The sequence below is a fragment of the Pelodiscus sinensis genome, unplaced genomic scaffold, assembly GCF_049634645.1.
Source record: "Pelodiscus sinensis isolate JC-2024 unplaced genomic scaffold, ASM4963464v1 ctg49, whole genome shotgun sequence".
NCBI lineage: Eukaryota > Metazoa > Chordata > Testudines > Trionychidae > Pelodiscus > Pelodiscus sinensis.
Window position 1 is genome coordinate 580,258 of NW_027465953.1, and position 71,043 is coordinate 651,300.

Here is a 71,043-nt window from a genome sequence, read left to right on the forward strand (position 1 = left end):
CTGGCCTGGGAGCCCTGGGTTGGCAAAGATGAGCATCTCCAGCCCCAAGTCCACCACCAGGGGTGAGGAAGGGGCTGAACCACCCCCCAGGATGTGGTGGAGCTCAGCGTAGTAGGGCTAGGAGTGGGGTCCTGCCCCAGAGAGAGAGCTGTGCTCCCTTGCCCTCGCATAGCCCTGGCAGAGCTCCTTCACTTTGCTCCATACTTGTATGAGGTTCTGGAAGTGGTGGCCTCTTGTGGCCAGAGCCTCGGCCATCCGACCGTATATGTCGGCGTTGTGCCACTGGGAGCCGAGATCCTGCAGGGTCTCCTGCTCATCCAAAACCTACAGGAAGGCCAGGATCTCTGCCCTGGACCACTATGGCACAAACCTCTTCGGGCCTCTGGCTGAGTCCTGGGAGCCCTGGTCATGCTCCCTGTGAGGGCCAGAGAGGTCTCAGGAGGCTTGTGGCTGGGCCATGGGTCCCAATTAGTGTGGCAGTCACAGCCACGCAGTGAGGTGCAGCTCTCTGGGCCAGCCCCCTGCCACAAGTGTTGTCCCAGGTGCCTGCAGCTTTAAGAGCTGGCTGGAGACAGGGACTATAGAGTTCTGATTAGTTTGGACGGAGTGGCCACCAGGGCACCTGTGCTATTTCCTGGAGGCCTCTTCTTTCAAAAGAACTCCCTCTTCTGCTCTTTCAGACAAAGACGTCTTCCTCGTGAAAGAACCCCTCCGTTCTTTCAACTTTTTGTCAGAAGAATGCAATAGCAGTATGGACGCAAGTATTTTTTTCTGGACTAACGGCAGTTATTCTGGAAAAACACTGCAGTGTAGACATACCCTAAGAGCCTAAATACCTCTGAGGTTCTGGGCCTAAGGCCCTTAGGGTATGTCTACACTGAAAAGTTAGTTCGAACAAACGGACGTTAGTTCGAACTAACTTTCCTAGGCGCTACACTAGCGCTCCGTTAGTTCAAACTTAATTCAAACTAACGGAGCGCTTAGTTCGAACTAGATAAACCTCATTTTACGAGGACTAACGCCTAGTTCGAACTAGCTAGTTCGAATTAAGGGCTGTGTAGACCCTTAATTCGAACTAGTGGGAGGCTAAGGCTTCCCAGGTTTCCCTGGTGGCCACTCTGGCCAACACCAGGGAAACTCTATTGCCCCCCTCCCGGCCCCGGAGCCCTTAAAGGGCCACGGGCTGGCTACTCACTTTGTGCAAGTTGCAAGGCTGCAAGCACCCGTGCCTGCACAGCCTGCACCTGCCACAGGATGAGCCAGCCATCCGAGGGCTCCCAGCCCTCCACTGCTCCCCAGGACCAGCCTGGTGGCTCCCAGGAGCCTGCCCGGGGGCGCAAAAGGCGGGCGCCCGCCTGGTCAAGTGCGGAGATCGTGGACCTCATCGAGGTTTGGGGGGAAGCCTCCAATGTCCATGATCTCCGCACTAGCCACCGGAACGCGGCCGTCTACGGACGCATGGCTGCCAGCCTGGCCGCCAGGGGCCACCAGCGCAGCCGGGAGCAGGTGCGCTGCAAAATTAAGGACTTGCGGCAGTCCTCCTCCCGGGCTTGCCTGCCAGGGGCCGACCCGGAGGCCTGCCCCCACTTCCATGCCCTGGACCGCATCCTGGGGCCTCATGCCGTCCCTGCCCCCCGGGACGTGATTGACCCCGGGGCAGAGGGACCGCTCCTGGACACAGAGGTGGAGGAAGAGGGCTCTGAGAGCCAGGAGCCTGCTGCCAGCCTGCCCAGGACCCAGGACCCCCGAGGCATGCCACAGAGCCGCTCGCCTGCATCGTCAGAGGCCGGGGAGGCGTCCACCTGTGAGTACCCTCGTGTTCCCCTTATGTGTACGGGGGGCTGGGGCGAGAGGGAGCGCCGGGACCGTGCGCCTGGGCCTTGCTCACCACGGAGCAGCAGCTGGGGATCCTGCAGGGGCCCTGGCCTTGCAGAGGGGAGCTGGGTTTCACACACCTGGGCCCCTGGGGTAATTGACCGCTGGTCTTCTTGCACCACAGCTGCAGCACCTGGGCCTGCAGGGCGCACCACCCCGCCTGTAGCAGCCGCCCGCGCCCAGGCAAGCAGGACAGCCAGGGACCAGGAGGACTACCAGAGGCGGCACCTCCGGTTCCTGGATCGACAGCTCCGTGTCCAGGACCACTGGGTCCAGGAGGACCTCAGGCTGCGCCGGAGGAGTCTGGAGGCCCTGGAGGAGCAGGGCCATGCTCTGCGAGGCCACCTCCAGAGCCTGCTGGACCGCTTCCCATTTCCTCCTCCCCCTGCTCCCCCTCTTGCTCCCCCTGCTCCCACTCCTGCTTCCGCTCCTGCTTCCTCCACACCCCCCCGTCCCTCCTGCCCCACCCTCCACAACCATTCCCCACCAACGCCCCCGGACCCGCAGTGTGGTAAGACGGGAGAGGCAGCCGGACTCCCACCCCTGAGCTTTCCTTTCCCTTCCTCCCTTCCCTTCCCCTCCCCTTCCAGCTCCCTCGTCCCAGGTTTCCCCCTCCCTTCTCCCACCTTCATTCTTCCCTCCCCCCACCCCAGTTCTGTGAAATAAACAGACGGTTTTGTTTGAAAAACAGGTGTCTTTATTTGACAGTAGGTAGGGAGGGGAAAGGGGAAGGAGGGGGGGTAGGGTGGAAGAAGGCCCCAGTGGGGCATGCAAGGGAGAGGTCCGTCCTCCTCCTCCTCCACCTGGAAGCTCTCCCGCAGGGCTTCCCGGATCCGGACGGCCCCCCGCTGGGCTTCCTGGACGGCGGCGGTGCGGGGCTAACCGTAGCGTCCAGCCATGCGGTCAGCCTCAGCCATCCAGGCTGGCAGGAAAGCCTCCCCCTTCCGCTCACACAAATTGTGGAGCACACAACATGCCGCCACCACGGGAGGGATGTTGTGCTCGGCCAGGTCCAGACGGGTGAGGAGGCATCGAAAGCGGGCTTTCAGTCGTCCGAAGGCCCCCTCCACCACGATGCGGGCCCTGGTCAGCCTGGCATTGAAGACCTGGCGGGAGGGATTGAGGTGCCCCGTGTAGGGCTTCATGAGCCAGGGCTGCAGTGGGTAGGCGGCATCCCCCACCAGGCACACGGGCATGTCCACGTCCCCGACCCTGATGTGGCGGTCGGGGAAGAAGGTCCCGTCCTGCAGCCGCTGGCACACGGAGGAGTCGCAGTACACCCGTGCGTCGTGTGCTTTGCCGGACCAGCCCACATTAATGTCCGTGAACTGTCCCCGGTGGTCACACACGGCCTGCAGGATCACAGAGAAGTACCCCTTTCTGTTGACGTACCGGGACGCCTGGTGTTCCGGGGCACGGATGGGGATGTGCGTCCTGTCGATGGCCCCCCCGCAGTTGGGGAAGCCGAGGGCGCCGAATCCCCGGATGACGGCGTCCGGGTCGGCGAGGCGGACCACCCTGCGGAGCAGCACCCGGTTGATGGCCTTGACCACCTGCGGAGAGAGACACAGCAAAGCGCCAATCAGTGGGGCGCCCGGGTAGCTGGGAGCGTGCGTGTCCTTGCAGTGCCCCACGCCCCACTCCCGGAAGCAACCCCCCTGGCGGCGTGTAGTACGGCCGGGACAGCCCGACCCCTCCGGTGTGGGGCGCTTTCGCCTCCTCCCGCCCCCCCCCTTTGTCCCTGGGGCGGTCCATCCCCTCCTCGCAGCTCCCCCCCCCCCCCCCCCGGCTCGGTGGCCGACGAGTGCCTTACCTGCATGAGCACCGCTCCGATGGTGGATCTCCCCACGCCGAACTGGTTCCCGACAGATCGGTAGCTGTCCGGCGCGGAGAGCTTCCAGAGGGCGATGGCCACCCGCTTCTGGAGGGGGACGGCGGGTCTCATGCGAGTGTCCCTTCTTTGCAGGGCAGGGGCGAGCCACTCGCAGAGCTCCAGGAAGGTGTCCCTCCTCATCCTAAAGTTCTGGGTCCACTGTCAGTCGTCCCAGCGCTCCAGGACGATGCGGTCCCACCAGTCGCTGCTGGTGTCCAGACGCCAGACGCGGCGGGGCACGCCGATGCCGGGGCGCCGCCGCGGCTCCTCCACGGCCCCCAGGGCAGCCAGGCGGAGAGGCAGGGGGCTGACGTTCCCCAGGTGGTGCCAGGCAGCCTTGAGCCATTGGTGGCAGGCTTGCAGCAGCAAGTCCAGAACGTGCACCAGAAGGTGCAGGGTGAGCCGTGGCTCCATGTTGCCACCTGCGGCGGCCCCTCCTGAAGGGAAGCACCGACACAGACGGGCACAGAGACCGACGCTTTGCTGTCCCTCGGCGAGGTTGGCAAGCAAGCAGGAAAAGCTGAGAACCGGTTGTCCAGGGGGGTCCCTTTAAGCACGAGCCTCAGATAGCCTCAGACAGCAGCCACACAAAGCAACTACTGACCTGATGCCCTGCCAGAACCGGTTTCAGCTGCCCTTAAATGCCCCCCTGCGTCCAATCAGTGTGGACGCGCTAGTTCGAATTAGCAAAACGCTAATTCGAACTAGTTTTTAGTTCTAGACGCATTAGTTCGAATTAGCTTAGTTCGAATTAACTAATTCGAACTAAGTTAGTTCGAATTAACGTTGTAGTGTAGACGTACCCTTAGACTTGGTGTCTGCCCTTTAGGTCTGAATAGGGTTTCCTACACTGCAGGTATACTAAGAAACCATGTGCCTGCACTCTCTCGTCTGACTTCGGTGACACAGTCTCTGGCCGAGTCTCACTCATTGTGTGTGCTCATCAAAACCCCTTCCAGGGTACACATCTAATCGGAGCCTATCTTGGTTAGCTCTCTTATGTCCTTTCAAGTTTGTTTCCCACTCAAAGAGAGTGGTGTCCCCAGAGCTACCCCACCAAAATACAGCATTTTTGCCCTTACCTCAGGGCTTTATTTCAAAGTCCCATCACAGTCCAGCACTCGCCAATAGCTCTTCACAAGGAGCTGTCTGCAGTGCTGCCACTCTCTCAGGCAGCCTGTCTCCTGGTTCTGCATACCTTGTGGCCTCCAGAGACACTGACTGATATCTGGTCTTTCGGCTGCTTTTATAGGACTTTCCTGGCCCTGATTGGTTGCTTCTCCCACAGCCACTCCAGTCTGCCTGGAGGACTTTTCTATTGTCTCTCTAGGCAGGGTATGGTTGGACCATAGGGCCTCCAGGAGGGGATCCCAAGGCCAGGTCAATTGCATCACGTTCCCTTTGTCTGTAAAAATGTTTATGGATGAAAAGAATCATAGAATCGTAGAATACTAGGACTGGAAGGGACCTCGAGAGGTCATCGAATCCAGGCCCCTACCCTCATGGAAAGACCAAATACTGTCTAGACCATCCCTGATAGACATTCATTTAACCTACTCTTAAATATCTCCAGGGATGGGGATTCCACAACCTCCCTGGGCAGTTTCTTCCAGGCTGTGTCTAGACTGCATCCTTTTTCCGTAAAAGGGATGCAAATTAGACACATCACAATTGAAAATGAAGCGGGGATTTAAAGCCCCCCCTCTTCATTTGCATAAACATGGCTGCCGCTTTTTTCTGGCTCGGAGCTTTGCTGGAAAAAGCGCCAGTCTAGACGGGGATCTTTCGGAAAATAAAGCCTTTTCCGAAAGATCCCTTATTCCTTTTTTTAAGAGGTATAAGGGATCTTTTGGAAAAGGCTTTATTTTCCGAAAGATCCGCGTCTAGACTGGCGCTTTTTTCCGGCAAAGCTCCGAGCCGGAAAAAGCGGCAGCCATGTTTATGCAAATGAAGTGGGGGGGATTTAAATCCCCACTTCATTTGCAATTGTGATGTGTCTAATTTGCATCCCTTTTACGGAAAAAGGATGCATTCTAGACACAGCCCTAGTGTTTGACTACCCTGATAGTTAGGAACTTTTTCCTAATGTCCAACCTAAATCTCCCTTGCTGCAGTTTAAGCCCATTGCTTCTTGTTCTATCCTCAGAGGCCAAGATGAACAAGTTTTCTCCCTCCTCCTTATGACACCCTTTTAGATACCTGAAAATGGCTATCATGTTCCCCCTCAGTCTTCTCTTTTCTAAACTAAACAAACCCAATTCTTTCAGCTTTCCTCATAGGTCATGTTCTCTAGACCTTTAATCATTCTTGTTGCTCTTCTCTGGACCCTCTCCAGTTTCTCCACATCTTTCTTGAAATGTGGTGCCCAGAACTGGACACAATACTCCAACTGAGGCCTAACCAGCGCAGAGTAGAGCGGAAGAATGACTTCTCATGTCTTGCTGACAACAAGCAGTATAAGAACCTCTATAGAGTAGTGAAGGAAAAAAGAGCCTCTTCCCAGGATTATCCCTGTCCCTGTCCCTGTCCCTACAGATAGAATCATAGAATCATGCGGAGTATAATTTGATGTATTTCTACAACAGGGAATATAAATAACAAAAGTTATGCAAACCCACACCACTAGGTGGAGGCAGATATTTTGAGGAGTTTGTGAGAAAACTTTCAAAAAAGAGAAGTAATATTGGAATTCTGCTTTAAGTCATTTGGCTCACATCTCAGCAGAGTGATCTGTACAATGCTGGATCTTTAATTTTTTTCCATGAAAGAACCTGGTTAAAATCTTTTAAATAAATCATGTGATTTCCACTCTCCTATTTCTCTGTGCTCTAATAGGGATAGAAAAAATATAATTATTTGCTAATAATGGCTTATATTTGAATCAGAGAGTTAGTAAAATGATTTAAAAAAGAAAATCTCTCTAGAAATGCATATTGTTGTTGCATCAAATTCTGCTGTCCTTGCTCAGATCCTCCCAGGTATTGAGATTCCTGGCTCCCATTGGTTTCAATGGAAATTAGTCTAAATACCTTTGAAGATCTGGGCCTCATACCCTACTCTGACAAAACTTAGGTTGAATTAGAGTCAGTCAAACACTGAGCGGGATTAAGGTGTGCATCTTACTGCACATTGTACAAAAGCTTCTTGCTATCAGTCTATTTTTTGCAGTACAGCTGCTCCCCGAGTTGCAAATGGTCGAGTTACGACCGTTCGCACTTACGATCAAAGCTCCCATGGAGCAGTCGTAAAGGCGGTCCCCGAGTTACGAACGTGACCCGTGCTTACAAACAGCGCGGTCACGTGTAACTCAATGGGGTCCAAGTTACGAACTGATCGAGTTACAGCCAAGTGTTTGGTCTGTAACTCGGAGAGAGGCTGTAATGTTTTTTCTGTATTCACCAGTTTTGTTTTCTTGCCTCCTTGGACATGTTGGACTTTGTACATAATGGTGAATAAATGGTATATTTATCATCCTCTCTGACTGTAATGTGTTTTGAGTGATGGCAAATTGTCAAGCCATATTCAGTACAGGCTGATCAATTGATACTCATTAGTGAGATAAGCATGTGAATTGTAAGCCCAGGACTTGCTAAGGGCAGGATCCCACTACTAATTGCTGCAGGACAGTGTGCGTTGCTGCAGAACTCTTAGTTGTGTATGTGCACATGACTTGTTTTTGTAAAAATCTGGCCCTGGGGCAAATAAACTAACATTCAACCAACGATTCAGCTTTTTATCTTGTAAAATACAACCAACTGATAAGTAAAATACAACCAATTAATAAGTAAAGTTTCCTTTTGAGGATATACTATTGCACCAAGATCTGAATTAAGGTTATATGCTAACTTATGAGTTCCCTGACGTCTGCACGGTGTTTGTGATGACTTTGCTACACACATTGGTGTCCTTAATCTGTTCTGTGGTCCTGGGGTTATTTGTCACATGCACAAACATTATTCCTATTGCTGATCCACCCATAGTGGACTGATATTGGATGCCTTGCCCTCATGTAAACAGATACAACGAACAAGCATTGTTACAGTTACCTGTACATGATGCTGTGTTTTTGAAAGGCCTGAACTTATGGAGCAGGTGTAGACAGTGAGGGATGCGAAAAACTAGCAGAGACAGGAAGTCTCTCTGTGCTGACCATGCCCTTAGCTTCTTGTGGAAGTGGCCTCCTGTGCATGTATTAAATATGGAGTACTCTTGAACTGTACTGCTGTACACTTTCTATCTAGCGCAGTTGTATAAGACCCCAGTTTGCACAATGGTATGGAACTGAAGCTTAGCCACGACAGACCCTGAATCAGGGATAAAGTTTCCTAAATATGTAGTATTATTACACTAGTTTCATGTTGGTACCTGGTCAAAGTAGGCTTATCTTCTTGCTTAATTATCTTCTCTGTTGTGCTGTGAATAAATATTACTTAATGACAGTTAAGGACCATCTTATTCTGAGTTTGTACAGGTTCTAAGGCAATGAGATTCTGGCCTATGACTGGGACTACGAGGCAGTACCGCAATACAAATAATCACATGCTGATCTACAGAAATATTTTTCTGCCTTGGACATCCCCACTAGCTTGAGAGATCCAGATGGATCAGTTACTGAAAATGGAAGCAGGTGAACTTGACAGCTTCAGTTTCAGTCCCCTTGTTTCCTGCACTGAGTGTTTTTTCTGCTCTAAATGGTAAGCATGTCCACATAATAGTGTGATGAAGATGGATGGATGGGAGGTTTTGACTTCCTCAGTCATGGCATACTGTTGCAGGAAGGTGGTTTGCTGGGAAGAGATGGGGTGGATCTGACCACAAAAGGGAAGGACATCTTAATGCAGTGACTCACCAATCTTATTAGAAGGGCTTTAAACTAAGTTGAGTAGGGGCAGGTGACAAAAGGCAACTAGGTTCAAAAGGTATCTTTAATAGAGGACTAGTTCTTTGGGGAGAATCAGATATGGAAAATTAGAGTAGAATTACAGGAGCAACAAGAGGGAAATCCCTGGGGGGAATTTGATCAATACCTTAGATCAGTGTTTCTCAAAGTGCTCCGTGAAACCACTTTGAGAAAGTTGCTAACTGGCTGCGTCGGTGTGTTTATTTACCAGAACTGAGGTCACGGAGCCTTGCAGGTCCCTTTGGCTCTGGTTAGCCAGTCATAGCAAAAGGAACTGTGGCTGCTGCTTCCCATGGCTCCTTTGGCTGCAAACAGCAAATCGGATCCAATGGGAGCCACGAGGCTTTGTGGCTGCGGCACCAGTAAATAAACACACCAGTGTAGCCAGTTAGCAGTTTTCTCAAAGTGGTTTCATGGACCATTTTGAGTATCACTGCTTTAGACGTCTACTCACAAATTCAAGGAATAACAGGACTAAGCAGTTAGAATTGGGAGTACTAATAGACAAGTCATAACTGAGCTTAAGTGGCATCTCAGATACTTGATGGGATAAATCTCATAACTGCAGTATTGGCATAGAGGGGTACATCTTGTTCAGGAAGAGCATGTAGGAATAAAAGGGAGGTGGTGTTGTATTGTACACTTGTTCTGAGTTCCAGAAAGAGGCAAGAGGCAGACCGGTTGAAAGTCTCTGGGTAAAGACGAAGTGGGGAAAACACATCCAAACCAGGAGGAGGAGGGAGATGAGGCATTTCTAGAACAAATAAAACAAATATCCAGAACACAGGCCCTTATAGTAATGAGGAACTTTACCTACCTAGACATCAGTGGGAAAAGTAATATGATAAAACACAAAATATCCAATAAGTTCTTGGAATGTCATGGGGACAATGCTTTGTTTCAGAAACTGAAGGAAGTAACCCAGGGCATAGGCATTTAAGAATTGATTCTGACCAACAGGGAGGAGATGGTTGTGAACCTGTAGGTAGAGGCCTATTTGGGTGAAAGTGATTATGAATAAGGCTGTGAATCATTCATGGAGGTCACAGAAATCATGAAACAAAAACAGGACTATGTAGCACTTTAAAGACTAACAAGATGGTTTATTAGGTGATGAGCTTCCGTGGGCCAGACCCACTTCCTCAGATCAAATAGTGGAAGAAAATTGACACAACCATATATACCAAAGGATACAATCAAAAAAATGTACACATATGAAAAGGACAAATCAAATTTTATGTGTTCATTTTTTTATTGTATCCTTTGGTATATATGGTTGTGCCAATTTTCTTCCACTATTTGATCTGAGGAAGTGGGTCTGGCCCACGGAAGCTCATCACCTAATAAACCATCTTGTTAGTCTTTAAAGTTCTACATAGTCCTGTTTTTTGTTTCAGCTACACGAGACTAACACGGCTACATTTCTATCACAGAAATCATGGATTCTGTGACTTTCTGGGACCTTTGTGACTTCCACAGTAGTTGGTGTGGTACATCTCAGGGCATCCCTGGGGCCAGATGCTGTGCTGGAGCAATGGTTGGAGAGCAGTCAGGGTACCCTAGGCAGTTCACCCACCTGGAGTGGAAGTAGTAGTGGCACCCTAGCCTGCTCTCAGAGCAGTGGAGTCTGCTGGAGTGCTGCCTTTCCCCAGCACCTAAAATTTATTTAGGGCCATTTTTAGTAAAAGTCATAGACAGGTGACAGGTCATCTTAACCATAGTTCTCTCCAGCACAGTGACAGAGTCCCTGTGTGCCTACCTGGTCATCAACAGTTTATGGAATTTGCTTTGGTCACAAGGATGTCACAATAGTGCTTGTGTAAGTTTAACTGGAAGTTCTGGTTGACAGACTGAGAGGCCATCTATCTCTCAGTACTGGAGCTAGTTGGAGGGAGAAAGGATTGAGAGAAGGTGTTGAGGAAAGACTAAACCATGAATACATTTGTGAGTGAACAGGAGGTAATTGATAGAGGTAAGGGTCACTATTGTATTTTTTATATCCAACCTGTATCCACACATACACATTCAAGAGCATGGGTGCATAGAAACGTGTAATATTCTCCATTTATATGACCAGATCATTAGCTGCTGTAAATCCAGTGAGCCTCTACTGACTTCCCTTTTAATTGACTTGAGTTGAAGGACTGGCCTACAGCCTCTGAACCTGGAAACTTTCCTGACAACCTGAGTCACTATTGGATGTTATGGGGAAGGTCTTCTTTCCTTTCTCCAGTTGTTTTATGTTTAATATGGGTCCTTATTTTATGACTTCTGCATCCTTGGAGCCAAAATCTAGAGGTGCAAAGCATCAGAGATGGGAGAAATTAGAAGAGAAAACACAGAAGGACTTCTCTTCTAGCTGACTGTGTCTAGACTACAAAGTTCTATCACTTTTCTTCTGAAAGAGGCTTTTCTGACAGTTGGCCCGTCTACAGTGGGCCAAATGTCAGAAAAAAAGCCTCTTTCAGAACATCCCTTCTTCCTCGTAGAACAAGGTTTACAGAGATGCTGAAAAAACATGTCTGCTTTTCCAATATTTTTTTGGAAAAGCAGACGCATTCCTTGGACGTGGCAGAGCTTTTCTGGGATATCTCTGGTATCCTGGAAAAACTCTGCAGTCTAGATGTACCTGCTGTCTACTTAAGATATTAAGTGGATAGCTAGCATATTAAATGGAGGATAACAAAGCGTTTCTTAGCTCTTAATCCTACACCATTACTATTGCAACTGTATGGGCAATGTAAGTTACAGTTCTGATTCCATCTGCATCTGGGTGTTGGAATCGAAGGGTAAGGATGGGTAATCGCCTAATCTTGAGCAATCTTTCATGGGAAGGGTAAATTCTGATCAATTCCTCCTCCATGCCTTGGAATGCTGTTACAATGGAGACAGATAAATATGGCATTTCAGATTTCTTGTTAAATATTAAGTCTCCAGGAGAATTTTTGCTGAGAGACACATGGGAGATAAAATCCTGATTTTATTAATACATCAACTATTTCACAGTTTCATAGAGTTTAAGGCTGGTAGGTCATTAGATCATGTACTTTAATCTTCTGTATGTCACAAACCATTACGTTTCACCTAGCAACCCTATGCTGAAACCAAAACTTGTCTTGGACTAAAAATTGTCACTCTTGAAGGGTATGTCAACACAGCCGTGTTAATTTGGAATAACTGATGTTATTGCAAAATAACATAGTCCGCATCTACACAGCAAGCCATTATTTCAACATAATGTCAAATAATGTCAAGCTGGAGAACTTCTTTCTCCGACTCCTATAACCCGCATTTTATGGGGAGTAAGGGAAGTAGGAGGAAGAGTGCTCTTTCCCCGACTTCCTGCTGTGTAGACAGCGCCAAAAGCCGAAATAAACTATTTCAACTTAAACTGCACAATTGATAGCTCAAGTTGTGTAGCTTATTTCTGCTTTAGCCCTGCTGTGTAGATGTGCCCAAGGCCTAGGAGACTAAGATGCTGTGTGCTGCAGACAGAGGATAGGAGAAACTGAAATGCTACCAATGCCTGAGGCCTTTGCAATGGTAGAGAAATGATTAGGTCAGAAAAGCCCTGATGATCCTGGTGGTTGATCAGTGCCCCATACTCCTGAAGAAGACAAATTCCCAACCTCCCAAACAATAATCCCTGCTAGTCTGACCCAGGGAAAATTCCTCCCCACCCTCAAATCTGGAGATCAATTGCATCCTGACCAATGTTCTCTCCAATTCTACGTGTAGAATACATTTTAGGTGCATTGAGGCATGTACGGATGTGTACAACCATTAGAAACACATGTCTGCCACCCAAGTGCTCAGTTTACAGGTAACACTGATCCTGACTATGTGAGCAAGACTTACCAAGACTTAATCTCTGAGGCTTCACATAAAGGTATGGGGCAATCACCCTACCCATGGAAAACACCTAGCTAGATAATTTCATGGAGGTTAGGTCCATAAAAGGCTATTGGCCAGGGGATAAAATGGTGTCCCTGGCCTCTGTTTGTCAGAGGTTGGAGAGGGATGGCAGGAGATAAATCGCTTGATCATTGTCTTCGGTCCACCCTCTCTGGGGCACCTGGTGCTGGCCACTGTCGGCAGACAGGATACTGGGCTAGATGGACCTTTGGTCTGACCCAGTACGGCCGTTCTTATGTTCTTATGTTGTGCATTGGGGGAAAATCTTTTAGGGTCTCTAGAGGCAACTGGACAAATACCTAGTCCGTGTGTCTTCTCTGCAAGTATTTAAATTATCATAAAATAAAACTGAAGCCTTTTTTCAAAACAGAGTGCATAAAGTTTGACTTCTAAATTCATACAGTGGGGTCTTTGAAAAGTGGCTTGATTTTCTAGAGATACTGAACCCCTAGAAGATTTTTGCACCATCCATAGGTAATTCTGGGTGCTCAGCACTTTTGGAAATGACACCCTGACTAAGCAAAACACTTCAGCATGCATGTGTTTAACTTTAGATTTATTTGTTGGCATAGAGTTAGGCATGTGATTAAGTTGCTGAATCAGGATGTAGGCGTGTTAATATGGATTTAGGAGTTTTAGTTTAGGCACCCAGTTTTAAAAATCTTGGCTATAAATTATTCTGTGTGCTATCAAAATGCCTAAATTAATAGTAAAGGTGGAAAAGATTAGTTTATGTGGGGATCTTATTTAAAAGGAGCAGCTTTTCCTTATTATAATCCGTCCCCCCACAATAGCTCTGCAAACAGACATGGTCACCATGAGGGAAGAAAAGGATTTGCATGATTCCCAGGTCCACTTATCACCATGTCTGGTCTCCTACAGAGTCTTTACTAGATAGTGAATTAAAGACACAAGCACTGAATCCCAACATCAATGATAACCAGCAGAATCCTTTCCTTTAATTTCAGCTGTTTACAGCAAGGTTGTTCTCCTCCTGGACCATATGGACGATCAAGATAAGGCCTCTATTGCCCTTGAGATTGTCAAGATAGCTGAGACCAAACTGGCTGTCGTTGTGACTGTTCTGCTAGAAAAACTTCAGCAGGATGAGGTAAGGCAGTTTCATCAAATCACATCTGTTTTCCATGTTTCCACTCCAAATTCTGTTTGACTTCATGGAAGTAATTCAATACAGAACTTGGCTCAGCCCACCTTCAGTGTAATCAGTATTTACCCTTCTGTCTTCATGCAAAACTCATCCTGCAAAATTCTGTTACAGATCAGGATGATATAATAAAGAGACACTCAGAGGAGCACTGTCCTTTTGTACACACTGGAGTACATGGGCTGTATATTATAAAAGTGCACTGTAGGGGTATCTATAATCTCTTATAGCAGTATTTTGTCCTCCTTTAGCATCTTCATCCAAAAACCTCAAAGCACTTACCTACTTACTCATGAATTCGGTTTTACAGCACCTTTGGGAGAGTGATAAACATCCCCATTTACTGATGGGCTGTGTCATGGGGAATTAAATAACTTGCTCAACACCACATAGTGAGTTAGTAGAAGAATGGTGAATAAAACCCATGTGAACTGACTCTCTGCTCTAAACCCAAGACAACACTTCTTAATTATAATGACATATGATTGGGATATAGCTTTGAAGGGTTCTTAAATAATCCAAACCCCTTTTTCCTTTATTAATACTCGCATCCAGCAAAGTCCATTTCTCTATTAAGGGTCAACACAGAAGGCATTTTAGTTTCAAGTACCAGGAAGCCAAGACAAGCAGTTCATTTCTGGCTCGCTTGAATAGTGTGGGGTTCTTGTATTCATAAGTTATCAATTATGATTTTCAATTAAAAATCCTCCTTACATTTAAAAATGAATGGAAAGAGGCAGAGCCTCTCCCCACTAGAGCAGTAATAATAGCAGTTTGCAGCAGCATCCTTTAAAAGCACAACCACTGGAATGTGTAGCCAACCATTGGCTTTGAACATTCCAAAGTGCTTTATGACCTTAGCAGGCAGTTCACACCTTCAGCTGCCTGAATTCAGAGTTATAGACTCACAGGAGACAGATGCGAAAGGCTTGTTGGATCATCCAATTTCCCAGCAGTGCCTTTTTCATTTTTTTGGGCCAAACCAATTTTAACAGCTCCTAGTGACTGGGTTTCCACCACTTTCCAATGAAGACTATGTAATAACCTGATAGATGTCTTATAGCTGGGGCATTTTTCCTGATGTTAAAGTCTAAATTTTATGTCTCTGATACTGCCCCCTGCTGTGCAATGTACGTGCTGCAGGGTAAGAAACACTGACTCCTAAGCATCCTCACTCCACAGTGCATGCTATGCAGCAAGGAGGTGGTGGCTGGCTGGAGTAGGCAGTCACGGTTGTGCTGACTCTGTGGAGGAGAGCTGACCTGATCTGAGCCCAGGGGAGTCCAGTTGTTTTCCCACTGTGATGTGATACGATTTATTTTAGATCCAAGAGAAACCAGGACACTCCAGGGATACTTAACCACTTTCTTATTTATTGCAAGCTTTAAGCAGTTATTACAGTTGTTTAAGTTTTACAAGCCTTAAAAACAATTACTACACAATTTAAACCTTAAATGCCATACATTCTAAAGCAATAATATAGTGCAAAGCAATGCAAAAGCAATTAATAAAAGAGCTACTATAATACAATAATAAAGACTAGTTCACTTACACTTCACCCGTATGCTACCTACAGTAGCAGGCAGGAGGTCAGGGTTCATTTTCTTCCCATGCATTGGAACACCATGCACTGGATCACCGGTGTGTAGGGCCTATTTACTTCTAGTTACATCGAGCAGTACCTGTGGGTCAATCCTGCTCATTCCCTCCCACTGATTGTTCTTACTAAGCCCATTTTATAGCAAAGCGAGACTTGGTTGTTCTAATAATATTTACCAATTGATTACATATTGTGTAGGATATGTAACATGCCCAATACCCTATCTGGAGTACATCCTGTCACTCAGGATGTTGCTGCTATGTGCATAGTTGACAGTTGTATGGCTGCATCTGTAATTTGTGGTTATCAGAAACAGAAGTACCTGTACAAGATTGCTTGCCATGTGTTCTTGACATAGTCTCACGTACCATGCTTCATCTGCATTGTTATGCAAAACATTCCTTCCTCTCACAGCTTCTCCCATGACCTTGCCTGCATGCTTATGTGCACCAGACTTGAGACAGGCCTGGGTTTTGCTTGTTAGAGATCCGCACGTGTCAAAGGGAGACGTGGCCATTTATTGTCAAGGCAGGCTCCCCTACACCCACCCAACCTCACCCTGATGCGTGAGGTCAGATCCCATAGAGGTTGCAGGTCTCTATTTAAAAGTCAGTTCTGCTGGCCTCCCTGCACTTTTTAAAATTTTCTCCTGAATTACTTCCAAGCTGTTGATCTTTTCTGGGGAATGTGATGCCAAAAAAGTGAAATAAGCCAGAAGCAGTCACACCTCAGATGAACAATGAGAAACTGTTGTCTTCCTGCTTTATGACAAGATTCCTGTATGTAACAAACCCAACCCAGATGGCTGACTTTTTTTTTCACTGTCACTCCAGGTCACTTGTTGTTTCCCACTTTTCTCCCTCTCATTATGTCAGTTATATTGACCCCCTCTCTAGGTGCGCTAGTTTGCAGTTCTCTGAAATCAGTCTTGTTCTGCTCAGGTTTCTAATTTCTCTGTGCCCCTCTTGATTATTTCTCTGTCACAACTCATACCTTCAACTCCTCCATATTTAGTATCATCTGTGAATTTGAACTTTGATGGACCCCATAAAAGAGACCTTCAAGTGTGCTACTGTCAATGTAGAGGTAACTCCTGAGCTAATTTTCCCTAAAAGCTGCAGAAGATTTACTGCAGGAGTTGGGTATTTTATAATTGTATTTACAAATTCTGTCTGGAGTGGATAAAAAAAGGCATGATGCTAATAATAACAAGAACAACAATAACAACAATAATAATAATAATAACAACAACAATAATAATAATAATAAACGAAATTAGATAAGGGGGCAGTGCAGGGCCCTTCTTCTGATTAAAAAATTTGTAAATTGCTCAGCTTCTTCTGAAATGCTGCTAGCTGGGGTGATTGTGGAGGGCATAGCAAGTTTTATACAAATGAAGACTAGGGGTTACTTGAGTGAGTATGCAGGCTGTGGAATCAGTGTGGTCTAGTGGAGAGGACTCCAGATAGTGAATCAGAAGACCTGAATTATTTTCCTGGCTATTGATCTGCTCTTTTAGCCTGGGCTAGTTGTTTCATGTTTAGATTGTAAACTCTTTTGGGCAGAAGCTTATTAGCGTAAGTGTTACTATATTGCGTTACTATATTAGCTTATAGCATTACTATATTGTCATCAAGGAAACATTTTCCCCAATTGTTCTTTTATGTTTTGTCCCCAGAAAAACAGAGTAGACATTTACTGTATCCTGGAGAAAGTATTACAGCAGGATGCCCAGGTCCTAGAGAGAAGGCTACTGAGCAAAATAATAACACTTGCCTCAAACCACATGAGAGAGACTCAGGTAAGTTAGATTAACGGAAGTGTTGGAGCATAAGCTTTTGTGGTCAAAGACCCACTTCACTGCTTTTGCAGATTCAGACTAACACGGCTACCCCTCTGATACTCAGGTAAGTTAGTTTTCCCTATATGCTAATGACAGGAATGAAAGCATTAAAACACTAATTAAAACATTTTTTGTAAACTATATACTGAAACTCCAGGATTAATGACTGCTAGGGGCCCACAGATCCCCACACCGTCCTCCAGAAATCCCAGGTCCTAAGCAGCATGTGACTAGTTTCATCTTGTTCAAGTTACACATGTGCTTAAGTGCTTTGTAAGGTCAGGATATTGTGACATATATCAGATGCAGAGAGGCCTACCGTTTCTTAACAAGCAAGTTTTTTGTGAAGTCTACTAGGGATTTCATTATTGATACTGATTTTGTGTGGAAGGTGCTCTGATACTATGGTGTTAAGCAGCAGGATGAAACCTTTAAACAGAATCTGAGCTGTTTCCAAAAGAAGCAGTATTTGGATTTAGGGGATAGTTTATTCAGGAAAATTCTCTGAATATCTTGAAGCTGCCCACCTCCTCTGAGGGAAAAATATCATGTCACTATGATAGCCAATCATCCACCACAAATAGCTAATAGCGAATAGTCTAAGCAGCTTGCAAACAACTGAAAGGCTGACAAGTGTTTAGCCAAACGATTCAATGATTATTTATGACTCATGATTCTGTTCTCAGAAAGTTGGGTGGAAAACAGAAATAAGAACTTGATTCATTTGAGCAGCATTGGCTGGTGTAGTTGGCTTTAATCACTTCAGTCTCTCTCTTTTTGTATTTTTTAAGGAAGCAACAAATGAACTAAAAGTGGCAGCGAGCAACACATTAGTGGCTCTGGCACGCTGCTATTTCAATGAGGTGATGTATGAGCTTCAATGTCATCTGAAACCACTGAAGCTGTCTGACGTGTTCACTTTGATTACGCTGGACAACCTATCATCAGCCTATCGTATGTCAACTTCCATCTTTTGTTTCAAAGTTATTGTCTTCCATTTAAGGACAGAGGTTCACGCTCTGTACAGCTACACAGAGTGCTATTTGGGGGGCATGAGATGAACTGCTGTGGCTGGTTCCAGTTGCTAGACCATGAGCTATCCACACCAAGGTGCAAGCTCTTATGCCCCATTTGAAGTTCTTAAAGGACAGGATTGAGGAAAATCAGGTCTAGTGGAGCTCTTCTCCATTCCATTTCTCATCCCTCCCCAGTGCTCTCTCTCCTACTCTGGGAGAGGATTGGGCATCTGGCACAGCTGCACATTGGTGGAGAATGCTCCTCCTCAGGGTAAATCCCCCACTGATTTTTTACTTCTGCCTTATCATTTGTGTACGCAGCACAAAATGACCTAGGAGCCCATAGCATCCGACCCAGCGGTGTTTCTAAATGCGATAGTAAGAAGGCAGATAACAGTCAATTGACTGTCTTCCTTTTCTTCTGGTCCTTCTTTTCAGCACTCAAGTGCATTCCTTTTGAGGGAATGACCCTGTACAGCATGAGCTCCATGCGGATGTTAGTCGGCGAGAGCAGGCTGAGGCAACCATTTTGTGGTGGTAAGTGCCAGCACTTATTGTAGATGTCCAAAATGGATATTTAGGGGCCTTGGTACAGAGTTAAGTGACTGATCGTTTACAAACAGGCTCTGAACTGGATTGTACCAGGGGCTGAGTCCTCATGCTCCTGTGGCACTCAGTGGAGTTGAGAGTGCTCCTTACTTTGCTGGAGGTGCTGAGCATTTGTAAGTTCAGGCCCTTTATGACTTGTGGATATTTTAAAAATAAACAAAAGCTGATGCTGCCCATGTGCCAGGAAATTCCTGGGGGAGAATGTGCAGGCAACAGACTGAATTACATTTAAAAATGTCCCGTTTTCCACCCCTCCACCCATTCCTCCTCTTTAGTTTCTTAATTATCATCTCCTTTCACCCTCTTTCTCTGTCCTCTGGTCTTCTCCACTTCTCTCTTCCTTTGCTTTTTAGTTGATGCTCAAGTAAGGCCACGTCTACACTATGCAGAAGATCAATGCTGCTGCAGTTGATCACCAGGGTCCAAATTAGCAGGTCTAGTGAAGACCCACTAATTCGAACTGAGTGGGTGCTCCCGTTGGCACCGGTAGTCCTGCTTCTCATGAGGAATAACACTCCTGTCAACCTTCCACTGTGTGGACAGTCTGAAAACACGATTTAAGATACGTCAACTCCAGCTGCATAATTAACATAGCTGGAGTTGCGTACCTTAAGTCAACTTTCCCCTTTAGTGTAGATCAGGCCTAAGGGATTAATCCTGCACCTTTGAGATAAATGGGAATTTTGCCATCAGCTTCATAGAACATAGGATTGAGCCTTAATTTTCCTTTCAAGGGCAGCGGGTGCATCTAATTTTAGGGCAAAATGCTGTCAAATCTCAGTATAGCTAATAGGAGTTAGGGGCACTGAACATCTTTCAGACAAACTGTAACCCAATAGGAAATCATACAGTTTTAGGGCTAAATAAGCAATAACTGCAGAGGACATGAATCATTCAGAAAACAGCTGGTCAAAATATTTTGTTTTTTTATTACATTTTTCATATTTTTTTCCAAGTTGATGGAATATTAAACTGAAAAAATGTCAATGACAGTTTTAATCAGGATGTGTTCAGTGTTTTTGTACAGCTAAAAAGGTGGCTGAAATTTGTTGATTTTTGAAACATGTGAATGATCTTTGTAATTTGAAATTTTGAAAAAAACAAGAGTAAACACTTTTAATTTAATTTAAACTACCTTTACAATCAGCTCTAATTAAGAGGTAACAAGGGAGAAAAAAATATGTTTTCAAATGATGGGAATTAAAAAGAGATGGAGAGAGACAAAAGAGAAGAAAGCCTTTTGAGAAACAAGAAACGGAAAGGAGGGAAGAAAAATAATTCAAAACTGTTATTGGATTTCATCAGCTGTTCCTGAATTGGGCATGGAATTGTAATAAACTACAAGCCTGGGTGTCTTCACTGATAAAACAACGTATCCTTATTACTATTGCATCCTTTTCATATTGCCTGTCTTTTTTCCTTCCATGCAGTTCTGGAAAAATGGTCAAGGGCAGTAAATCTATATTTTAGGAACTGGGAAAGGTGGCCATTTCCCAAAATGGGTAAATCTCAATTCTGTGATGAAATTCTTCCCCTCTATCGTCATGTGACAAGCAAATGGACCACATGTGAAGATTTGGAGGTGAGAATTGTAGGCTTTCTAAACCTTTATGAGAAATTATATTGTTAAATTCTCTGTGTATGGCACTCTTTGTGATGATGGAGTTCAATGGCAGGTTCTTTGGGATAGAACGGAGTATGATGTAAAACATTTAAAAAAGATTATAATGTCACAATCTCATGGAAATTCTGTCTGTACATAGTGTACATAGATTCCAGTTTTGTCACCTGACATGCAGATGAATATAGGAGAATGGGCTAAATTCATTCCTGGCAGATGTCTATTCAGTTCCAGTAGAGTTACAGCAGGAATGAGTTGGTTTAGTGTGCATACTAATCTGGGGAAATATCCCACTTGGGAAAGTTGTGAGGTGCAGTAGAATATAATTCTGAAACCAACACCATAGCTGTCTCTAGACTGGAAAAACTTGCCAGCTGTCTACACTGGCTGCTTGAATTTCCGGAAAAGCACTGACGATCTCATGTAAGATCGTCAATGCTTTTCCGGAAATACTATGCTGCTCCCGTTCAGGCAAAAGTCCTTTTCCGAAAGACTTTTGCGCAAAAGGGCCAGTGTAGACAGCACAGTAGTGTTTTCTGCAAAAAAGCCCCGATCGCGAAAATGGCAATTGGGACTTTTTTGCGGAAAAGCGTGTCTAGATTGGCCACGGACGCTTTTCCGCAAAAAGTGCTTTTGCGGAAAAGCATCCTGCCAATCTAGACGTGCTTTTCCGAAAATGCTTTTAACGGAAAACTTTTCCGTTAAAAGCATTTTCGGAAAATCATGCCAGTGTAGACGAAGCCCATGAGTCTTAACTCTTTACCAGGAAATATTGAGATAGGGCTGTTTCAACAGTGGAAAAGGGAAATTGCACTCGTCAGAAGTAGAAAAGATGGGCCCATTGCATGATATTGAATGAATTTGTAGGAACATAAATTCTGTGTCTCTATGTAGGTCAAGCAGGCCATTATCAAAGCCCTTGGTACTATGATGAGCCTCCTCCTGCATAAAGAAGATCATCAAGATAAGGTGTTCGAACAGATCCCATGGCTCCTTGAGCAATATAAAGAGGATGTTAATGTTTTTCATGTCACCAAGGTGAGATACTTATTAAAATAACTATCAATGTGTGCGCATAGGTGAACTGCACTAGCTGCTACCAGTGGCGTTTCCTGGTCTACATAGTGACTTGTTAGATAATAGATAAACACGCAAGTCTTGATTTTATAGACATGGTGACCCAGGTGACAAGTTTTGTAGGTAAAAGCCTCTCATGAAAAGTATCTTCTGTTTCTGGAGATGATAAGGAGGTAAGAAACAAAACACCTGTTCCCTCCCCCCGCCCCCCCATAAGATACTCCCTCCTTGTGATTTACTGGTACATCCTATCAACTCTGTGTCTCTCTTTTAGATTATAAATAAACTCCTCAGAGCAGGGGCTGCTGTGTGTTGTCTCTGGGCAGTATTAAATAAACTGCCAGTAGCTGAAAATTAATACTAAGAAGGCCTGAAGTGCATTGCTTTAGATTATATAACTAGATAGATATAAAATCACCGTCTAGTTCATCTACCGTTGTGTACAGGGCTGTTGTAGCTGTGTTGGTTCAAGGATATTAGAGGGACAAGGTGGGTGAGATAATATAATTAAAGATATTATTTCACCCACCTTGTCTCTCTTATTTCATCTACCCTCAGTATCACATGACCAAGGTAACTCTTGTCTGCTGATAGTGAGAGGATGGATTGAGGGCAGTTGGCTTCAGTAGTATGATTGAGCATGCTCAGTCTATGTGAGCTGGCTCAGTACAAGCCAAGCAGCAAATCCAGGGCCACAACCCTGCTGCCCTTCCCCCCTCCCCACTTCCTCCATGGTTTACTCCCAATCTATGTTGGCTTTCTGGTCCAGAATATGTGGTTGCTTTTGGGATTGGAATGCCCATGATTTTGAGGGAATCAATGTCTCATGGACTTGACTAAAAGTATCAGAGGACTACACAAGAGCCTAAATGTAGTAAAATATGTAGATTTCATCAGAGATATCCTGGAAGCTTCAAGCAGCAAAGAAGAAAAGTGTGTAGGTACCGGAAGGAGTTAGACTGTCATCTCATTATCAATAGCCTGGAAGAGAACATAAAATCATCATTGATAAAATTGGCAGATGAAATAAAAATTGGGGAGTGGTAAATAATGGAAAGGACAACTCACTGATTCAGAGTGATATAGATCATTTGGTAAACTGGGTGCTAACAATAAATGTGCATTTAAATATGGCTGAATGTAAATAGATGCATCTAGGAACAAAACAATGTAGGTGATACATACATGTTGAGGGATGCTTCCTGAGAAACAGTAACTCTGAAAAATATTTTGGGAAACTTGGTGAATACTCAGCTGAACATGACCTACAAATGTGATGCTGTGGCCAAAAAAGCTGAAGTGATACTGGGATGCATACATGGGGAAATCTCAAGGAGGAATATAGTGGGAAATGCAAAGTTCATTTCCACACTAGAACTGACCAACAGTTATTAGTAGATACCCCTGATACCGGCTTCCTGTGAGAAGAGTGCCTTCCACACCCTGCTTGGCTTATAGCAATTCAGCAGGATGCCATTTGGGCTGCACAGAGCCTCAGCCACTTTTCAGCAGCTCATGAACCAAATATTGCAAACATATATGCAATATACAGCCGTGTGCATTAAGAATATTGTCATCCACAGCACCAGCTGGGGGAAACACCTCTGACATCTTAGCAAGGTATTGTAAGCCCCAATAGATGCAGGACTCACTGTGAATCCAGCCAAGTGCCATCTTAGTGAACACAGTAGGAAGGGGAAAACTATAGCTCCTTGATAAATAAGGTCTAAGGCTTGTGTGACTGCCCCACCTCCATGACAAAGAAACAGGTGCCACAATACTTCAGACACAGTGGCTGCTTAGTACTCAACTTCATCACACTGGGCACCCTATTATTGGACCTGATGAAGAACACCCAATCACAGAAAGTCCAGTAATCAGAAGACTGTGAGGAAGCCTTCCAGGCCCTGTGAAAACAGCTGAACCAAGAGCTGGTCCTATCCCATCCAACTTCACAAAGCCTTCTATCCTTCAAATGGAGGTCTCGGAGGTAGGACCAGGAGTGGTACTATCTCAAGAAATAGGTGGGAAGGAGCACCAGATCCTTTATCTCAGCTGCAAGCTGTTCTCCTGAGAGACCTGCCGCCCTACTATAGCAAGGGAGGCCCTGGCCATCAAGTGGGTGATCTACACCCTGGGGGTATGTCTACACTACAAAGTTAATTCGAACTAACGGATGTTAGTTCGAATTAACTTTGATAGGTGCTACACTAGCGCTCCGCTAGTTCGAACTTAATTCGAACTAGCGGTGTGCTTAGTTCGAACTAGGTAAACCTCATTGAACGAGGACTAAGCCTAGTTCGAACTTACTAGTTCGAATTAAGGGGTGCGTAGCCCCTTAATTCAAATTAGTGGGAGGCTAGCCCTCCCCAGCTTTCCCTGGTGGCCACTCTGGCCAACACCAGGGAAACTCGTCTGCCCCCCTTCCGGCCCCGGACCTCTTAAAGGGGCACAGGCTGGCCAGCACCCAGCTAGCAGACCCTGCACCTGGCACGGCTCGAGCCAGCCACCCGCTGCCACCCAGCCATCCCCCTCTTCCCGGGACCAGGCTGGCGGCTCTCGGGAGCCTGCCCAGGACCGCACCCGCCTGGTTTAGTGCGGACATCATGGACCTCGTCCACGACTTCCGCACTAGGCACAGAAAAGTGGCCGTCTAGGGCAGGAGAGCTGCCAGCCTGGCCACCTAGGAGCAGGTGTGCATGAAAATGAAGGTGGTCCACTGAGACCCCCGACCCTGAGCCCTGAGCTTACAATGGCCGTCCTGGGTCAGACCAAAGGTCCATCTAGCCCAGTAGCCTGTCTGCCGACAGTGGCCAACCCTAGGGACCCTGGAGGGGATGGACCGAAGACAGTGATCAAGCCATTTGTCTCGTGCCATCCCTCCCCAGCCTTCCACAAACTTTGGGCAGGGACACCACTCCTACCCCCTGGCTAATAGCACTCCATGGACCCAACCTCCATCACTTTATCTCACTTCTCTTTAAACTCTGTTCTAGTTCTAGCCGTCACAACCTCCTGCAGCAAGGAGCTCCACAGGTTGAATCTTTGCTTTGTGAAGAGCAACTTTCTGTTAGTAGTTTGAAGCCTGCTACCCATTCTTTTCCTTTGGTGTCCTCTAGTCCTTCTATTATGGGGACTAATGGAGAACTTTTCTTAATGCACCCTCTCCACCCCACTCATGCTTTTATGGACTTCTATCCTATCCCCCCTCAGTCTCCTCTTTTCTAAGCTGAGAAGTCCCAGTCTCTTTAGCCTCTCTTTATATGGGACCTGTTCCAAACCTCTGATCATTGTAGTTGCCCTCCCCTCTCCCACCCTCTCTCTTCCCCTCTCCCACCTCCTTTTCCCAGTCTCCCCCAGTTTTGTTCAATAAAGACAGATTCTATTTTTGACCACATGTTTTCTTTATTTTGTACATCAGGAAGGGGGGCTAGGGAAGGGTAAGTGGAAGGAGGTGAGGGAGGAATGGGGTACGAGCCCCCGACGGGGAGGACTGGGCTGGCTCTGCGGGCTTCTGGGGGTGGAAGCTCTCCTGCAGCCCCCCAATTGCTCCCTCTCCCCAGATGGCAGCCTGCGGCAAGTACAGCCGGTCTGATGGCCGAGTGCTGTGATGTGCCCAGTGTGGGCACTCAGAGCACTCCAAGCCAGGACTGCTTTGCAAGAGGGGCACCCCTGAGAACTGTCTGTCCGGGGTGGGGGTCGGGTCCCTTTAAGCACAGCCCTCGGCTAGCCTGAGGCAGCAGCTCCACGCTCTAAGTCCTCATCTGATGCCCTGCCGGCACTGCTTCCGGCCATCCTTAACCCCGGTTCAGGGTCCACTTAATGTGGACATGCTAGTTCGAATTAGCAAAACGCTAATTTGAACTAGTTTTTTTAGTCTGGATGCATTAGTTCGAATTAGCTTAGTTCGAATTAACTAATTCGAACTAAGTTAGTTCGAATTAGCGCTGTAGTGTAGACATACCCTGGGATATTCTGTACTGGGGAAGCCCTTTCAACTGGTCACCAACCATGCACCCCTCAGATGGATTAATAACATGAAGGACACCAGTGCCTGAATCATGAGGTAGTACTTCCCGCTCCAACCCTATGACTTCTGTATGTTACACTGGGGCAGGGAAGGCTCATGCAAACACAGACTTCTCCCAAGTGGAAGGAGACGATGAAGAGGAAGGTCCACCAATGGACACCCTCTTAAGGGGGAGTGTTTGTGACAGAGGATACCCACCATGCATGGTTCAGCGGGGGCTAATCATGATCTGTGGGCTATGCCCCTTCATACTTGCTGGGAATGCTCCAACTGGAATCAGGATATAAAAGGGAGCAGCTCAGTTCTGTCTAGGCTGACAGCTGAAGGGAGCAGAGGTGCTTTGCAGGCTTTTGTGGAGGGACTGCCAGTGCCCTAGGATGCAGAAACCAGCCAGCCTGTGGTTCCAGTTGACCCCCCCACAACCATCCAATGCCACAGATGGAGGAGAGACCACGGAGTTACTGAGATGACCTGCTGCAGAAGAATGGTGGGAAGTAATCTATGTGAACTAAGCATTATTGAGTTGAGGTATTAGGCTTTGACTCTGCATGTTTTGGAAGAAACCCCATTGAGCTGCAAGACAAGGCCCTGGGCTGGGACCCTGTGGAGTAGGTAGAGCCTGGTGGAGAAGGGCTGGCCACTAGGCAACACTGGTTTGCCCCAAAGGGTGGTTGAGCACTAGGTTGCACGGTCGTACCTAGAAGGGCTTGGGTCATTGAGCTGAAGAGCCTCATTAAAGGGCTGCTGCACTGACCCTGACTATTAGGCAATGCTGCTCTAAGAACCAGGCCTGCTATGGTGGTTGGGGAGACTAGGTCACTTGGGCTGCCTTAGTTCTTTAACTCCTCCACAACCTGATACCATCCAAACAGGGTGGACCTACCCTGTGACAGGTGACTTACTTACAGTCTATAATATCTTCATGGGGAAATATATGTAATGACCTAGCAGAGAAAGGCATGATATGATCCAGTGGCTACAAGCTGAAACAGGATACATTCAGATGGGAAATAAGGTCTACCTTTTCAGTGGTGGGATATTAGCCATTCAAACCATTTACCAAGAGTCAAGGTGATCATTTTAAAATCAAGATTGGATTTTTTTCTGAAAGTTCTGCTTTAGGAATTATTTTGGCAATTTCTAAGGCCTGTGTCATACAGAAGGCCTGACTAGTTGATGACAATCATCCCTTTTGGCCTTGGAATCTATGAATTCCATGAACCTGCTTCAGTCATTGCATATTGCTCCTTTGTATGCCCACCTTCTAACTTTCACCCTCTGTTGTAGAGTCTGAGGCAGCTCTTGGAAGTCTCCGGTGAATATAAGATCCTTCTACCTGAAGGGAAATTTCAAGCCATCTGCAGTGCTCTGCACGACCAGGTGAGGGGAACTTGTTCTTGTATCACTTGAGCTTAAGCACAGCAGATCTGAAGCATATTAAGAATAAACATCTTTTGAATGCTAGTGAAGAGCCCGGAGACCTTCTCATGCCTTATTGGTTTCTGCTGGCTTAAGAATAAGCAGATAGTGGTCTCATTTTATTAGCTAAAATCCAGCTCAGTTTGTAAAGCAATTTTAGCATAAGCCAGTTCTTAGAGGGAGTTAGAGTTATATAGTAAAAACTGATCCCATCCAAATGGGGAGGACCTATCCTGTGACAGGGTGACTTAATTGCAGTCTATAATATCTATGTGGGGAAACATATGTAATAATCTAGCAGAGAAAGGCAGAACGTGAGCCAATAACTAGAAAATGAAGCTGGACAAATTCAGACTGCAAATAAGGCCTACATTTTTATGGTGGAATAATTAACCATTTGAACCAGTTACCAAGGGTCAAGTCTTGATTCAATTAGCTCTGCTGCTAAAAACACTTTGAAAGCATGAACTTCTGTTATCCAGTGTATCGGTCATTGTTTCTGATTCTTGTTGTGCAGTCAGTACCATTTATTTTGGGTTCAGAGCTCTATTTGGAAAGGTAGGAAGTGAGTGCTTAGAAATTAATTGAGCATCTTCTTTTCAGTTGCTTGTTCTGATTAGTTTTCCTTTGATCACTTCTCTTCTTCCCACAGATCTGTTCTCCAACTCAGCAGCTCATCATGGAAAATCAAATGGAGCTGTGCTATTGTATCCTACTGCTAGGTAGGGGAAGAGACTCCAAATTACACAGTAGTTTCCTTGTAACTTCCTTCTTTTGTAGGTGTGGTAAGAATGAGCTTTCAGTTGTTAGTGAGGATGTGATTTCTTCCTTTGCAGCCCGTTCTTCTCCTGATGACCTCATAGCATTTCTGCACTCGCAGCTGAAGATTGAGAATGAGACTGTTCGTGTGGCATCCCTGAATCTGCTCACAGCTATTATTGGTGCTGACTGTAAGTAACACAGGAGTAACTGTGACTGCTGCGATCATCGCCATCGTGCTGGGGGTTGAGTTGGGGACATCCAGAGCTAAAAGCATGAGCTGCTATAGGTTGATCTAAAGAACCAAGGCTTTGCAGGCATGGTAGGGCTATAACATACTCATGATCTCTGCAAATGGGGCACAGAGGATCTGTAACACAGGGGCGGATATAGGGCAGGGCGAGTGGGGTGGCCGCCCCGGGTCCCGCGCTTCAAAAAGCCCCGCGCACGCGCCGTGGTGCCACCGCGCATGAGCATGGCATCACTGTGCATGCGCCGTGGCAAAGGGGGGGCCCCGCAAAACGGTCATCTGCCCCTGCTGCAACACATAGAGTCATATAGTCATAGATTATTAGAACTGGAAGGGACCTTGAGAGGTCATCAAGTCCAGTCCCCTGCCCTCATGGCAGGACCAAGCACTGTCTAGATCACCCCTGATAGGTGTCTATCCAATCTGCTCTTAAATATCTCCAGTGGTGGAGATTCCACAACTTCCCTGGGCAATTTTTCACAGTGTTTAACCAACCTAACAGTTGGGACGTGTTTCCTAATGTCCAACCTAAACCTCCCTTGCTGCAATTTAAGCCCATTGCTTCTTGTCCTATCATCAGAGGCCAAAGAGAACAATTTTTCTCCCTTCTCCTTGCGACACCCTTTTAGATGCATGCTCACCAGAGGGTTGGAAATTCACTAAAGGGACCCAGTGCTGCGCTAAGTAACTCCCATGTGGTCACACAGAAATCAACAGGGTTAATTAAGTGCTGAATGTAGCCTAAAATATTTTCAAGGTACAAATACAAATGTAATCTTGTGGCGGATGCATGTTAATAATAATGAGATAAAAACAAAATAGTACTCCTGACTGAATAAGTATTAGACACTCTAGAATAGATTCCGAATTCTGCTATACTGGTGGTAAACACAGACTAACTTCACTAACCTCCATTTGTCTAACTCTCTTACAATATTTCCATCAGGATAGTATGATGGTGCTATTTACAGAAGTGGAAATACTTCAGACTTAGACTGGTGTAACTGAGATCAGAGTCTGGTCCTATATTTTCCCCGCTGATTCTGTATATGAGTGAAGCTTGGTAGTACTCTTAAATAGGGCACAGGACACATTCTAATGTGGAGCATGAGTGTTTGGAACAAAGATATACTATATTGCACACTTCTCCTTATCTTTCAGTGCCTGAGACAAGAGTTAGAAAGTTTCTGATTGTGAAGGCAGTGCAATCTGCTCTCAGTGATCAGAGTGCTAAGGTAAGATTGTGTGTGGAATAGTGGTATTGCTGTTAATATCTGGGAAGTATTTCACTCAGTGGAGAGTCTGGCAATGAGACACATTTTTAGGGTGAGATTATTAATAGGGATTCAATTAATCACAGTTAACTAAAAATTAATGCGATTAAAAATTGAAATTTATTAAATATTTTTGTGGTTTTTTACATTTTCAAATATATTGATTTCAATTACAACACAATGACAAGTGTGTACTATGCACTTTATATTATTTTTATAACAAACATTTGCATTGTAAAAATGACAAAAGAAATAATATTTTTCAATTCATCTCATAGAAGTGATGTAGAGCAATCTCTTTAGCGTGAAAATGCAACTTACAAATGTAGATATTTTTTGTTAACTGTAACGAAACAATGTAAAACTTTAGAGTCTACAAGTCCATTCAGACCTACTTCTTGTTCAGCCAGACACTAAGACAAACAAGTTTGTTTACATTTATAGGAGAAAATGCTGCCTTTTTCCTAATTACAGTGTCACCTGAAAGTGAAAACTGGCATTTGCATGGTACTTCTGTAGCCAGTGTTGCAAGGAATTTACATAACAGATGTGTTAATCATTTGTACTTCAGCCACTATTCCAAAGAGATAAAAGCAAAAGCAAAAGGACTCTCATATCCTGTCTCATATTGCATGCAGAAGAGATAATAATAACTCGTGCATAATCTCTACCCTTGCAGGTGAGGATGGCAGCTCTCCATTTTGTCCTGAAGCTGCTCAGTTCAGGAAGTGTGGAGAATTGTGCAGCAAGGGATATGGTCGCCTATGTATTCAGAGAGTTCGATGTGTCCACCAGAAATCTGGTAAGGAGAGTTCTTAACACTTAGGACTCAGTTCTGCCATTCTGGCATGCTGATTGTTCCCCTTGACTTCAGTGGGAGCTTTGGATGCTCAAGGATGCAGCTGGACTGAAGGATTAGAGCTAGAATCTGATCAGTGATATTCGTGTAAAGCCAGGGTAATGCCCCTGACTTCAGTGGCATTATTTTGGATTTACACAAGTGTAACAGAGACCAGAATCTGATTCTGGATATTTACATCTGACAGTGCGACCTACATTCCTTAGACCTCGGGCAAGTCAGTGAAAATTCTGACAACACAATCTTTCAGTGAAATGCTCTTGTATAAGGAAGCACATCTTTTTTATAAATAGACTCTTGATACAATTGCAGTGCCGCTTGTTAAGTTATTGTGGTCACACATAGGCTGGCTGTGTCAGTGTCATAGATGCATTCCTATACTCTCAGGCTGTTAAAGTTGAAGCAAAATGCAGGACAATGTAGCACTTTAAAGACTAACAAGATGGTTTATTAGATGATGAGCTTTCGTGGGCCAGACCCACTTCCTGATCTGAGGAAGTGGGTCTGGCCCACGAAATCTCATCATCTAATAAACCATCTTAAAAAAAAATAAAAATAAATAAATCTTGTTAGTCTTTAAAGTGCTACATTGTCCTGCATTTGCTTCAGCTACCCCAGACTAACACAGCTACATTTCTATCGCTGTTAAAGTTGAATTTCTATTTCTATTTAATCAGATAAGAACATAAAACATGAATGGCCATTCTGGATCCCCCAGACAAATGGTTCATGTAGCCTGTCTTCTGACAGTGGTGGGTGTTATGTGCATCAGAGGGAACAAACAGAACAAGGCAATTGTTGAGTGATCTCTCCCTTGTTGTCCAGTCCCAGCCCCAGGCAGTCAGAGATATAGGGACACCCATATCATGCATCTCTGATCATCTTATATGGCTCTATCATACCCCCCTGTAAGCATCTCTTTTCTAAGATGAATGGTCCCAGTCCTTTTAACTTCTCCTTGTATGAGTTGTCCCATATCCCATATCATTTTTGTTGCTTTTCTCTGAACTTTTTCCAATTATAACCTAACTTTATTTAAGTTGGAGGACTACAATTGCTTGCAATATTCAAGGTGTGAGTGTACCATGGATTTGAAACAGTGGCATGATGATATTTATCATATTATTATTCATCCCTTTTCCTAGTGGTTCCTAACATACCATTAGCATTTTTAACTGCAGCTGCATGTTGAACAGATGTTTTTAGAGGACTATCCACAATGACTCTGAGATTTTTCTTGAGTGCTACAGCTAATTTAGACCCCATCAATTTGCATGTACAACAAGGATTATGTTTTCCAATGTGCCGTACCCAGGTACAGTAATGGAGTTCACAATAAAGAAGGCAAATAATGTCCAGTATAGCCGGAGAACTTTCATTCTTCATTCTTTTAAAATTAGCCTCAGGAAACTTTTCATCAGATTGGATCTCTGATTGGGCTGTTAGCACCATACACCTGTGATTCAGTTACGACATCGCGTCAGAGGGTGGTTGACTGTATCAACTGTCTTCTCAATATACAAGGTGAGGAGACCATGAGCAGGTGTAAGTAACTCTTCACTTTCTTTCATTGTTGTAATGACCATTTTTTCCATCTGTAATTCTTTCTGTCTTGTTAGCAACACTTATATAACAGAACGATTGGGGCCTTGTAAGTACATTGCTGGAAGAGAACTGCACAAATAATAAATAATCTGCAAATATTAGAGGGTGGACAAAATATAGCACACAGGCCAGATCTGCCCTTCTCCCCAGAATTTCTGTCTGGAGCGCTCAGCTGATTAGCAAGCATGCCAGCAGCATGTGTTCAGCTGCCCCTCTCCGACCTTGCTCCATCCTATCTGCTGCTAGTGGTGTGTGGAGGGGAGGTGAGCAGGGAGACGTGCAGAAGTCAGGGTGACCCCTTTGCCCTTGTCATCATCTCTGCAGAGCAGAGTTTGGGGAGAGGGACACATACAATAGTGCTGCTCCAGTCTGAAGTATGGTGAGTAACGGAGTGCCTATCTAAAGAGGCAGTGCACTGTTTCTAAGATTTCTCTGGCAGCCAGCATGTCCCTCTCTCTCTCTCTCTCTCTCTCTCACACACACACACACACACACACACACACACATTGTCTCACACACACTCTCTCCCCCGCCATATGCCCATATGCCCCCGCTCTGCAGAGTGGGGTGGGGAGAGGGAGATGACAGAGCAGGACAGCTTTCCCTTAAAGAGACTGAGAGCAGAGTGGCTACTGAAACCAGATATACAGAGAAAGATGCTCCACACAGAATACAGTGCCTGTTTAATCCTGTACGAATCACAATGAATCACATGCCATTACTGTTAACTTTCAGACATAGGGGCTACGTCTAGACTACATCCCTTTTTCGGAGGGATAAGGGATCTTTCGGAAAAGGCTTAATTTTCCGCAAGATCAGCATCTAGACTGGCGCTTTTCTCCGGCAAAGCTCCGTGCCGAAAAAAGCTGCAGCCATTTTTATGCTAATGAAGCAGGGGAGATTTAAATCCCCGCTTCATTAGCAATTGCGATACGTCTAATTTACATCCCTTTTCCGAAAAAGGGATGTAGTCTAGACATAGCCTGACGGTAAAATTCTGACTCCGTTAAAGTCAACAAGAATTTCGTCATTGGCTTTAGTGGGGCCAAAATTTCACACACAGCTGGTAATAACATACCCCATAGATCCTCCTGTATGATTATCTATGGATCAGAGGTTCAGTTTTATTAAATGTTGCCATACTTTTTCTCCTTTTCTCTATCCTAGGTCAGAGCACTAACCTGGGGTCAGCAGAGGAGGAGCTGAGTTGTCTCCGTGAGGCACTAACAACTCCAGACCCTGAGGCTCTGTTTCAAGCATCTTCCAAAATGGCTAAGGTAACAAACACTAGGTGACTGTCCTAGTGGCTGTGCACCATTCATTTTCCCTTGTCCAGAGGACTGGAAAAGGGCAAATATAGTGCCCATCTATAAAAAGGGAAATAAGAACAACCCAGGAAACTACAGACCAGTTAGTTTAACTTCTGTGCCTGGGAAGATAATGGAGCAAGTAATTAAGGAAATCGTCTGTAAACACTTGGAAAGTGGCAAGGTGATAGGGAACAGCCAGCCTGGATTTGTAAAGAACAAATCATGTCAAACCAATCTGATAGTTTTCTTTGATAGGATAACGAGTCTTGTGGATAAGGGAGAAGTGGTGGATGTGGTATACCTAGACTTTAGTAAGGCATTTGATACAGTCTCGCATGATATTCTTATCAATAAACTAGGTAAATACAACTTAGATGGGGCTACTATAAGGTGGGTGCATAACTGGCTGGATAACCATACTCAGAGAGTAGTTATTAATGGTTCACAATCCTGCTGGAAAGGCATAACAAGTGGGGTTCCACAGAGGTCTGTTTTGGGACCGGCTTTGTTCAATATCTTCATCAACGATTTAGATATTGATATAGAAAGTACGCTTATTAAGTTTGCAGATGATACCAAGCTGGGAGGGGTTGCGACTAATCTGCAGGATAGGGTAACTAATTCAAAATGACTTGGACAAATTGGAGAAATGGTCTGAGGTAAATAGGATGAAGTTTAAGACAAATGCCAAGTTCTCCACTTAGGAAGGAACAATCAGTTTCATACATACAGAATGGGAAGCGACTGTCTGGGAAGGAGTACGGCAGAAAGGGATCTAGGGGTTATAGTGGACCACAAGTTGAATATGAGTCAGCAGTGTGATGCCGTTGCAAAGAAAGCAAACATAATTCTGAGATGCATTAACAGGGGTGTTGTGAGCAAGACATGAGAAGTCATTCTTCCGCTCTACTTTGCGCTGGTTAGGCCTCAATTGGAGTATTGTGTTCAGTTCTGAGCACCGCATTTCAAGAAAGATGTGGAGAAATTGGAGAGGGTCCAGAGAAGAGCAACGAGAATGATGAAAGGTCTAGAGAACATGACCTATGAGGGAAGGCTGAAGGAATTAGGTTTGTTTAGTTTAGAAAAGAGAAGATCGAGGGGGAACATGATAGCAGTTTTCAGATATCTAAAAGGGTGCCATAAGGAGGAGGGAGAAAACTTGTTCATCTTGGCCTATGGGGATAGAACAAGAAGCAATGGGCTTAAACTGCAGCAAGGGAGATTTAGATTGGACATTAGGAAAAAGTTCCTAATTGTCAGGGTAGTCAAACACTGGAATAAATTGCCCAGGGAGGTTGTGGAATCTCCATTTCTGGAGATATTTAAGAGTAGGTTAGATAAATGTCTATCAGGGATGGTTTAGACAGTATTTGATCCTGCCATGAGGGCAGGGGATTGGACTCGATGAACTCTCAAGGTCCCTTCCAGTCCTAGTATTCTATGATTCTATGATTGTTTTATGCTTTTGTGATGTCTTTCCACACTTGGAGCGAGCTATGGGAGTGAGGCATTCATGGGTAATCAGTAACATGCTTTTCATAGGTATATGCTATGAATGCCATGTAAAAAACAAACAGATTCCAGACAGTTGCATGAACATGCCCATGCGTGTGCGCGCGCACATCCATCCATCCATCCATCCATCCATCCAGGGGGAAAATATGTGAGCGGGACATCAAGCTGAGAAACCAGTCTTGGCACCTTGTGTGTTTACCTGAACCTATATTTGTGTGCATGCATCTCTTTGCATATTTTTATATTTTGTGAAAAGATGTCATGTACATAATAGAATATAAACTGGAAATTTACATCCTGTTTGTCCCATACAATGTTGTGCTAACTGTACAACCTAAGATCTAACCTGATATTATTAGTGTAGAATAGAGATGTGGTAGCTAGAAAGATTACAGAGAAAATTTTAATTGCAACTGCCTTGCCAGATATGAGCCCAATTAGCAATTTGCTGATGAATACATTATTTTCCTATACAGCTCTTAGGCCTCCTTTCTTAAAAGTACTGGAGCCGACTATCATTGCAATCTTTCCTGTTTTTGATCTGTCCACAGGTGGTTAGTAAGTACTTTCCCTCTGAACAAGCCACAGATTTTATTGAGGCCATACTGGATCGTATGCTGTCTGCTAGCCCCTCCTGTGCCACAGCAGCCGGTCTGTGGATGAAGATCATCCTGAAGGAGTGTGGAGGTGCCATGCTGGATGAGGTAAAATAGAAGCTGGAGAGGTTTTTCTGGCTAACCTGCAGGCTTTCAGGTCTTTGCCATCATTTGCAGTGAACACAAGTCTTGCTGTTTCTCCCCCTGGGATTGGAAGTTAATTCCATCTGTGTTCCTATCCTGAGTCAGGCAATGGGGGAATCAACAGCAGAAGACAGAGATAATCTAACGGTACATCTGCACTAGCTCGTTAGTTCGAGCTCGGTAGGGTAATGAGGGCAAGCGGAGTTGCAAATGAAGCCCGAGATTTAAATATCCCGGGCTTCATTTGCATGTTCCCTGGCGCCACCATTTTTAAATCCCCCTTACTCCAAACTCCGTGCCCGCGGCTACATGCGGCATGGACTAGGTAGTTCAAATTAAAGATCCTAATTCAAACTACCGTTACTCCTCATGGAATTAGGATCTTTAATTAGAACTACCTACTCCGTGCCGCGTGTAGCCGCGGGCACGGAGTTCGGATTAAGGAGGATTTTAAAATGGCAGCACCCGGGAACATGCAAATGAAGCCTGGGATATTTAAATCCTGGGCTTCATTTGCAACTCTGCTTGCCCTCATTACCCTACCTAGCTCGAACTAACGAGCTAGTGTAGCCGTACCCCAGGGGAAAAGGAAGATGCTTGATTATTTGTCTATCTTGTTGTCACAGTTTCCAGCCATGAAAGGCTTGGAAAAATTAGACTCCGAGTAAAATGCAAAAAGAGAATATCCGGCCCCAAGAGACAAGCTAAGTGAACTACGTCTTAGGGCCTCAGATAATGAGGGGTCTCTAAAAATACCCCCAAATTACTAGTTTTTACTTGCCTCTTTGCCTATGTACAGATAGATAGATAGATAGATAGATAGATAGATAGATAGATAGATAGATAGATAGATAGATAGATAGATAGATAGATTATTTCTATTTTCATTGTCCTTTCTGTTAGAATAATACATGTTTTTTTGGAAATGCAATGAGGCCTCTTTAACTTGACATAGCTTAGGGCCTCAGCATGTCTTAACCCGGTGTTGCAGCCAGGTATGGGCAGAGATATGTATAATTTTTGTGGGTTAAATCTATGCAGCCATGTCTAAATACTTGTTTTTTGAAGGAAGGATTTTCTACAAGAACAGCAAATTGCTAAACGACTAAATAAACGTTTTGGTTCTGCAGAATGAATGGAGAGAATGGAAAAGGGACATTTTTTCTGGTTTTATTCTGTCCAGGTGCCAGCTATCCTGAGTAGAATATACATTCACATGCCTACCATCAAGCAGGGTAGCTTGAGGCAGTTCCTGGTGGAGGCAGTGTCCATTCTAGGTCACCATCACCTAGAGGCAGTGATCTTCAGCCTCCTCATGAAACGTCTGCCGATGGACAGGTATATAGTGCTCCTTACAGTGTTCATTTTGGTAACCATGGATCCCACGGCTTCACTGGAAGATGTAAGGCTTCATTTAAGCCACAGACAGTTTGAGATAATTCCTAAAGGTTAATAGCTTGGGTCTTTCTGCAGAAAGGTCCAAGACCATGTCAAGGTGGGTGCAGGGAGAAATTAAGTGTCATTCTGTTTCCATTAATTAATAGTTGCTTTGGCATCCTAAAGACTTCCCTTTACTGGCATCACTGGAGTGGACTTTTGCCTCTCCAGACCCCTGAACTAACATCACCCTGGAAATTGCCAGTGACTGTTCGTTTTCTGGTAGCATGAAAGCTTCAAATCCAAATTCCTGGCTGATTAGCAAGGATAGGGCACCAGGCTTTTGGTATCAGCAAGGGTATGGCTGCTGGAATGGAATTGTCATTCTTGGTACTTAAAGACAGGGTGGTAAGCATATCTATCATTTCATTCAAACATCCCTAGCTGAATTATCAGTCATCAGTGCAGGAATCTAAGAACATGAGAACGGCTGTAGTGGGTCAGACCAAACGTCCATCTAGCCCAGGATCCTGTCTTCAGACAGTGGCCAATGCCAGGTGCCCCATAGGGAGTGAACAGAACATGCCCATTCTGGCAAATAGAGGCCAGGGAATGCCATTTGTGAAGAGGTCATGGGCTAGCCACAAATATTTGTTCTCATAGTTGTACATCCAGTTAGTAGGAAGATCATTTTTCTTTCTTCAACTTGTCTCCCAGGCCGTAGATCTTTGGGCATCACATGCTCATGATTCCATATCTACTGAGAAGTAGGAAAACAGGAACTGTGATTAGAGCTCTGTGTCCTTTCCTTCTGAAGTCTAGCATTAATGGTTATGGTGCAGTAAGACTAGGGTTGTGTCTATACAGCACCCTAAACTTGAAATAAGATGCACAATATGCACTCTGCAAATTGCGTATCATATTTTGCATAGCCTATTTTGAAATGTGGCGCTTCTACACAGCACCAAATGTCGAAATAATGTGCTATTTCAAGCCATCCCTTATCCCTCATGCAACAAAGTTTATTGGGATGGCAAAATAGTGTGCCCATTATTTTGAAAAATATTTCAAAATAACGGGCTGCTTGTGTAAATGTGGGGTAGCTATTTCAGGATACCTCCAGGATCCCCAAATAGTCATGCACTGTAGAAATGTAACCTGAAATGTAATTTAACTTAGTTCTGTAACTAGAAACTCAATATGTAAAACATGAGGACCATATAAGGAGGACAGCACTCTGAACTTGCTCATCATAGGCAGGGCTTGACAAATAATACAATCTACTCACCCATGGCGTGTAGATTGTAACCTGGAAGAGCCAGGTTCGGGCGATCTGTGCATGCGCAGATCGCCGGACAGCGCGGTTGGTGAGCCCTGATCATAGTCAAGGAGAAAATTTGTTCTTTACTTGAATATGATGCATATAGTCAGAGCCACAAAAGTCTCCAGGGGTCACATATAACTTATGTTAAATTGCAGTGACACCACTGAGCTGTGGAGATCTCTGGGGACAGATCCCTTGCTCGCCCCTCAAGTCCTGAAGGTCCTAATAGAAAGAATAAAGACTCCAACAAGCCAAGAAGGAAGCACGACCTCAGAGACAGAAACTGACCTGCATTTAGCAGCTGCTGAACCTCTCACAGTAAGTTAGACGACAGACATGTATTTCTCTGCCTTGTGACACACATGCTGATGGAAAGCTAGATGAGTGGTATAATATTGTCATATGGGCACTTCTTTTCTGAAGTACTGTTTCCTGGATTCCAGCTGTGCTTTCTGTGGAACAACAGATGGCAGATTTAGAGTATGTGGCTGATTCACTTAATAATATCTGGCAATTAGAAAGTCTTTGAATCAGATTTCTTACAGTGCTTTGCAAATGTTTTGTGCAACTCATAACATGCCTTGATAGGTCGTACACATTTTTACAGATATGGGACGCTAAGGCACACATGGAGTGAATTGCTCTCGGTCATTCATCAAGTTAGTGACAGGAGTGGGAATTTAGTCCAGCAGGTATCAGAAGGGGAGAGAGTGTGATAGTGTTAGGAAGAGACCTCTTCTTTTACCATGCTCTCCTTTCAGGCAACATGTGCCATCTTTGAAGTGGTGTCAGCATTGCAGTTGAGCAAAACTGTGCAGGAGCTGTTCCCGGAGTTGTTCACTGTTCTTCTGCAGCAGATCAGCCAAACCCTAGGACAAAAGATGCCTTTGCCCAGGATGAGCAGCCGAAGGAGGTTATTTAGAAAAGGACAACAACTATGTGAGGGCAACCCTTGCAGGTAATTAGAAGAAAGGGAGCAAAACAAAGAGAATCCCAGTACATTTGTGTGACACTCCCCAGGAGTTCTCAGGGTTATGAGGCACCTTACCATCACCTGCTTTTAATATGAGAAAGTCTTGTTTGTGCTTGCTATAGGTCAGTTCCCTGAAACCACCAACCTCTGGCAACACAAACACTACTATCTAGGCCTCCTCAGGCCTCAGTCTCTTTGTCCTCTCTTTCTGACTACAGCTTAGAGAATCTCTATCAACGGATTCTCCTCTAAGAGAAGTCTCCCTGCATCTCCCCACCAATCGGCTTTCCCCCATCTCTTAGTTTAAAAACTGCTCTACAGCCTTTTAAATGTTTAGTGCCAGTAGTCTGGTTCCACCCTGGTTTAGGTGGAGCCCATCCTTCCTGTATAGGCTCCCCCTCTCCCAAAAGTGTCCCCAGTTCTTGATAAATCCAAACCCCTCTTCCCTACACCATTGTCTCATCCACACATTGAGACTCTGAAGCTTTGCCTGCCTACCTGGTCCTGCGCGTGGAACTGGAAGCATTTCCAAGAATGCCACCATAGAGGTCCTGGATTTCAGTCTCTTTCCTAGCAACCTAAATTTGGCCTCCAGGACATCTCTCCTACCCTTCCCTATGTCATTGAGACCTACATGTACCACGACCACCGGCTCCTCCCCAGCACTACACATAAGTCTATCTAGATGCCTCTAGCATTTTGTCTCTTTTGCTCTCTGTTTCCCTCAAACACTCCTGTGGGTGTCCCTTTAGGCAGATTCCTTATTAATGGGATAATAGGTTTGTTGATTCTATAGCCCCACTCTAGCCAGGCAATCAGGTACATTTCTATCCAATTAGGCTTTCTCTGGGGAAGCTAATTAGTACTAGTAGTTACCAGAGTGCTGACCCCAAGTGCAAGCTCTCAGCACCCTGTCACATCTCGCTGGACATAGGGCCCCAAAATAACCATTAGTGATCACTAATCTCTCTGTGTCCCAGCTTTTGGGGTCTGGTTGTGTATTTTTTCCATATTACTGTACTGTGCTAGTGCCCATACACCTTGCAGATAGGAGAAAGTGACTGCAAAATGTTGTCCATAGCAACACTAGTAATATGAGAGGTATGAGACTGAAATACCTCCTGGAATTAAGTCCTTCCAAAAACAGTGGTCCTCAGGATACTGTCAATGGATGAACTGTCAATGAACAACAGACCTGACAAGTAACTGGGGTTTCCTGACTGCTTAGGCTGTGCCTTTCTATTGGTTACTACAGTTCTGTGCCTCTTTTCCCCCAGGCTTTCTATTGAAGCATTAGAGGCTGTGCTTCTCAAGGCTACGAATGAGAAACTGATAAGAACTCTCTGGATGCAGAAAACTTGGATGCTTCTTGAAAATCCGCAGACTCACCACGAGGGGGTGTGTTTGCTGGTGAGGTAAGAGATCTAGGAGACAGCACTTCATCCTCAGGGATCGGCAACAAATAGAGTGACTGACAGGGAACTTTCAGGTATAGCTTTGTGCGGGGTGCCCTGGGTGAGAAACACAGAGCTTCCATGCGTAGGTTTTAGAGTTGTATGGTCATAGCAGCTAAGCTTTTGAAGTGCACAGTCTGCCCCATAAGTGGTTCCTTTTGTCTTCCAGGGTTCTGCAAAGATCTGGACTAATAACAGTGGAGATCATACAGAGCCTCCTTCCCTGGGTAAATTCCCCATCAGAAAACCAGCGAGTCACCAGCACAGCTTTCTTTGCTCAGGTATGAGCAGTTCCACCATTAGGCTGTTATCTGTTGTTTACCTTTCTCTGGGGAATTGTACAGTTCAGTTCACAGGAATTCATTTTAGATAATAGAATGTGTCCTTTATAAGGAAATCTCATAAGGAACTTCATTACACCTTTCTTAATCATTTTCTCTTTGTTATTTTTGGGGCCTAAACTAGCCTAGCCTAGCTGCCTATTCTAGTTGCTGGTTAAGAGAGAGTGAGCAAGATATAGATAGGCTACGTCTACATTGGCAAGATTTTGCGCAAATAGGGTATGTCTACACTACAGCACTAATTCGAATTAACTTAATTCAAATTAGTTAATTTGAAATAAGCTAATTCGAATGAGTGCATTTAGACCTAAAAACTAATTCAAATTAGCATTTTGCTAATTCGAAATAGCATGTCCACATTGAGTGGACCCTGAACCGAAGTTAAGGCTGGCCAGAACCAGTGCCGTCAGGGCATCAGGTTAGGACTTAAGGTGTGGAGCTGCTTCCTCAGGCTAGCCGAGGGCTGTGCTTAAAAAGACCTGACCCCCATCCCGGACAGACAGTTCTCAGGATTCCCCGCTTGCATGTCTAACTCGATGGGGACATCAAAGCAGTCCTGTCTTGGAGTGCCCTGAATGCCCACACTCGGCACATTTCAGCACTCGACCATCAGCCCGGCTGCACTTGCCGCAGGCTGCCATCCGGGGGAGGTCAATCAGGGGGCTATCAGGATCCAGGAGGCCCTACAGGAAAGCTTCCACCCCGAGGAGCCCGCAGAGCCACCCCAGTCCTCCCCATCGGGGGCTCGTGCCCCATTCCTCCCTCACCTCCTTCCACTTACCCTTCCCAAGCCCCCTCTTCCTGATGTAAAAAATAAAGGACACGTGTTCAAAAAAAGAAACTCTCTTTATTTAACAAAACTGGGGGCGGGGGGGATTAACCTCTGGGGGACTGGGAAAAGGAGGTGGGAGAGGGGAAGAAAGAGGGTGGGAGAGGGGAGGTAGAAACCTGGGAGGAGGGAGCTGGAAGGGGGAAGCCAGGGGAAGAAGGAGGAGGGGAAGTATAAAACTATGGTACGCCATATCTTCAGAACTGTCTACAGATGTGGTCTTCTCACCTCAAAAAAGATATGGCCTTAGAAAGGGTTCAGAAAAGGGCAAGTACAATGATTAGGGGTTTGGAACAGGTCCCATATGAAGAGAGGCTAAAGAGACTGGGACTTTTCAGCTTAGAAAAGAGGAGACTGAGGGGGGATATGATAGAGGTCTATAAAATCATGAGTGGTGTGGAGAGGGTGCATAAAGAAAAGTTCTTCATTAGTTCCCATAATATAAGGACTAAAGGTCACCAAATGAAATGAATGGACATCAGGTTTAAAACTAATAAAAGAAAGTTCTTCTTCACACAAAGTTCTTCTTATAGTCAACCTGTGGAACTCCTTGCCACAGGAGGCTTTGAAGCCTAGAACTATAACAGAGTTTAAAGAGAAGTTAGATAAATTCATGGAGGTTGGGTCCGTGGAGTGCTATTAGCCAGGGGGTAGGAATGGTGTCCCTGGCCTCTGTTTGTGGAAGGCTGAAGATGGATGGCACGAGACAAATTGCTTGGTCATTGTCTTCGGTCCATCCCCTCCGGGGTACCTGGTGTTGGCCGCTGTTGGCAGACAGGCTACTGGACTAGATGGACCTTTGGTCTGACCCAGTACGGCCATTCTTATGTTCTTATGTACTAAGCGCAGGGCTCAGGGTCGGGGGTCTCACTGGAACAACTTGATTTTCATGCAAACCTGCTCCTGGGTTTGGATGTGGCCTTTGGTGGCCAGGCTGGCAGCTATCCTGCCCTAGACGGCTGCATTCCTGTGCCTAGTGTGGAGGTCGTGGACGCTGGAGGCCTCCCCCCAAACCTCGATAATGTCCACGATCTCTGCACTAGACCAGGCGGGCGCCTGCCTCTTGTGGCCCTGGGCAGGCTCCTAGGAGCCGCCAGCCTGGTCCTGCGGAGAGGCGGAGGGCTGGGTGGCAGCGGGTGGCTGGCTCATGCCATGCCAGGTGCAGGGTCTGCTGGCTGGGTGCTGGCAGGCTTGCCACTGGCACAGGCACTGTAGCCAGACCATGCCCCTTTAAGGGCTCTGGGGCTGGGAGAGGGGCAGAAAAGTTTCCCTGGTTTGGCCCAGAGTGGCCATCAGGGCAACCTGATTAGGGTTAGCCTCCAACTAGTTCGAATTAAGTGGCTACACAGCCCTTAATTTGAACTACTTAATTCGAACGAGGCGTTACTCCTCGTAGAATGAGGTTTACCTAGTTCGAATTAAGCGCTCCGCTAGTTCGATTTAAATTCGAACTAGCAGTTTGTATGTATAGCCGCTATTAAAGTTAATTCGAACTAATGGCTGTTAGTTCGAATTAACTTTGTAGTGTAGACATACCCATACTTTTAACGCAAGAGTTTTTGCATTAGAATATTTGCGCAAGAGAGCGTCTAGACTGGCATGTGCTGTTGTGCTAAGAGGCGCTTTTCTGCAAAATCATCCGTGCCAGTGTAGACGCTCTCTTGCGCAAGAAAGCTCCGATGGCCATTTTAGCCATTGGGCTTTCTTGCACAAGAAATTAATGTGGCCTGTCTACACTGGCCTCTTGCGCAAGAACAGTTGCACAGGAGGGCTTTTTCCTGAGCGGGAGCATCATAGTTTTTGCGCAAGAAGCACTGATTTTAGACATTAGAATGTCAGTGTTCTTGTGCAAGAACTCCCCGCCAGTGTAGACTGGCAGCTGCTTTTGCGCAAAATCATGCCAATGTAGATGTAGCCATAGAATTTGCATTACTAGACCTTTTCTGACAATTCCTAGGGCTAATACTGACCAACAGCTCCTGATTTTGGTCTAGCTCAGCAAATCTTCTAAATGAATCTAGTGTCCTAATACTATAAAATAAGCAACATACAAATACATTAACATCTATCTTAGATTCTCATTAATGTAGAATAATAGATTCATAGAACATTCGAACTGGAAGGGATCTTGAGAGGTCTTCGAGTCCAATCCCCAGCCATCACGGCAGGACCAAGCACAGTCTAGATCATCCCTGACAGGTGTTTGTCTAACCTGCTCTTAAATATTTCTAGTGATGCAGATTCCACAATCTCCTGAGGCAATTTATTGCAGGGTTTAACCACCCTGACAGGCAGGACGTTTTTCCTGCTGTCCAACCTAAACTTCCCTTGATGTAATTTAAGCTCATTGCTTCTTATCCTATCCTTAGAGGCCAAGGAGAACAATTTTTCTCCATCTTCCTTAAAACATCCTTTTAGAAACTTGTATTATCTGAGTACTTCAAAATGATAATGTAGTATCTGAGTGCCTCAAAACTCTTTAAAAGTATGTATCCCTACAATACCCCTGTGAGGCAGGGAAACACTATTAGTCCCATTTTGCAAACAGGAAACTGATGCACAGAAGGCCCAAGTGACTTGCCCAACATCATCTAGGAAGTCTTTGAGGGTGCAGGAAATTGAACTGGAACCTCCTAAGTCCTAGGCTGCTAACTACTGGAGCATCCTCCCTCTCCACAGCCTTGCTATAACGTCTGTGTCATATTTCACATTTACGCTAAGTCGCTATTTTAGAGGCTCATCTGGTGGTTCTAGGAATCTGTTTGTGCCCCAAAATCTTTCTACACCCCACCTAGGAAAGGAGTCACAAACGTGGGTTTTCAAGGTCTGCCTAGAGAGGCCTCATGAAAGCTGCCAATCAGAGCCCAGCTGGCTCAGATATATGGAGCTACAGGGCTTTATTAGGTCAGTTCCTTTCAGGAAGTGGAGGGCCAAGAAAAGATGCTATTCTCTGGCCAAACCAATTCACAGGGGTTTATTTCAGGCAGCATTTTCTGAAGCTGAATTTGCAGAGAGAGAGTCCTTACGAGCCTTAAACATATAATTAGAGGGAGAAACTGAAAGTGGCCCCATAGGAAGAACCCAAGGAAAAAGTAGCAATAAACTGAAATGAAGCAATGACTCGCTGCTATTTCTAGGTTGGAACCAAGAGTAGTGGGCAGGCTCAGGTTCCCCAGTGGCATAAACCCGATGAAGGGGACAAGGCTTATGGAGAGGTTGAACAAAGAACAGACTATAAAGGGTCCAGAGTTGGGGCTGAAGACCCTAGTGAGGGCAACAGGACCTAAAAGGCATTTGTTTGGACTTTGGGACTTGGCCAGAGGGCTGAGCCATGGAAGACTCACTAAGATCGACTGGCAGGATGCACCTGGGCGAGAAAAGGATTGTGGTATCAAATGCAGTCACTGAGAGGCTTTCAAGGGATGAGCAATCACCCATTATAGTGCCTAAAAGGAAAAATCCATGTTTTTAACACAGTACTCATTCATATAGAATAATAAATTACAGTGTATTACGTGTCTCCTCAAATTATATTCGCTATCTTAATGAACATATTAGAGCTAATGGACATGTTGATTTTATTTCAGCTAATGACTGATCCCATACTCAGGGAGAAGAAGATCCTTAAGTCTATCTTACATAGCTTAGAAGAAAGGTCACGGGACAATAACAGCATTGTCCGTCAAATGGCTGTAAGAGGCCTAGGCAATTTAGTCTATGGGGCACCTGAGAAGGTAAGATAGAATACTGAATACAATGCAGCATAACTAGAGAAACTAAAGGAAACAATTGCTCAGGATTTACAGAGGCCATGCACAATGCACTAGGCCAATGTCTGCTCTCTCATACCCCTGTAACCTCTTTGCAGTCAATACACAGCAGGTTTGTTCTCTTGGTAAGCTGGGCATAAGGAAACAATATGTACTTAATATGATCATATGTAAATGTATACTCCTAGGAATGAAGAGTGTAGGCTTTATTTCCACGATGAGAGATTCTATTCCAGGAAACAGAGACACTAAAAAACTCAAATCATGATAGATAATCAGCTGAACGTAAGCACCCAGTACAAAGCTGTGACCAAAAGAGCTGAGGTGATCCTCGGAGGCATAGACAGAGGGATTCTGAATAAGAATAAAGAAGTTATTTTACCTCTGCTTATGGCACTGGTGTGAGAACTGCTAGAATACTGTCAGGATCATGCCTGCAATTCAAGAAGGATGTTGATAAATTGGAGAAGAGTCACAAGAATTTTCAAAGGGCTAGAAAATGTGCCTTTAGATTCAATGGGGGAGGGAGGGGGAATGAAGCTAAACTAATTCAGACTGCTAGTAAGGCATACATTTTAATGGTAATTTTAATCATTGGAACCATTTACCAAGGGTTGTGGTGGGGTCTCTATCAGTAGCAACTTTAAAAACAAGATGGGCTGTTTTTCTAAAAGAGGTGCTCTAGTCAAACAGACATTATTTTGGGGAGGTTCTGTGTTGTGAAGGAGGTCAGACTGAATGATCACAATGGTCCCTTTTGGCCTTCAAATCTAAGTAATTAGAAATCTAATAGGATTACATAGGTGTAATATGGCACAGAGTTTGGCTTATTGTAGCTAGTACCTGATGTAAAATATAGCTATAGGTCACTAGGGGGGCAGATGAAATTCCCACTGCTTCATAATTGCTAAAAAAAATATTAGAAATGTGGTTAGTGGAAAGTGTTTTTTAATGTCATACGTCTGAACAGGTGAAAAAGTACAAGAAGTTTCTTCTGGAGGCACTGATCAGGACTTTAGAAGACACTTTCAGTTCTGAAGTCATTGCCGAAAGCCTGAAGGCACTGGCCAACGTTCTGAACGAGCTGAAAGGGAAGGACATAGGTTCTTCCTTCAGAGACCTCACCACACAGATCCGGAAGTACTTCGATAATGTACGTGAACAGAAGCCTTCAACCCCAGTTCAGCTGACATTGATGAGGCTCCATTTACAATGCATGATGTGTCCTCTCTGGGCATTGTTCATGTCAGAATGAAGTGATTTTAGGCCTTAGGGAAGAGATGTGTTTTATGGAGGAGCAGAGAATTAAGAAAATGAGGATGCCATCCCTGCTCCTTCAGTCTCACCCTTCTGTTCATCTTTATTTCCAATGAGAATGGCAAAGGAAGTATGAATACTAGATTAGGTAGCTGCATAACAAGGAAAATGGGCATACAGGGTGTAATAGACTGTTTTGGGCCTGCTCCATACGATTTTTATGTCAGATGGTTGAAATTATTCCATTTTGCAGAGAAGTTTGAGATTTCAAATTTTGGTTTTGTTCCTATTTGGGGGACACACCCCCCAGCCCAAATTTCAAAACTCTTTGTGAAACCGTAATACTATTCTCAACCCAGCTCTACTGGGAGCCTTGCCTGAGGGCAGTCTACTGGCAGACTATGCTGGAGACAGGGAACCTGGAAACACTGGGAATTAGAGGTGCCAGGGTGCACATTTCCTGGCTCCTTGTCAGCCTGCCAGACAGGATGTTCTGAAGGTGATGGCCAGGAAGCCCAAGATCCCAGTTAGCCTGCTAGATGGGTCACCAAGAAGCTGACCAAGTACCCCTACTTGGCTTCTGGAAGAATTTTGTCAAAATTGAACTGTCTTCAAAGTATTTTGATGAATCAACACATTTGGCCCAAACTTGATTAATTCCAGTTCTTTTAAACTTCTGTAGTTGGAATCACTCTACCCTAATGTAGAAGAGACAGCTGTGCTAGATACATGATGTGGTTATCTCTTCGTTACCAACCTGTGTGGCTTTCTTGGCTATAGGAGGACAACACTCTTCGTGCATTGGCCTTTGTCCTGTTTGGTATCCTGGCCGGCTCTGCAAAGAGAAAATGGAAGGACTATTTTGCCAAGCAGGTTAGACAGAGCTGGGTCACGCTTCTGCTGCACCTGCAAGATCCAAGCCCTGAGGTTTCAATGGTAAGAATGACAGTGACTTAATTACTAAGCAAAAAGAATCTTCCTCCTGATGCCAGGGGAGCTCTGCTATTCCTTCCCGCAGTGGAGACCTAAATTCTTCCCTCAGTTCATTGCCCTCCTTTTGAGTCAATCCCAGACAGGCTGGTCCTTAGCAGCCAGGGTTGTCTCACTGGAGTTCAGGATAGGTCATGGGTCTGATCCCAAGAGTTCATTCCTGCCTATCTCTGCACCCCACGTTCCTGCCTCCCCACAACAGAGGAAAGACCACAGCTATGCCTAGTGAAGCAGCTTTCATAGCTACATCTGTTCTGAAAAAACATTGCTGCTATCTCCAGTTTTCAGTATTATAAAATCATAGAACCATAGGTTTGGAGGAGACCTCAGGAGGTCACTGAGTCCAACCTCCTGCCCAAAACAGGACCAGCCTCAACTAAACAATCCCAGCCAGGGCTTTGTCAAGCTAGGATTTGAAAACTCTAGATTTAGAGGTTCCGTTGCCTCCCTAGGTAACCCATTCCAGTGCTTCACCACCTTCCTAGGAAAATAGTTTTTCCGAATCTCCAACCTAGACCTCCCCCACTGTAACTTGAGACCATTGCTCCTCATTCAGTCATCTAGTACCACTGAGAACAGCCTCTCTCCATCCTCTTTGAAATCCCCCTTCAGGTAGTTAAAGCCTTCTATCAAAGCTCCCCTCACTCTTCTCTTCTGAAGACTAAATAATCCCAAATCCCTCAGCCTCTCCTTGTAAATCATGTGTTCCAGCCTCCTAATCATCTTTGTTGCCCTCCATTGGACTTTCTCCAATGTATCAACATTTTTTAAGTAATGGGGTGCCCAGAATTGGATGCAATACTCCAGAAGTAGAATCCCTTTCCCCCTATTAAAGTCATGCTGGCATATTTTCTGTCTATTACTTCAGGGGAATCCCTTTTATTCTTGGGGTAGATGAGCAGTCAAGGACATGAGTTCCATTTGAATGAGCACAATACGTGTTATGGAACAATTCAGTGGTGCAACCCTCTTTTTCAGGAGTGCAGAGCTACATTTCATCTCTGTGCCCCATTTTTGGGACTGAAGAGGCTCCAAACTATACTTAATGAGCATCTTAGTTGGAGAACCGAGCTGAACCCTGAGGAGCTCCAGATGGATATCTGCAGACACCTTGTGAGTGACCTACAGAATTATATGAGATTATTGACAGCATAGGCTTGTGGTGTAGAAGCAGGGGGAATGTGTGATGGGCAATGTAAGTATCTATGGGTATGTCTATGCTACAAAGTTAGTTTGAACTAACGGACGTTAGTTCGAACTAACTTTCATAGGTGCTACACTAGCGCTCCGTTAGTTTGAATTTAATTCGAACTAACGGAGCGCTTAGTTCGAACTAGGTAATCCTCATTCCACGAGGATTAAGCCTAGTTCAAATTTACTAGTTCGAATTAAGGGCTGTGTAGCCCCTTAATGCGAACTAGTGGGAGGCTAGCCCTCCCCAGCTTTCCCTGGTGGCCACTCCGGCCAACACCAGGGAAACTCTATGGCCCCCTCCCGGCCCCGGACCCCTTAAAGGGGCACGGGCTGGCTACGGTGCCCGTGCCAGGTGCAAGCCTGCCAGCACCCAGCCAGCAGACCCTGCACCTGGTGCGGATCGAGCCACCCACCCGATGCCCCCCAGCCCTCCCCCTCTTCCCGGGACCAGGCTGGCAGGTCCTGGGAGCTTGCCCGGGACCGCAAAAGGCGGGCTCCCTCCTGGGCTAGTGCGGACATCGTGGACCTCATCCACGATCTCCGCACTAGGCACAGGAAGGTGGCCGGCTAGGGCAGGAGAGCTGCCAGCCTGGCCACCCAGGAGCAGGTGTGCATGAAAATCAAGGGGGTCCACTGAGACCCCCGACCCTGAGCACTGAGCTTACAATGGCCATCCTGGGTCAGAACAAAGGTTCATCTATCCCAGTAGCCTGTCTGCCGACAGCGGCCAACCCTAGGGACCCTGGAGGGGATGGACCGAAGACAGTGACCAAGCCATTTGTCTCGTGCCATCCCTCTCCAGCCTTCCACAAACTTTGGGCAGGGACACCACTCCTACCCCCTGGCTAATACCACTCCATGGACCCAACCTCCATGGCTTGATCTCACTTCCCTTTAAACTCTGTTCTAGTTGTAGCCTTCACAGCCTCCAGCAGCAAGGAGTTCCACAGGTTGACTCTGTGCTTTGCGAAGAACAACTTTCTGTTACTAGTTTGAAGCCTGCTACCCATTCCTTTCCTTTGGTGTCCTCTAGTCCTTCTTTATGGGAACTAATGAAGAACTTTTCTGTATGCACCCTCTCCACCCAACTCCTGGTTTTAGAGACCTCTATCCTGTCCCCCCTCCGTCTCCTCTTTTCTAAGCTGAAAAGTCCCAGTCTCTTTAGCCTCTCTTCATCTGGGACCTGTTCCCAACCCCTGATCATTTTAGTTGCCCTCCCCTCTGCCACCCTCTCTCTTCCCCTCTTCCACCCCCTTTTCCCAGTCTCCCCCAGTTTTGTTCAATAAAGACAGATTCCATTTTTGAACACAATTGTCCTTTATTTTGTACATCAAGAAGAGGGGCTAGGAAGGGTAAGTGGAAGGAGTTGAGGGAGGAATGGGGTACGCGCCCCCGATGGGGAGGACTGGGCTGGCTCTGCGGGCTTTTGTGGTGGAAGCTCTCCTGCAGCCCCCCAATTGCCCCATCTCCCCAGATGGCAGGCTGCGGCAAGTGCAGCCGGTCTGATGGCCAAGTGCTGTGATGTGCCCAGTGTGGGTACTCCGGGCACTCCAAGCCAAGACTGCTTTGCAAGCGGGGCACCCCTGAGAACTGTCTGTCCGGGGTGGGGGTTGGGACCCTTTAAGCACAGCCCTCGGCTAGCCTGAGACAGCATCTCCACGCTCTAAGTCCTCCTCTGATGACCTGCCGGCACTGCTTCCGGCAATCCTTAAGCCCGGTTCAGGGTCCACTTAATGTTGACATGCTAGTTCGAATTAGTAAAACGCTAATTCGAACTAGTTTTTTAGTCTAGATCCGTTAGTTTTAATTAGCTTAGTTCGAATTAAGTAATTCGAACTAAGTGAGTTCGAATTAACGTTGTAGTGTAGACGTACCCTATTAGAGTGGGATACAGGACTGAGGGTGAGAGGAATGTAAATCTGCCATAGATTCCCACTTTCCCCACTTCTACACAGCCTCCTGTCCTTTCTTTTATTTACTTGTTTAAATTAAAAAAAAAGTCTGAGTGAGTCCAATAACTGACAGCAGTGGCAAGAGGAACACAGACTGTTTACTTGTGGTTTGTAAAGGCATGTGTTGGCAGTCAAAGGGCATTTCTAGCCAGAGAGAGCTCATGTGTCCCTGATTTTCTCTAGGCCAAAGAGAAGGCTGAGCTACTGGAGAACTTTTACAAAGCCACCATCACATACTTCTGCAGCAGCTGGGAAGAGATCCGGGCAGTTGCAGCCAAGTTAGCTGGTGAGAGAAAGTGTGCCGTGTCCCTTTTGGTATTCCCTTTGAGGTAGACAGAAAAAGTCCCTGTGTGCAGCACTGAGCTACTATTAATCTCTCCGTGCTGTGACTTCTCATGCATAAATGGAGATGTTAATGTTCTCCTACTTCTCCAGTGTGGTGTTAGGAGGAATTTGTAAGTTGCAATAGAATGCTTTGAGATGGCGCAGTCATTTAGTAGCAGAGGCTGGCACACTGTCACGTAGGGTATGTTTATTCTCCGATCAAACTAGTGTGCTAAAAATAGAGTAGCTGTGGCAGGAGTAGCAGGAGGGGTTAACTATTCCAAGGATGATCCCATCCAAACCCAAAAGTCTGTTCTCAAGGTGGCTAGCTCCTCCGACTGCTTCTGTCATCTTACCTGCACTCTATTTTTAGTAGTCAGAGTTAGTGTGGACTCAAACTATAGACCTAAGCTCAGTGTTGTTCACTGTTCCTTACTGGTGCTTCATCACTGGGAGGTAGGCAGGCCACCGCCACACAGTGCCTGCTGTTGCAGGTTCCTGATTGCCTTGCCCAGGAAGCACTAGATTCCTCCCCTTTGGCCCTGTGCCATCCTTTCCTTAGCACACCCATGCAAGCCAGGCAAGCACTGTGGCCTAATTAATTTATCCATGTGAGATCCTTGCTTAGTACGCACTTATTCCTGGCCCCAGCCCTTTGTTCACACCACTAGATTAATACACTATCCTAGTATATCTCCAATAACTGACAGCAGTGGCAAGAGGAACATAGATTGTTTAAAGCAAATGAGGTTTTATGTAAACATTCTTAATTTTTTTCTCTTATTCTCTTCAGTGTGGACGCTAAACTTTTCTAGTATTTTCTTGCCTACAGCTCACCTTAGACCCACAATAGAAGCCAAAGGGCCAATGTTATCACCTTGCACTTAACAAGAGAAGGTTTTTTATTGATGTTTATTTTACACTGCTTATTTAGGCATCATCCTGGAACATACGGACACCAAAAATATGAAATGGCTGGACATGGAACATCTGTTGACCTGTAAGTAACAAATACAGGTGAAATCCTATTCATTAGTGAGTTATAAAGAAATTTAGCTGACAAGCAAGCAGTAACTGATACCACAGGTGTGAAGTGCATCAGCCACACATCAAAGGACAGATTCAGCTTTAGTCTGCTCTGAAAGAGGTACGTCTACACTACAGCGTTAATTCAAGTTAACTTAATTCGAAATAGTTAATTTGAATTAAGCTAATTCGAATTATGCATCTATACACAAAACCTATTTCAAAATAGCATTTTGTTATTTTGAAATAGCGCGTCCACACTGAGTGGACCCTGAACCGAAGTTCAGGCTGGCCGGAACCAGTGCTGGCAGGGCATCAGGTTAGGACATAGTGTGTGGGGCTGCTGCCTCAGGCTAACTGAGCTCCGTGCTTCACGGGACCCTACCCCCACCCCGGGTTCCCCGCTCGCTTGTCTACCCCGATGAGGGACAACAAAGCAGTCCTGTCTTGGAGTGCCCTGAGTGCCTGCACTCGGGACACCACAGCACTCGGCCACATGGAGCCAGAGCTGCCCCTGGGCACACCGGTGCGTCTCGTAGGGTTGTTGCCATCAGCCCAGCTGCACTTGCTGCAGGCTACCGTCCGGGGAGTCCATTGGGGGGCTGTCAGGATCCAGGAGGCCCTGCAGGAGAGTGTCCACCCCGAGGAGCCCTCAGAACCACCCCGGTCCTCCCCACCGGGGGCTCGTGCCCCATTCCTCCCTCACGTCCATCTACTTACTCCTCCCTAGCCTCCCTTCCTGATGTCAAATAAAAGACATGTATGTTCAAAAATAGAAACTGGGTTTATTGAACAACAGGGTGAACCTCTGGGGAGACTGGGAAAAGGAGGTGGGAGAGAGGAATAGAGTGGGTGGGAGAGGGGAGGGTGAAACCTGGGAGGAGGAAGTTGGAAGGGAGAAGCAAAGGGAAGAAAGGAGAAGGGAAGATCAGGGCCCAAGGTTGGGGGTCTCACCGCACCAACTTGAATGTCATGCAAACCTGCTCCTGGGTTCGCATGTGGCCTTTGGTGGCCAGGCTGGCAGCTATCCTGCCATTGACGGCCGTGTTCCTCTGTCTAGTGCGGAGATCATGGATGCTGGGGCATCCCTCCCAAACCTGAATAAGGTCCATGATCTCCACCCTGGACCAGGAAGGCACCCGCCTTCTCCAGCCCCTGTCAGGCTCCTGGGTGCTGGCAGACTGCTCCTGAGGAGCAGTGGAGGGTTGGCTGCCAGTGCCTTGCTGGCTCACGTTTTGTGGCTACTGGCTCAGGGGCCCCAGTGGCCACTGCTGGCTCTTGGCTGGTAGGCTTGGATCTGGCACGGGCCAGGGTCTATCCCTTTAATAGCTCTGGGGTTTACCAAATTTGAATTAAGCGCTCTGCTATTTCGAATTAATATCGAAATAGCGGTTTGCATGTATAGATGCTATTAAAGTTAATTCAAAATAACAGCTGTTATTTTGAATTAACTTTGCGGTGTAGACGTACCTGGAGGAAACTGCAGCCAGTGTGATATAAGTCAGTGCATCTCCTGGCTATCCTGGCAATGCCTCTTCCCAACCTGTGTGATCCACTCTTTGGGCTCCATCGGCTCCCTGGAAGCCACTTTTTGCTACCCAAAACTCCACACCATCAGATTTATTTCTGTCAGGAGATGTAAAATAACTTAAAAGCAGAAGCTATTGAGTCAATGGAGCACCTTCCAATTGGATGAGTTTCTGGTAGGGTCAGGGTCTCCCCTCTCCCCCCTCCTCCATCTCAGTTTGGAGCTTGGAAGGATCCCAATGGAGGAACCTAAAGCTTTGTTTGTACAGAGAGCTTCTGTAGCTTGGTACTCACTGGTACTAAATCTCCAGCTACTGCAGGCATAGGTGACTATATGAAAAGTGAGTCATATTCTCTGTAATTCCAGCTCTCCAGGTCCTACAGAATGACCCAAGTCCCATTGTCCAGATGGTGGCAACTCAGGTCCTAAGAGACATCTGACCTGGATGAGTGCTCGGGGAATGAAGCACAGACAAATAGATCAAAGAGCTCCTGCTACCTTGAATGGGAACAAGAGAGGGATTGCTGGAGGACAATGTGCTCTGTCTGTGCCAGCTTGTTTCCAGCTTGCACCTCATATACTTCGGTGGGAAGCTAGACCTTGGTGGTGTGCGGCCAGCTCTGCTATGGGGTAGGAGAGTAGTATAAGGGCCCTACCATCAATCAAACATTAGCCCTGCCACCTGACCCTGGAAGTCCCCCCCCCCCGACTCCCCGGAAGTTCCTTCTCCCTTGTCACCGGCAGTCCCGCCCCTGGAGGGTAGTACATCCGGGTCGAGAGGGACAGGTGACCGGAAGTAAAAAAGGATGTCATGTGACCCCCGTTAGGCCCGTCCCCTGTCACCGGAAGTCCCGCCCTTGGGGGTAATACATCCGGGGTCAAGAGGGGCAGGTGACCGGAAGTAAGGGGTGTCATGTGACCCCTCTAAGGACTTGCCCCGCCTCCCTCTACCAATCAGGAAGGGCTTTCCCCGTAGGACCGCCCCGCGAACCGCTTTGACCAATCGGGGGGCAGTTCTGGGACCGGATGACCCGCCCAGAAGTGGGTCGTGTGACCCCTCTAAGAACTCGCCCCGCCTCCCTCCACCAATCAGGAGGGGTTTTTTCCCTGTAGGACTGCCTCGTGAACTGCTTTGACCAATCAGGGGGCAGTTCCGGGACCGGAAGACCCGCCCAGTAGTGGGTTGTGTGACCCCTCTAAGAACTCACCCTGCCTCCCTCTACCAATCAGGAGGGTTTTTTTCCCTGTAGGACCGCCCCACAAATCGCTTTGACCATTTGGGGGGTGCAGTTCTGGGACCCGTTGACCAGACCGGAAGCTGGTCGTGTGACCCCTCTAAGAGCTTCCCGTGACACCCTCTGTCAATCAGAGCATAGCACTTCCCCATAAGTTCTAGCGCCACACAAAAGAAGCCATCTTGTTCCAAGAGCGCGTGTTTCAGAGAGCGTGCAAACGCTGAGCAGAAACATGGACTCTTTCACCACCCCCACCAGAAGTTTGGAGTTTGTTTTGGTGACGAGGGCCTTCCACCACATGAGAAGAAAGTGCCACATCAGCAACAGTTCCGAGGACGAGGGAGAGGCAAAAAGGGGCCCTTTGCCCCCTCTGCTATTGGATACACCAGGATCTGATCCCGAAACCCAACTCCTCCCACGGCAGCCTGACGAGCTAGACGGCCTCTCGTTATCTGTCCCTGTGGAGGATGCTGCCCATCTCTCCCAGGAGTCGGACAAGGTGAACGGAAAAGAAGTCAAACAGGTAAATGAAAAAATCGAGGTGGGGGGCATCATGGGTGTTTTGTGAATCTAAAAACCAGCAGCTGTAGCTTATTCTCTTTTTTGACAATCTCTTGCCAGGTCGACGATGACTTTCTAGAAACCTTTGAGAAATTGCACATCGGTAATCCTGTGGGAGTAAATCTATCTTGTGCCCGCTTTTTTTGCTCATATCTGACACATGGATCTCGAGAACAAACGTGCAAGAATGAATTAACTCGGACTCCCTAATAGCGATAGTGGTGGGGGTGTCATGGTGCCCATTTGCAGATGGCTGTAAAAGGGTGTGTTAATCCAGATGCTTAATAAAACTTGTATGAAATGTGTTGGTGTGAATGTGTTCCTTCCATACTTACAGCATCTTTTACTAACACAAATAACAGTCATGTCTACGCAGATTGCTCTGTTAGAGAAAATACATTACACCCCCAGGGAAGCTGGCAGCTTTGGTGGGGTGAACCCTCTGTTTCAAGCAGTCAAAAAGCACAGTAAAACTTTGAACAGAAGACAGGTAACATCATGGCTTTCGGACCAAGACGCTTACTCTTTGCACAAGCCTGCTCGAATACATTTTAAAAGAGACAAGACCATTGTCTCAGACGTGGATGCACAATGGCAAGCAGATTTGGTGGATATGCACCGGTTCTCCAAACGCAACAGCGGTTTTAAGTATATTTTAACAGTGATAGACATTTTATCAAAATATGCCTGGGCCTTAGGCCTAAAGGACAAGACGGGCAAGGAGGTAGCCAAGGCCTTTAAAGCTATTTTCAGCGAAGGTCGCGTGCCTCAAAAATTACAAATGGATCGGGGAAAAGAATTTTTAAACAAACCTTTAAGTGGATTGTTAAAGCGGCATGGTGTCCACCATTTTGTTACTAACAATGAAGTCAAAGCGGGGGTTGTGGAGCGATTTAACAGAACTTTAAAATCTAGGATGTGGAGATATTTTACAGCCCACAATACCTTTCGCTACATTGACATATTATCTGAGTTTATAAAGAGTTACAGCTGGAGCTTTCACAGAACTATACGGACCAGACCTGCTGATGTGAACCCCGCAAATTCTCTGAAGGTCTGGAAAACTGTTTATGGAGATGATGTTAAAATAAAACAGGCTGTTGTTCCTTTTAGAAAAGGGGACCACGTGAGACTCTCTAAAACCAAAGGTGCCTTTAAAAAAGGTTATGAACAAACATTTACCGATGAGATATTCATAGTGGATGAAGCCTTAACCAGGGGTGAGAGACCTGTCTACCGATTAAAAGATTATGAGGGTGAGACAGTGACGGGGTCGTTTTACCCTGAAGAATTACAAAAGGTGAACCCCAAACAAGACAGGATTTACAGGATTGAAAAAGTTCTAGCAGAGAAAGGGAAAGGAAGAAAAAAGCAGCTATTGGTGAAATGGCTGGGGTGGCCCAACAAATTTAACAGTTGGGTAGAAGCTTCTCAACTCTGTAACGTTTAAGCGAGAATAAAAACAATCCCACCTGCAAGGAGAGAAATGGGGGACGGGGGCTTCTACATCACTCTGCCCAGCAACGCCAGCTCTGGGGTTTTTCCCCAAAACACCAGCTCGGCCTTTACAATACAGCTAATAAAGTCGTTGGATCTCCCGGGGGCCTGGGAAGTGGGGTTAGCGGAAATACAATATCCACACAGCTGGAACAACATTACTGAGGACACCCCTTTCCAAATCACCTTTGGAGATAAACCATGGAGTTATATCCTACGGCGAGGTTATTACTCAACTATACCCGAATTATTGGAACATATGAATAGCATTGTGGCACGTCATTCTGGACCGCCTGATGTTATCATGAATTATGACCCCGTGAGTAGAAAATGTAGACTTAAATCCACCGATGCTACTGCTACGTTTTCTACCCTCGGGGAGCTAGCTAACATTCTGGGTTTGGCCCCCGGGCACAGTGTCCAGAAGAGTCCCTTCTCAGCAGACATCACAGGGGGTTTCAACTCCTTGTATCTATACACGGATATTGTAGAACACCAGTTTGTGGGGGACTTTTCTGTCCCCCTGTTACGCTGCGTCCCTGTCAGAGGAAATAACAATGAGTTTGTTACCATCACCTACGATAAGCCTCATTACGTACCCATCAGTCAACACCACATCGACACCATCACCATTGAAATAAAGACGGATCAAAACAGATGCGTTTCATTTTGCTTTGGCAAGGTGATTGTGAAGCTGCACCTGCGTTCCCGGAAAGAGCGAGGTTTCTAAAAAGCAAAACACTATTATGGCGATCGTAAAAAATTACGGTGACTCCAAAGTCTACAGCAACTATTACAAAGCCCAGGCTGGATATGCCCTTCCTGGATATCATGGAGCCCCTGTGATGTACGGGGCCGGCGTGGGCGGTATATTCCGTAGCCTTTTTCGAAAAGCTGTACCGCTTTTGCGAAGAGGGCTAGAGATTATTAAACCCCACATAAAAACAGCCGCTCAAAACATAGCCAGAGATGTGGTAGGCCACGTTTCCCAGGCTGTCTTGGAGAAGGTGGGGAATCCGGCTAAACAGGAAGGGTCAGGGCTGATGTATATTAAAAGGAGGAAGAGAAAGAGAAATGCGTCATATCCGCGACGCACAGGACCCCCGAAACCCTTTAAAAGAAGAGCCTTGACACGCAGGACAGGCCATCAGCAAAAGTCCAAGAGGAAGCCAGGGAGAAAGAGGACACGCTCTGTGCCTGGTAAAAGAGATATATTTTAGTCAACATGGCTTTCGTTCACTGCGGGTCGGAAGAGTGCACCAAATCTGAACTAGACTTGTTTCAGATAGCCCCTACTCAGACCAGCATTGAGAAAAGCATCTACATCGAGGTGCCGCCTCTGTCAGCCGTGACAGAAACTGCCCCCATCGACTTTTTTATAGCAGGGAATGGCATAGATTATATGGATTTAAACAACATCCTACTCTACCTTTGTTGCAAGATAGTAAAAGGCGATGGGACTGCACTCCCCAGGGATGCCGCGGTGGCCTCTATTTTCAGTCAATTGGACGTTACATTGGGAGACCGCCTAGTAAGCAATTTTCCGCCTGACTGTTTTACAAAGACACTCCTGGACAACACGAAAAAACAGCTGGATGGTGAGAATCTAGGATTTGTGAGGTGTGCAAGGCTGACGTCCCAGAGCAGGACAATGGAGTTGTTGGGTCATCTACACAGCGACCTGTTTTTTCAAGAAAAACTTTTGTTGAACGGGGTGGATGTGAAAATTAAATTGACACGCAGTAAAGCACCCCAGGTGAGGGGTTTAAAGGCAACTGATGGTTGTTTTTCTTAATTTTTCTTCTTAAAAACAATGAACAATTCAGAAAAAATACCTAGACATAATATATATATATATTAAATAGATATTCTATATATAGAGAAGTGTTTTATTTAAAGCAAAATGTGATCAAGTTCAAAAATTATTTTTAGAACATGACAAACTTCACACACTGAGCCAGTCAGACAGTTTAGCCAATTTTTGTTTTTTAGAAGGCAAAAAAGGAGTTGGTGTTTCTCGATCCATCCCAGTGTCAGTGGCTGAGGCCTTCAGGCGTTCCAAAAGAACTCTGTTGTCTGCACTGCCCATGATGGAAGATGGAACGTTTAGTTCTGCCATGGCATTGATAAACACATCCCATCCTTTAGGTACATGTCTGCTAGGGACAGAACGCGTCTGGGTGACGGCTCTGACTAAGTCAAGCATGTTAGAACCATTCACCACCGAGCCTTTGTACACAAATGCACCTTTATCATTCCAGGAAGCGATAGTTTTATCCTGGCCCAGCTTATTTAGCAACACTGAGGCGTTTTTCTTATAACGCTTATTCACGTTATCCAACAGCTCCTGACCCACAGAGTCTGAGGTGTTTTCTGTTTCTGGAGGTTTGGCGGTGTCACTCTGTTCTGGTAGAAACAGACTTATTTTCCTTTTATCTGCATCACTTTGCCTCACGTACGTTAGGTATCTCTGAAGCACAGCGCTGTAGAGTTTAGCCTTTTCGTATTCGGCTAAGTCAGTCCTTTGAAGAACAGACTTCATTTCAGCATCCAGTAAGCGAGTTGCAGTTGTTCTGATATTTTCCTCCACTGGAGGGGGAGCCCTTAATTGCTCCAGCTGATGGCTGGGCACCAGGTACATTTTTTCTGCATACTCCATTATCGGTTATTCAAAAGCCCCGTTATCAGAGGGACAGCAAAACTTAACAAAGGGCCGATAAACCCCCCAGACTGCTTCACCAGATGCTTCTTTCTTTTAAGCGAGACCCTTTTATTAGACAATGTTTTTATAAGCGTGCGTTTCTTTTTCAGCACGCTCACTTGATTCTGCGTCAAAGGCACGTTTCCTTTTAAGGTATTGAGTGCTAGTTCTGAGATGGCCGCTACTAAATCGTCAGAGGCCGAACACAGTATAGCCTTCCTTTGCTGCGGGGGTGATTTGCTAAGTAATTTTAAAAGAGCCAGGTTTCTCTTCACGCAGCTAGACATGTTTTCGGTCGGCAACCCCCAGCTGTTAAAAAGGGTCTGCCGATAAATCATCTCTTTTTATACCCGGCGGTTGTTCTTTTCAAAGTAGAAGCCACCGGCCAGTCTGGAGGGAAAAGACCAGTTCTTAGTCTATAAGCTTCTGGCGTGGACGCATTTAAATCCGCCACCAGGTAGCCATAAGGTCTTTTGGTAGCATCCTCAAAAGCTTCTAGAAAGAATTGAGCCTTGCCGGGGTAAATTTGCCGAGCAAGCGTAGCGATTTGCAGTTTATCCCTGGGGTTTTTGAACAGAACCATGTACTTAGTGTTTAGGTTAATCGTACGGCTCTTTTTCCCCTGACAAAATACGTTCTGAACGATATACATAATGCTCAATTTCCTGTGGTGCACGTACTTGGTAAAGGCTTTCTCAATTTCATCGCTTTCACAAGCAGAGTTCATCAGATCATCCACGATAATCAGATTCACTTTATTAGTAGGAAACAAATGGTCATCGTCAAAAGCATTAGGCAGACCCTCCACAAAATTAGTAAAGGGATATTTACAGAGCAGTTCTTTATACAGAGGTTGCCACCAACTGTAACACCACAAAATATTCTCAGGCATAACAGACAGTGTGTGTTTGGCATTATCCAATACGTTTTTTATAAAGTAACTTTTCCCACAGTTGCTAGGCCCTGCGAGAATTGCAGAAAAGGGGTGTTTCCACCTCGTATCCATTTTTCAAAAGCCGAAGGGCCGGGTTTTAAACCCTTCTCCTAGGACCCTCTTGTTATAAACACCTTTGTGTTTTTTAAGGGTTTTTGTCTCTATTTGCCACTGATTTTTGTTTCTTACAATCGAGGGCTGTTGCACCTCTATCTTTTTTGAGGTGTTTTCTTGCAGACCCGTGCAATAGTCCAGGACTAGATCTTTCAAACTGTCAAAGTTGATCTTTTCACAGTTTGCTACGTTTAGGGTAATTCCTTTGACTTTCATACAGGCCTTTCCTCCCGACAGCTTATACCCGTAGGTTTTCGGGCCTGCCGACACAAACTCAGTGATGTGTTGATCTGACGGGATCTCGCTCGTGAGGTCCCCTAAATAATCCCCCAGAGGGGGATTCCGGTCACCTTCCCTTTTCACAAATATCACTGAGTCAGTGTCATGGTATAGGCACCGCTCTTGCAACCCATCTAGGAGACTGTATAATTCTAAGTGGGCATAAGCGGTGGTGAAACAGGCTATGAAAACATTGGTATTGCCAGAGACAGAGTACCGGTCTTTTGCGTGCTTCCAAGACACGCATGCTGTTTCATTGTCGATAAACTCGCAGGATGAAACCTCGTAATTGGGGGAAAACAGGTACCGAAAGAGTTCATCAGGGTCTCTTACGATGCTGGTGTTGGGTAGGTTTGTTCTTTGGCCGAATTTACCCCACAGAGAATTTAAAAACAGTTTAGCAATTTGGCGTTTAGCTGGGTTCGACCTGATCTCGTGTTGGCGTAAACGCACGCCTTCTTTTTGGTAAAAATCGTTAACGTACTTATTTTGTTTTTGTTCGTCTGTGCACCAGCCGGGATACCCTGAAGCCTCTTGTTCCTGACGGAGGTGTAATTTGATATACTCTGACAAGAGTTTGTCAGATTTGTCACTGAAATGCCAGATTTCACAGATTTTAGCCACTGTATACCCCTTTGCTATGGCCACAGTCAATTCCACCGTGCACCATGTCCCCAGGATAGCTCTCTCCTCATCAGTATGGGTGCACGTCTCCCGCTGCTCGGTTTCCGCACATGTTTGGCATAGCGGGAACATAAGCTTGCCACCCACTCTGACAGGTAACAATGGGAAAAAGAGGCCTCGCGGGGGGTACACCTTAACTTTTGCAATTCCAAAATAATTTGCAAGGGGTCCAAAGTTGTCATAAACTATATCGGGGTGTCCAATAGGGTATTCTTTGGTTTTGTTTACGAAAGGGTAAAATCATAATAGTGGATTTCTTCCCCGGGGTTAGGCTTGTAATATAGGCGGATAGCGTTTGTCCTCCCCCCGAAAAGAGCATCCCTAGGCCTGAGAGGCTGGGGTAACTGGGCTCGGTTTAAAAAGCCTGCAAGCTCCCTGTCTGTTTCTTTCATCACCTCCCACTCGTGCTCCCAGAGAGTCCTCACTACAAAACCAAGTCGTTTTAGATAGTCAGTCTTAAGCTGCGTCTTGTAATAAAGAAACCCAAAAGTTGTCCCTGTCATAGGGTTTTGTGCTTTTTCACAATAACAGGTGACACAGCCATGGAAAAAACACCCGTTAAACTCAAAGGCCGTGCGTACCCCGTCAACATTGGCATAACCGTCTAAAAAGTAGGGGCCTACCTGTAGTGCCCCACCCTGTAAAGCATGCCGTATTTGTATATTTTCTTTGTAAGAGGTATACAGCAGCCACTGAATAGATGGGGTCGAATATCTCTTTTTCTGCCGGTGGTAATTGTCTGGAGGGAGAAGAGCTACCGTGTTAGGCTCCAAAAGCATAAACCTGTACATCGCCATGCAGATGGAGGCCAGCGTGATGTACTGGAAAGGATCGATATACAGGTTTATCTCAGTGAATTTACCAGGGCCTCTCTCTGCTACATCCCCCATCTCTGTCATGTTCATAATCTCTTTTCTATATAGAATACAAGCCTGTCTCAAAATGTTAACATCCTGTTGACAGTAATACGCGAGCTCTTTCTGCAAGTCAAACGTCTCATAGCTGTGGTCCCGATACCAGTCGAGAAACTCTGCTTTTTCCCTGGGCATCATACTGTCTACACCATAGTGTCCCACACCAGGCATAGGCCCCACGTAATTTTGGTGTGAAAAAAATGTGGAAAATACCCTTTGCACCCTTCAAACCCCATCGCCTGCAGTAGCTTGCTAAGCTTCATGGGCAAGAAGTTTAAAGAGTCTATAAAACGAATGTCCAGGGCCTTAACTTTCACACACATTAGTTTACTACCCTGAGTGATCAGCTCTAGGCACATCTTTTCCTTCAGTAGCTGTCTCACGACAAAGTACGCATCGTAACCTTTGGAATTGTGCGCTATGAATGTGTAGTCACGGAACTCTTTGCCAATAAAGGTCTTAACGAACATAGAAAGACACTCGCTACCCTTAAATTCCCAGGATTTTTCTGGCTTTAGGGCCATCGCAAAAATGTAATTGGGAGTGTGCAACCCCGTCTCCTGCGTGCATTCGAAATCATAAAAAATATACTTTTCTGAGGCTTCGGGCTTTCTAAGGCTGTCCATAAAACAGAAATGATTGTCAATGTTGCCAACAAGCAAGCCCTTACACTGCTTACAGCATCGTCCTTTACAGCGGTGCCGCTTGTCCATGTAAGACTGACACACATCACACAAAGTTTTAGACAGGCATTCAACTTGTTTTTTCGATGCGCAGTCTATGTGTCTGACTAAGCACTCTTTGGCTCAACAAAATAGTCTACAGCTAGGACACCGCAGCGGCACGCCCACGCTGTCTGAGCACGTTCCGCTCAAGCAGAGGCGGCAACAATACCTGCAAGAGTGGTCATGACTGTACACTGTGTGGCAAAACTCACAATAATTTTTCGCTCCGAACAACTTTTTCACATCCAGAACCCCATAATAATGCTCATCTCCGCCAAGCACCGCGCGCCCGGGGCCGGCACCCCCACCCTCAAGCACCGCGCGCCCGGGGCCAGCGCGCCCCCCCCCCCCGCGCAAGCGCCACACGCTATGTACCCAGGGCCAGGTCAACCCCGAGCACCTGGCAGGTGCATGCAAATGCCCCTGCGGGCGCCATGGCGCCCGCGGGCACCGTGTTGGGGACCACGGACCTACGGCAATAACAGTATTTAATAAGCTTTCCAAACACAGTTCAGCACATAGGCCCCGGAGCTTGCAGTTTATACCCTCTGGAGTCCAAGTCAAACAGTCATGGTACCGCTGGGCTGGCGCATTTATGACACAACCCTCACAGTCCTCAAAAAGCTTTTCCCTAAGACAGTGACTAAGGACGGTATAAACACCAACGCGTACAATAGAGCGCATAACTTTTTTACACTTATGATGTGGCACTGGCTCAACTAGGTCAATGCACAGCCACCTCCTGAATTCTTCATGGCCGTCATCCTTGGCGTTCTCTTCAATGCTTTGTATCAGTGTTGAGCAAAAACAAGGTGGGCCCGGTTCGTCTTCCTCGTCCGATGCAATGCTGTCCCGGGTCTGACGGTCAGCTAGAAAGGCATCGTCAAGCTGTCAAAAGATTGCCAGAAAGAAATAATGTAAGACGCTCTGGTCATTTTTTTTTTAAAGTTTACAAAATCCCGGTTTCCTAACCCCATGATGCCCCAACTTCGATCTTTCATTTACCTATTTGGCTTCTTTTCCAAGCGTCTTGTCCGACTCCTGAGAGCCATGGGCACCTTCTTCCTCCAGGCCATCTAGCTTGTCTGGCTGCATCGTGAGCGGTTGGGTTTCGGCGTCAGATATTGGTGTATCCATCAGCGGCTGGGCCAAAGGGCTCCCTTCAACTTCTCCTTCCTCCTCGGAACTGTCGCTGATGTAGCGCTTTCTTCTCGGCACCAAAACAAAGTTGGTGAAAGAAGCCATGTTTCCGCTCAGCGTTTGCACGCTCTCTGAAACACGCGCTCTTGGAACAAGATGGCCTCTTTTGTGTGGCGCTAGAACTTACGGGGAAGTGCTATGCTCTGATTGGCAAAGGGTGTCACGGGAAGCTCTTAGAGGGGTCACACGACCCGCCTCAGGTCTGGTCAACGGGTCCCGGAACTGCACTCCCCGGATTGGTCAAAGCGATTCGTGGGGCGGTCCTACAGGGAAAAAACCCCTCCTGATTGGTAGAGGGAGGTGGGGCGAGTTCTTAGAGGGGTCACACAACCCACTGCTGGGCGGGTCATCCGGTCCCAAAACTGCCCCCCGTTTGGTCAAAGGGGTTCGCGGGGCGGTCCTACAGGGAAAAACCCCCTCCTGATTGGTAGAGGGAGGCGGGACAAGTTCTTAGAGGGGTCACACGACCCACTGCTGGGCGGGTCATCGGGTCCCAGAACTGCCCCCCCGCTTGGTTAAAGCGGTTCGCAGGGCGGTCCTACAGGGGAAAAACCCTTCCTGATTGGTTGAGGGAGGCGGGGCGAGTCCTTAGAGGGGTCACATGACACTCCTTACTTCCGGTCACCTGCCCCTCTTGACCCCGGATGAATTACCCCAAAGGGCGGGACTTCCGGTGACAGGGGACGGGCCTAACGGGGGTCACATGACACCCGGTCAGCTGTCCCTCTTGACCCGGATGTACTACCATCCAGTGGCCGGCCTTCCGGTGACAGGGGAGAAGGGAATTCTGGCGGTCAGGGGGCGGGACTTCCGGGGTCAGGGGGCAGGGCTAACGTTTGATTGATGGTAGGGCCCTTATACTACTTAGGGGATTACACATGCCGGGGGAATTCACTAAGGGTGGCTTTAATTGGCATTTAAGCATCTAACTGTGGATTTTGGTGATTTCCTTTAGATATCCAGGGCCTTTAACTGTGCTTGTATTGTCCAGTCCCATAAGTTGCTGAGTGTCCTCAAACTCCCTCTGATGTTATTGGGAGTTCAGAACACTCTGCCCTTCAAAGAAGGTACTCAGCAGATATCATTCGTCCTCCAAATTTAGAGGCTATGATCCTCCACCTCATAGAAAAAGTTTCCTGAATAGTTAGGTTTCTAGTCTCTCTCAGCACTTTACTCTTGCCCTCCTGGGTTCTGGGCCTATGAGGAGTCACCAGACAACAGTTAGCAAAGGAGGGTAAAAGGCTGAGGGGGTCTGGGATATCATTGTCTGTGGTTCTCAATGGGGAGAGAATCTTCCTGTGATGGCTGAATATGGGAAGGGGATCAGTGTTTTCCCCTGTTGAATTGACACTTTCTGATAATTCACTATATTAGGTAATAGGAGTTCCCCTAATCTTGTGGTGTTTCCTGTTTTGGAGATTGTTTTCCATTCCATATCCAGCAGCTTAATCCCAACCCATGTTATTATATTTATTAAGGGGCATTGTACAAATGCTGATGACTCTTTAAGTTTATTTCTCAGGTGCTGGCCATGCTGTGTCTCACAAACAGTCACCTGTAAATAACCCTCCCCTGTAAATAATATAGTGTTTGTATTTACTGTGCACATATCATTCGTCCTCCAAATTTAGAGGCTATGATCCTCCACCTTATAGAAAAAGTTTCCTGAATAGTTAGGTTTCTAGTCTCTCTCAGCACTTTACTCTTGCCCTCCTGGGTTCTGGGCCTATGAGGAGTCACCAGACAACAGTTAGCAAAGGAGGGTAAAAGGCTGAGGGGGTCTGGGATATCATTGTCTGTGGTTCTCAATGGGGAGAGACTCTTCCTGTGATGGCTGAATATGGGAAGGGGATCAATGGAGACCCCCTGTTGAACTGACACTTTCTGATAATTCACTATATTAGGTAATAGGAGTTCCCCTAATCTTGTGGTGTTTCCTGTTTTGGAGATTGTTTTCCATTCCATATCCAGCAGCTTAATCCCAACCCATGTTATTATATTTATTAAGGGGCATTGTACAAATGCTGATGACTCTTTAAGTTTATTTCTCAGGTGCTGGCCATGCTGTGTCTCACAAACAGTCACCTGTAAATAACCCTCCCCTGTAAATAATATAGTGTTTGTATTTACTGTGCACATGTTTCCAATTAAACTCTTTGAAGTATCTGTTTCAATTACTCAGGGGCCTGATTTCTTCTTTCAGAGTATGTCTACACTACAGCATTATTTCAAACTATCTTATTTCGAAATAGCGCGTCTACACACAAAATGCATTTTGAAATAGCGTTTTGCTATTTCGAAATAGCGCGTCCACACTGAGTGTACGGTGAATCGCATTTAAGGCCGGACAGAACCAGGTCCGGCAGGGCATCAGGTCAGGAATTACTTTGTGTGGCTGCTGCCTGAGGCTGTCTGAGGCCTGTGCTTAAAGGCACCCCCCTGGACAGCCAGTTCTCAGGTTTCCCTGCTTGCTTGCCTACCTCCATGAGGGACAGGAAACCATTTTGTCTCTCTGTGCTCTGGTTGCCTTCACTCGGGACATCACAGCACTCTGCGACATGAAGCCAGAGCTGCCCCTGGGCACTCTGGTGCTTTTCGTGGACGCGTTGCTGCGGACCTGTCTGAACTTTCTGCAGGCTGCCATCTGAGAGGTCCATCAGGGGGCTGTCAGTATCCAGGAGGCCCTGCGGGAGAGCTTCCATCCTGAGGAGCCCTCAGAGCCTCTCTGGTCTGCCCCACTGGGGGCTTGTGCCTCATTCCTCCCTCACGTCCTTCCACTTACCTCTCCCTCTGCCCCCTTCCTGATGTCAAATAAAATACACGTATTTTCATGAACACAAACTATCTTTATTTAACAAAACCCCGGGGGAGAGGGGGGAGAATGAAACTCTGGTGAGACTGGGGAAAGGAGGCGGGAGAGGGGAGAAGAGAGGGGGGGAGAGGGAAGGGGGAAAACTTGGGGGGAGGAAGAAAGGGGAGGAGAAGGTCAAGGCTCAGGGTTGGGGTGCTCTCCAGACCAACTTGATTTTCATGCAAACTTGCTCCTGGGTTCACATGTGGCCTTTAGGGCCAGGCTGGCAGCTATCCTGCCATTGATGGCCGCATTCCTCTCTCTAGTGCAGAGATCATGGACATTGGGGGCAATCCCCCCAAACCTGAATAAGGTCCATGATCTCCACCCTGGACCAGGAAGGCGCCCGCCTTCTCCAGCCCCTGTCAGGCTCCTGGGAGCTGGGAGACTGCTCCTGGCGAGTGGTGGAGGGCTGGCTGCCAGTCTTTGCTGGCTCATGTTTTGGGGCCACTGGGTCAGGGGTAGTGACTGCTGGCTCTGGCCTGGCAGGCTTGGAACTGGCACAGACACTGTGGCCAGAGTCAACCCCTAAAGGCTCCGGGGAGGGAGGAAGGAGAGGAGTGATCTTGGTTGAGACTGGAGTGGCCACCAGGGCACCCTGGGAAGGCTGGAGGCCCCCTATTTCGATGTGTCTACACAGCACTTATTATGAAATAGCTATTTTGAATTTGGCTTTATTCCTCATGGAATGAGGTTTACCAAATTTGGAATAAGTGCTCCGCTATTTCAAATGAATTTCAAAATAGCAGTTTGGCTGTGTAGATGCTAGTGAAGTTATTTTGAAATAATGGCTGTTTTTTCAAAATAACTTTGCTGTGAAGACATACCCTCAGAGAAGTTGAGGTTTCCAGAAGATCCACTGTAAGTAACCAGTATGCAGGGTTTTCTCCCTTGCCCTTTCTCCACTAAGATGGTAGAAGACCCTCAGTCCAGTGCCTCTTGGGGGTCTCTAACCACTCTTCTGTGATACACACCAAGCTAGATCTAAACCCTATAGCTAGTGATATGGGGTCTGGTTTTTTTTATCATCTTCACTTTGTCTTTCTGGGAATTCAGTGTTGCTGATGAATTCTGGGCTGTAAGTGGCATTGACTGTTCAGGTGTGTTACCCTCCCTCTTGTCTAGCCTCTTTCTGGGTCAGAAGGCTATCTGAGAACTGCATGGGCTCGTCTACATTGGCCCCTTTTCCGGAAGGGGCATGTTAATTTCAGAGGTCGTAATAGGGAAATCCGCGGGGGATTTAAATATCCCCCGCGGCATTTAAATAAAAATGTCCGCCGCTTTTTTCCGGCTTTTAGAAAAGCCGGAAAAGAGCGTCTACACTGGCCCCGATCCTCCGGAAAAAGCGCCCTTTTCCGGAGGATCTTATTCCTACTTATTCAAAAAAGGGTGCTTTTTCCGGAGGATCGGGGCCAGTGTAGACGCTCTTTTCTAAAAGCCGGAAAAAAGCGTTGGACATTTTTATTTAAATCCCCCACGGATTTCCCTATTACGACCTCTGAAATTAACATGCCCCTTCCAGAAAAGGGGCCAATGTAGACGTCGCCCATGTGTTTACTTACAGACTTAGGATAGGTGCCTGTAATAGTGATTGAGGGAAGGCATCTCTGCTTTTTTAAGCTAAGTCCCTGTTTGTGCTTTGCAGACCTTTATCAGGGAGGAACGATTGGATCCCCTAGCTTCCCCCACTGTTCTATGAGGGAATGGCTGTCCTGAGATATCACTGACAGGGCTGCTAGGCTCACTGGTCTTATGACTTCTCTATATCAGGGACCAGCTCATTTGTTAATAATTCACGTTGGACGGGAGCTGGGTGAAGGCTGGAGGGTCAGTTTTGCTGTGATGATCACCAGTTAAGCTCTACAGAGAATCATAGAAATGCAGGGTGGAAGTGACCTAGAAAGACCCCCTAGTCCAGCTCCCTGTGCTGAGGCAGGACCAAGTATTCCTACACACTTTTGTCTAACTGGTTCTTAAAAACCTCCAGTGATGGAGATTCCAGAACCTCCCTTTGAAGCCTACTCCCTAGCTTAACTGTTTTTATAGTTACTTAGAAAGTTTCTCCTAATATTGAACCTAAATCTCCCTTGCTGCAGATTAAGCTGATTGCTACTTCTCCTACTTTCAGTCCACATACTGTCTAGACCATCCCTGAGTTGACTTGATGTTAACTCGATAACACCACCAGTCCGTGAGCCACCCATCCAATCTTCTCAAGGCTCTGCCAGCCCTTACTTTACCTTGCAGGGTAAAAAGTAATGGTGCCTGACGGGAATGGGAGTGTGAAGTTTGGATATGAAGGTGGGGCGGAGGGGACGACACTTACCTGGCTCTGTACCTCCTGTCGCTCTCAGGCACCATGAATCTGGCCAATGGAAGCAGCAGGGAAAGCTTTCAGGTGAACAGTTTCTTGGACTGCCAATCCCCCTGCTCAGAGGAGGAGGAGTGGGAGTGCATGGAGCTGCTTCCTGTCCCCATGAGCTAGATCTGGCCCATGAGGATCCTCCCCCAAGAGGGGAGCTGCAGAGCTGGAGCACCAGTGTAGGCTCCCCAGTATAGGGGTGTGTGAACCCAGAGCCTGCAGCTTACCTGCAAGATGGTTGCAGACCACACTTTGTGAACCACTCACTGCCTTACATGCTTTCTCTGGGCCTTGTGGAGGGTACTCAGAGTCTGGGTATGTATATGCAGTAAGGAGGAGAAGGGAATGGGCTAGGAACAGAGAGCCTAAGTCGTGATGTTAGATGCACTTCAAGCACCCACCTGACAATTTTTGTCCTGCATGCATTGACCATATAGTAGTCACCGAGCCCCCCAGTGAAATGCAAACCACCAGACAGGAATGTAGGATGGCAGAATAGTGCTGGGAGAATTTTTATTTTCATAGAAACTACTGAATACATTTAAAGAGGTTTTCAAATCTCAGTAAAGGTGCATCTCCACTGCACCCGTAGGTCAAAATAAGCTACGCAATTTGAGCTACGCAAATTGCATATCTTATTTCAATCTAATTTTGAAATAGATTATTTTGAAATTTCAGAATAAAGCGCTATTCCAGCAAGTCCCTTAACCTTCATGGAACGAGGGCTACAGGGACACCGGAATATATTTCGAAGTAATGGGTGCATTTAAAGATGCGAAATAGCTATTTGTGGATACTTTTGATATCCCAAAATAGAACTGCTGTCTAGACGTAGCCTAAATGTATAGGAGCAGAAATTAAGCTTCAAACATTTGCCATTTAAAGAAATAAAATGAAACATTTCTGGTGTGAAAGAAAAGTACACTTGCTGACTTCTTCATTCTCTTTAAAAACACCATGGTTCTTTAGAAGTTTTCTCTTTTTCTGCCTGTGGAATAGAAATACGGAAATAATAAGGTATTTGTTTGAGACAAAATGCAGAGAAATATGTACCATGATTGCTGTCCCTTTGTGAAGTGTCTGATGGAAGCAAATGTTCACACACAAGTGCCATAGTTTTAGAGCATAGTTTTGCCACTGTAACTTAGAATGAGTAGATCCTGACTCCGAGAACAGTGATGTGAGGGCCAGATTCTGCCATACTTACAGGCTACGTCTAGACTGGCATGATTTCCGGAAATGCTTTTAATGGAAAAGTTTTCTGTTAAAAGCATTTTCAGAAAAGAGCATCTAGATTGGCGTGGACGCTTTTCCGCAAAAGCACTTTTTGCGGAAAAGCATCTGTGCCAATCTAGACGCACTTTTGCGCAAAAAAGCCCCGATCGCCATTTT

General features: G+C 46.1%; 3 protein-coding genes across 3 annotated transcripts; all 3 read left to right on the top strand.

Moving 5' to 3' along the window:
- Positions 1–10,494: 10,494 nt before the first annotated feature.
- On the top strand, positions 10,495–28,080 carry LOC142825344 (maestro heat-like repeat-containing protein family member 2A). The gene is made up of 10 exons (XM_075917301.1): positions 10,495–10,620; positions 13,532–13,674; positions 17,007–17,129; positions 17,963–18,125; positions 18,626–18,724; positions 20,227–20,378; positions 21,312–21,455; positions 26,812–26,904; positions 27,596–27,665; positions 27,780–28,080. Exons 1-10 carry the CDS (start codon positions 10,581–10,583, stop codon positions 27,899–27,901), a joined length of 1,149 nt encoding a protein of 382 aa, XP_075773416.1. The 5' UTR covers positions 10,495–10,580; the 3' UTR covers positions 27,902–28,080.
- A 4,789-nt stretch (positions 28,081–32,869) lies between these two features.
- LOC142825340 (maestro heat-like repeat-containing protein family member 2B) lies at positions 32,870–48,739 on the top strand. Its single transcript, XM_075917297.1, has 11 exons — positions 32,870–32,967; positions 35,067–35,219; positions 36,439–36,593; positions 38,112–38,274; positions 38,718–38,914; positions 40,207–40,344; positions 40,553–40,664; positions 45,141–45,287; positions 46,294–46,476; positions 47,361–47,516; positions 48,549–48,739. Exons 1-11 carry the CDS (start codon positions 32,959–32,961, stop codon positions 48,723–48,725), a joined length of 1,590 nt encoding a protein of 529 aa, XP_075773412.1. The 5' UTR covers positions 32,870–32,958; the 3' UTR covers positions 48,726–48,739.
- A 5,893-nt stretch (positions 48,740–54,632) lies between these two features.
- Positions 54,633–58,072, top strand: LOC142825330 (SCAN domain-containing protein 3-like). The gene is made up of 2 exons (XM_075917286.1): positions 54,633–55,352; positions 55,451–58,072. Exon 2 carries the CDS (start codon positions 55,668–55,670, stop codon positions 56,838–56,840), a length of 1,173 nt encoding a protein of 390 aa, XP_075773401.1. The 5' UTR covers positions 54,633–55,352; positions 55,451–55,667; the 3' UTR covers positions 56,841–58,072.
- The last annotated feature ends 12,971 nt before the right edge of the window (positions 58,073–71,043 follow it).

Bases quoted from the DNA above. Each gene is read 5' to 3' on its own strand.
- LOC142825344 (XM_075917301.1), top strand. From the start codon at position 10,581: ATGAATACATTTGTGAGTGAACAGGAGGTAATTGATAGAG. The intron at 13,675-17,006 runs GTAAGGCAGTTT...TTTTGTCCCCAG, and splicing joins AAAAACTTCAGCAGGATGAG to AAAAACAGAGTAGACATTTA. The intron at 20,379-21,311 runs GTGAGAATTGTA...GTCTCTATGTAG, and splicing joins CCACATGTGAAGATTTGGAG to GTCAAGCAGGCCATTATCAA.
- LOC142825340 (XM_075917297.1), top strand. The intron at 36,594-38,111 runs GTATATAGTGCT...GTTAAATTGCAG, and splicing joins AAACGTCTGCCGATGGACAG to TGACACCACTGAGCTGTGGA. The intron at 45,288-46,293 runs GTAAGATAGAAT...ACGTCTGAACAG, and splicing joins TCTATGGGGCACCTGAGAAG to GTGAAAAAGTACAAGAAGTT.
- LOC142825330 (XM_075917286.1), top strand. From the start codon at position 55,668: ATGCTTAATAAAACTTGTATGAAATGTGTTGGTGTGAATGTGTTCCTT.